The 72,089-nt window shown below is 39.1% G+C and overlaps 1 protein-coding gene across 4 annotated transcripts; it reads right to left on the bottom strand.

Annotated features, from left to right (window-relative positions):
• Positions 1 to 18,728: 18,728 nt before the first annotated feature.
• On the bottom strand, positions 18,729 to 68,948 carry LOC131230286 (ABC transporter G family member 28-like). 4 transcript variants are annotated; one of them, XM_058226127.1, is made up of 14 exons: positions 68,420 to 68,947; positions 68,199 to 68,275; positions 65,814 to 66,089; positions 65,054 to 65,117; positions 64,815 to 64,961; positions 64,567 to 64,601; positions 58,265 to 58,338; positions 40,148 to 41,061; positions 37,976 to 38,272; positions 24,924 to 25,403; positions 24,217 to 24,365; positions 22,227 to 22,516; positions 21,675 to 21,805; positions 18,729 to 19,166 (listed from the first exon to the last, which is right to left on the bottom strand). In XM_058226127.1, exons 1-14 carry the CDS (start codon positions 68,638 to 68,640, stop codon positions 19,010 to 19,012), a joined length of 3,312 nt encoding a protein of 1,103 aa, XP_058082110.1. In that variant the 5' UTR covers positions 68,641 to 68,947; the 3' UTR covers positions 18,729 to 19,009. The 4 variants fall into 4 exon arrangements, with proteins under 4 accessions (XP_058082110.1, XP_058082111.1, XP_058082112.1 ...); XM_058226128.1 differs by lacking the exon at positions 65,814 to 66,089; XM_058226129.1 differs by lacking the exons at positions 68,199 to 68,275; positions 68,420 to 68,947 and adding an exon at positions 66,899 to 66,937.
• Between the last annotated feature and the right edge of the window lie 3,141 nt (positions 68,949 to 72,089).

Here is a 72,089-nt window from a genome sequence, read left to right as displayed (position 1 = left end):
ACCATTTATTTCTTAGTAATCGATTAGCATAATTCAATCGGAAATGTTATTGAAAGATGGGATAAAAGGTGGATCGCATGATAAACAGTTCACTAAGGATCACTATCAATATGATCAATGATATCGATTGTGCTTTTAATCAATAGTTAAAATTTACAAATGAAGTAATTATTAAGAACCATGGTGTGAGCGCTTTTGCGTGAGTGATGTCCTCACTTCTTTGACTTTTTCCTCTGTTGGTGTAGTTGGAGTATAGTGTTAACTCAATAATAGAAATGTATTTAGTTTAGAGTTACCACTAGTCAAATGAAGCTTCGAATTTATGGCTAAATAAAACCATAGAATCGCTCAAGGGTTAGGGGATTATGAGATTTACTAACTCAAGTAACTCTTACGGTTGGTTCGCGATCATAGATTTTGAGGAAGAGCCTTAATGATGGAAAAGAAAGAGGTTAGACACCATTTTCCACCTACACGATGTACGATATTTACTTTACAATATATTACTATTTTTTGGGATTTAATAGAATTTTAGCACTTTTATATTTAATCATGCTTCACATAACCCATAATGGTCGAACATGTGGAAATTTAAAAAGAAAACTATCTAGCCTTACTTCACATAATCGAGTAACTCTGAGCAGGCAAATAGAATGAAAATGGAGTAAATAAAATGAGATGCAACCTAACCTTACTTCACAGAGCTGGAAGCCTGGGTAGGGAAAAAGAAAATAAGAGGTACTTTGCTTTTTTTCCAAAAGGTTTAATAGTTCAGGTATGCAAATAAAGTAAAAGAAAATAGACATGGGATAATAATGCAAAATAAAGTAAAAGAAAATGTGAGTGGGTGTAAAAGGTGTGTTTAAAATTTATGGAGTGAAATGAGGCTCGAATCGAGATGTGAGAAGAAAAATGAGAGACCAGTCACCCTTTCTTTTAAAGGGATGATTGGATAATCCTGATCTTAATCCTACTCTTAATTTCAATAAATTGTTTTAATAGACTTTTTAATCTCCTATGTCGGGCAGTATGTAAGCATATTAGGAATATTAGACCACTCTAGGCGGACCCTCCGAATGAATTCCAACTCTCTTGATCTCTCTGTGCACTCACTTTCACTCTCTGTCTACTCTCTCCCTTTTTTTTCTCTCTTCCTGTCATGCCCCAGACTCGGTAACCAGACTCACAAGGAGCCCGATGGCCGGTTCTAGCCGTAACAGCCTCCATAGTACCCCATTCTCGGCTCCTGAGGCAGGTTCCGATCCTGAAATCCTGCAAGGAGGATTTTCATAACAGTATAATTATTCTAATACGAGCATACCCAAGATCACATCAAGTATATCTAAGAATAACAAAGGGCATAAATCATAAAATCCACTAAGAATTTGAACTTTTACAAGTTTACATCAGGTTCAAAAGAACATACATAAGGTAATGAGGAAAGAGAAAGAAATCAGCAATATTGGAGTCCTCACTGCTCAACTCTACTCCACGCTCTGCTGCTAAGACGCTTGCCTAGAGTCTTCTGCTCGCATTAATCGTGCATAAGCTTATAGAAGCTTAGAGGGTAGTGTAAGTGTGTGTCAATGGTGTACAGAAGAATAGTATGAGATGCAAGAAGGAAAACATGCTCAATGAGGATATCACCAGCCTTACTAAGGCTTATCATGAATATGATGCAATGAGTACTGGACGTCATACCAAGGCAATGCATGAAGGGGCTTACACAGCCAATGCTAATGTGATGCAAGTAATGTCAGTGCTCATATCCAAACCATATGTCAAGTACATTTTCAATCATAAGGAAATCACCGGGGTCCATTACACTGTCGAATAACTGCCGCTCTACAAATCCCGCATAGTCAAACGAGCGTAAGAGACCTCACTACCCACCTGTGGACAGTCAATCACCAACAAGGCCTGAAGGTAACGGACCCATTTGCGAGCTGGTTAGACTCAGCCTAGCAATACCTCCTCACACTAGGCAGGTAAGGCCACACCCCTATCCAACCAACTACACGATAGTGGGAGTCGCGGCCTAACGGTATAAGGCCCTCGTGCGCTCATAGTTTCCACTCGGTCATGGCGTTGGAGTAAATCCTTGGTACCATGGAAGTTTTGGATATTTTGCCCATGTGCATCCTATGCACCCGGTATGCTCAAGTAATATTTTCGGTGTCCACACATGCGGCCATCCACAAATGTCTCTATGGAGGCAAGGCCCTGATGAAGCAAGGGCGGTATCATCGTGAAATGCGATGTCAATGCATGAGTCGCACACACAGATCATGCACAAGTTTTAGGCACTCAATGTGCATAAGGGGAGAAACTTCATCCCTCAATGACCACCATACAATTCAATCAATTCATACAGATGATGCATATGAGTCGCAACGATGTAAGTGTGCTACCTGTGGAATATGGAATCCTTTGTCCCAAGGAGGGTTAAGATCTAGGCACATAGACAGGTATTCTAAGAAGAAGAGAAGTCCTCTAGTGGGAGCCCAGTACTTTGGGATGATCCACAAACTAAGAGAGTCAAAATCCTAAGGAGGAACAGTCCTAGCTAGGCCCAAGGTGGGCCTTCAACCACCTATAAGGGCCTCTATGGGCCTGCCTTAGGGCCACCAAGGAGGACATCCAACCTCAACTGGGTCCCAAAAGGTAGCCTGCTACATATGCAAAGAAAGGTCCAAGGCACAATCAATCCATGGCCTAGTGGGCCATACACTAAGCCCAAAACAAAGGCAACCTGATGGGCCCTTAAGCAAGGTTAGGGCCCAACCATAAGGGTCATGGGTTCACTCATTGTGGTGGGCATAATGGGTAGCCCATCATCCCAACATATGGAAAATCCTTATATTTTTAACACAAGTAAGTTGGGCATCACATCTCGGCCCAAGTATGGATTTATTATAGTGGGTAAACAATGGCCTGACTACTTAAGTATTTGGCCCATAAGGCCCATCACAATGACATGGTAAATATATGATCCAAGGGTTCAATGGGCCTATAAAAAGTTCCAACCCAACCAAGGCTATAAGGCCCATTAATTAACTGGGAGACTAGCCCAAGAAAAATCCAATTGGAATGGACCTCTAATCTTGCACTAATTAAGCCCAAAAATAAAATTAGAATGGTAAGACTTAAAACCTCCTCAAATCTAGTGGGTCATATTGCCCCAAAAGAATATTTATAGGCAACAATTATTGGGCTCAATGCCAAATTCCAGCCCACCCAAATTTCTAGGTTGGTTGGAGTCCAACAATAGAAGTATTTCTTAGTATATTTAATCCTTGATGGCCTACACATATCACTGTGGGCCCCACCAGATGAGAGAAGATATGCAACACATATATCAAGTGGGCCAGGCCGTTGGAATGCATGCCCAGCAATAGCCTAAGGCAGGGATGTCCCATGTGTAGGCAGCCCTATGGGCTCGGGGTATCTCGCCCAAAAATCCACCCAATGGGCCCCAATTGAATAATTGAAAAAAGGGAGGATGATCAATCCCCTTAAGGACCCCACATGGATGGGTGGTGGGATATACAACACATCAAGGTGGGCCCACGAAGCAGGCTGGACACCCCAGCCGGGGCATCCCTGCCTAGTAGGCCACTTCCAGCCGTACCACGGCCAGCTCAAATGTCCGTTGGGTCTGAAATTTTACAGGTGATACTTCCTAGGTGGCCCACACCCACACAAAATTTTAAGATTTTTGGACACTTAGAAATATTTTAATTTATTTAAATGAAACAGACTGTCCAGAAAATCGGACTGACCTGGACGTCCCAACGTGGTGGGCCAGTCCGGCCCTTGCCACGGTGTGTACAGGGGTCCATTGAACCTGAAATTTGGTATGTGGGTCCTAACATGGGTGGACCACAGCTCCACAAAATTTCAGAATTTTTAGACATCTAGAAATATTTTAATTTATTTAAAGAAATCAATCTGTCCTGAAAATCGGACTGATCTGGACACCATATTGTAATGGGGCAGTCCAACCACCACCATGGTGTGTACAGGTGTCCATTGGCCCCAAAATTTTATAGGTGGGTCCTAATATGGGTGGAACACCTCTCTAAAAAATTTTATAATTTTTTAATACTCATAAATATTATAATTAAATTAAGAATTTCAATCTGTCTAGGAAGAGATGTTGTTGTCCATGCATTGTTTACCCAATAAGGTGGGCCCAAACTTCATCCAGGAGGGGGAAAATGGAGGTTTAGTATTTTATTCATAAAATAAAGTAAGGTGAGGTCCACAAAAGTGACCCATCCCTCAGAGAAACCAAGCTAAAGTGTATGTTTTCCCTCCATATATGTGGGCTGGACAGCCCAACAAGGTGGACAGCCCACCCCTATGGGCCTCCTTTTTAGGTACCATTTCATGGGCCATCTGAGGTATGACCCACCACACCTTAAGGTGGGGTCCATACCTTCTTATCACATCCCATAATTATAAAGAAAATAATGGAAATCATGATCCAAAAATTCATGCCAAAGATTGAACATGACAGTCCATACAACGGTCCAAATTTTTGGACAGCAATAAATGGCTGGACACATCGGCCTATATCTCAATAATCTCAGCCATAAAAAGGGTGTGTGGCCTTCCTCAGTGGGCCCCACATATGTCCAGATCACAGACTAAGACTAGGATACTTGCATGCATCGATTAAGGTATCCAAAGATCATGGAGTTGGGAAGTAAGGGCGTCCCACCTTGCTGGATTTATTTTTATTTATTTTGGGACATCCTAGGCCCACTAATTAAATGGGCCACACACACATTATCATCCATACATCAGAGAAAAGAGAAGAAGAAAATAAAGTAATCTGGCCATGGGGGTAGGGCCCCGCCACTAATGGGCCCTCCCAAGAGTTAATCTCAACCATACAACAATTTTACTTAAACATGCAACATTAAACTAATGCATGCATGATTTATGACTAGAATGGGTGGTCGGGATGCCATCTCAACATGACTTCTAGGGTCTAAATGCCCTTAAAATAAAGTGGATGATACAATACATCATGATGAGGTCCATGGAGAATGACCCCATCATGTTTCATGATATACATGTAGGATGGGCCAAAAGGCCACATCCATGAGGTCAAATGGGGTCCCCACCATGGATTGGTGGGCCCCATATGATCCTTACAAAAGAAATAAGAAGATTTTAAGGGTAGAAAATCAGATCAGCAAGATCATAGTTACCCACCGTAAGATCTCTATCAAAACTCCACTCCAAGCTTCTAATGGTCCAAGGAAGCAAGATGAAGGGTTGAGATGGGTTTTCAATGGAGGGATTGAGGGAAAAAAGGAGGAGAATGGGCTGAAAAAGAGGAAAAAAGGGGCTGAATTTTTTATTTTATTTTTGCAAGAGAGAAAGAAGGAGAGAAATGAGGGAGGAGAGAGAGGAATGAGAAGTATTTGCTAGCAAGAAGGGAGTTTTATGCAAAGTGATGATTATATTTGCTAGAAAAGAGGATGTGGTGGTCTCTCTCTCTCCCTAGAGAAGAGAAATTTCAGAAAATTTTAGATTGGAGAAGAGAAATTGCATTGGGAAGAAAAAAATCTTATGATGACTTCTAGAAAAGAGAAAAAGAAAGAGTCATGATGAGTTTGGAGAAGGGAGTCCATCATTGCTAAACTAGGCCATATGTCATCATGGAAATGGTGATGTCATCACCATTGGCAAACGTGCACATGGGGAAATAGCAAATCATGTGGGTCCCACCAAAAATGCGATCAATGGTCCAAAAGATGCGCGGCCCATAACTTTTGATGGACACGTCAGATTTTCGCACGAGACGCGTCGTTGGAACAACGACGATGATGCGGTCGCAATGGTGTAAGTCTCAGGTCAATCCGAGTTAGGTCTACATGACCGAACTCAAGGGTAACTGCAAACACTATCCGAAGGTCGCTGGTCGCTAAAATTTGACCGGTAGGACCGCGGGACCAAAATGAATGAAATGCATACTTACACATGCACAGATGCGAACTTGGGTCGGGCCTCACACTTCCTTTTTTGTCTCTTTCCATCTCATTTCCTCTCTCTACTCATTCTTACTATCCCCTTTTCTCTCTCTCTCTCTCTCTCTTCTTATCTGTTCTCTTAATTCTCTTGAATACTTCATGTAGTGGTTTATATAAATATTTTTAATATTAAAATAATATATATTAGAGATGGTCGGGAGAATTTCTGAGGCAGTTGCATATTTTTTAATATTAAAATAAGGTATATGGGGCGGGTGGAGTTTTAAAAGTAATCATTTATATTATATTATATTATAATAATATATAAAGTAATCTTATACATTAAAATAATATATAAGTTATCTTTATATATTAAAATAATATAAATAATGTCGTAGTGCACTCTTTCTCATATTAAAGTACATTTTATTTTCATCATTTTCTGTGACCACTCGTATCTTCTTCATTATCCATTCATTTTTAGTGATCTTAGGCTTATTAGAAAAATAATTAAATAAACTTTCTAATAAGACTGGAATCATTTTAATTGGATTTAAAAATGTATGACTAAGTATGTGAATCACTGTACGCAAAGTTTACTGAATGCATGAATATTTATCGTTACATGTACACTTTTGATAATATCAGGCTTATTGAAAAGATAATCAAGTGAGCTTTTCAATGGGACTGGAATCACTTCAATTGGATATCGTTTGATTTATCAAAAGTGTGACTAAAGCTATTACGATTTCAGCCACTCAATGTGTGAATTTGGTAATGCAGAGTTTTAATAAATGTGCAAGATCTTCTTCATCAAAACTTGGATTAGAGTAAACATAAGCTTGTAGGGAAGATCATTTTACGACATTTCAAATGGTTCATAAATCACTTTGATTGGAGAATGTTTGGCATGTTATCATTTGGCTTGAAACTTGTCTCATGTAACAACAATGCTACTTTGTGTATAAAAATGACCGTACTAATCTTGTCACATTCCAAAAATGGTTCCTGAGCTCCTGACTCTGCTCTTGAGGTGTGACTGGGGAGATTTTCTTTTGTATAGTTGGTTCGATTGTGTCTCCTCTTAATAATGATTTGACAACATCTAACAAGGTATAGTAACAACTAAATATAATGTGACATTATCCAAAATATACATTGGTTCAATTACATAATTATATTATCAAATAAAGACTAAGTAAAAGATAGAAATGAAATTTGCTATTCATCTAGCTACCTTGGTTGGCTAAGATTCCCCAAAAGGTTAAACAATGATGGAAGTGAGCTTTAAAAGCATAGCGGGTACATCTCAATCATGAGTAATAACATAAACATAGTAAATATAATAATAAAAACGCAATACAAGAGTCATCATACTAGTTATAAATATAGTGGGTCATGAATGCAATGCAAGTATGAATGTAATGCACACAAAAGTCATCTCCACCATATCCCAATACTATCAATCTGAGTGAATAACAATGTCATCCCCTCTCACATGGTTTAACTCTCCTACCACTACTCAACCTTAGCGATGGGGTATTAGTGCACTCAAGGCACTCACCCAGCCGGTCCGACGATAAAACATATTTAGATAAGAAACATATAGTAGACTCACTATACCTCTACTCCATCCGACCTTAGCAATAGGACTCCCGCGGGTCTACATATCCATCTTACTTGGTCCGATAATTAAGGGACACATTCATAATAACTTTAACTAACCTTGGCAGTTGGATACCCTTGCTTTACAAAATATGTTTACTCGACTCAGCCCGACACTAGGTACGCTTATTAAAACTCTTCTTTATTTGTGTTCGCCAAAGGAGTACCTATGTACTCAATATAATACCCGACTCAGTTTATAAGTACGACCGATTGGTTAGTAGATGAGACTCACCTTCCGAAATAAAACCCGGTAAAGCTTGCATGTACAATTCAAATACTCGAAAGAACCTCTAATAGTACTTAGGATGTACACCCTCGTAATGCGACTGCAAATAACCGAAATTAATACCATGATGACCACCCCGACGAGATGAATCCAACGATAACTTCCGCTTGTGGGTACGTGACCCCGAATGTATGTTACGGCATGAAGAACTGATACTTTTTATGTGCAAATATGCATGCAATTATATATGAATGACACCATCATAGGATAATGATGAGGTCATATTTAAAACTATTTCATTAAGATTAGTTTAAACTAAATATAGACTTAAGTGTAAGCTAACCTACTCCATGCCTCATAAAAGTCAATTTAATAAGGTAAGTAACTTTATTAACTAAAAGTCAAGGTCGTTCCTTAAATAAATACATACTATAATACTACACGGAACCTATTTAGAGAAGATAAAACTAGCTTAATTAGCCATTACTAAAGTGAGGACCCTAAAAGTCAAAAGTTTTCCTTAATTCAAGGAGATCATGCCACCTCACCTAGTTCTATAATTCCCTAACTTCATTTAGAAGGTCATTAAGACCCTCTAATCAAGCCCTAACAAGACATATGTAGTTAATAATTGAATTAATGCAGTATATATGAATAAAGTCAACAACACAATTCCTTAAATTAAGGAGATGTGTCCACATGGCTAGGATATTTCTAGAAAAGGTATGAAGGTCATTTATGATGAGCTAAAAAGTCCTTAATTAGGGGATTATCATGGGACAATCTTCCATGAATCAAGGAAAGTCACACACCTCATAGATGATAAGATTAATTAAAATGATTAAGCTTTTGTTTATATAAAGTAGGCATGGTTGAAACTTTGGGTACTTAGTGCCCAAACTTCCTACATCCGTTAGCTATTTTCTAGACCTCCTTAAGTCTTTAAACCACTCTCCAAATAACCCAAATTAACCATCTAAGTCTAAGTTAAAATGTCCCTTACAATCAAGGCCATCCAACTATTCAAGGAAGATCATCCCTCTATCAAGGTGAGTGCTCTCCCCTTCATCTCATTTGATATCCTCATTTTATGTTAATTTTATTTTTTTAATGTTATAAGTGTGGAGCCCATTGATATCCTCATTTTATGTTAATTTTATTTTTTTAATGTTATAAGTGTGGAGCCCATTGATGAAGGCCCCACTTAATGTTTATATGCCATCTTAATAGCCCAATGGTTTGGATGATCCGGAAAACACTAAATCGGCCTTAATTCAAGGCCCAGGTGGGATCCACTAATCATAGGCTCCACCATGACGTTTATTAGTCATCCATCATGATCATAAGGTCATAAGCACCTGGATGGAGGGAGCACATGAATATTGGATTAATTCAAGACTTGTAGGTCCACTAGAATGATCTAAGACATCAGATTGATGGGCCTCACTAAGATGGTCAGTCTCTCACACTCACACACATGTACCCCTTGTCACGCCCCAAACTCAGAAACCGGGCTTATAAAATTTTTAATCCTCGAATCCGATACTGACAGCCTCCGTAGCACCCCATTCTAGGCTCTTGGCACCTATATACCAGGTTCCAATCCTGGGATCCTACAAGGAAGATTTTCAACATAAATTTGTTTTATAAGAAGCATAACCATAACCATAACCCACAAATAACAACCAACAACATCACCACATATCCACTATAATCAGAAACTTTGAGTACAATGCATAAAGGAAAATACAATATCGATATCAGAAAACTCCATAAGCTCAGCCGCACGCTCCTTCCTCAGCTCGATTGCGTCCTAGTGTCACATACACACATCAATCGTGCATAAGCTTACAGAAAGCTTAAAGGGTGGTGTAAGTGTGTGTGCAATTTACGTGCCAAGTATATAATATCAAAGTAATGCGGAAACATGCTGGTAAGTCCATGAATGTTATGCGAAAATGCTGGCAAGTCCATGAATGCTATCAGTCATACCAAGGCTATGCGATGCAAGGCCTATATGGCCGAATGATATATGCGAGATGTAACTCAAGCATGTCAGTCCTCATCTGAATCCACATAACAATACAACTCATCTTTGAAATATCACCGGGGTCTAGTACACAACACCAGCTTGCCGCCCTGTCTAAGCGCACAACTGGGTAAGTGAAAGTGACCTCACTATCCGCCTGCCAATATCAGGCCTAGCTCATCGATAGTAGACCTATTCCTTAAGCTGATCAAACTTAGTCTAATATTCCCTCCCTCGGGTGGGTAAGGCCACACCCCCTTCCAACCAACCACAACATAGTGGGAGACACGGCCTACTGGTATACGGTCCTCGTATGCTCATGTATTCACTCAGTCTCGACGTTAGAGCATCTTCCTGATACCATTAGGGTTTAGGAACTTTCACCCCGGGACATCTATGACGCCCCTGTGCTAGAACAAGTATTTTCGGTATCCAATCCTGTCATCCATGCTATATCCGTGGTGGCTACGGCCCTGATGTCGCTAGGGCGTATGGTGATCTCATCACACAAATGCAAGATGCATGGGTCATACTATCCAGTCATGCATCAATCATGTGTGTACTGCGCGCTCATGTGGGGTAATTCTGCCTATCAAGGAGTCCCATGAATAATCTACCCATTGGCATATGTTATGATCAATCACTCCTCATATCAAGTATACATATGATGCGCATGGGCATGAATCATAAAATTATACTAAGCATATTATATGATGATAATGTACTCTCTTCATATCAAGGATGGGCCTAGATGACCTACTCATATCAAGAATGGGTCTGTCATGTAGTAAACTAGGCTTCCTAAAGGGCCTAATAAACATAAGGTGGGCCTAATAACTTGGAAAATTAACAAGGATTGATGGAGGCATCAACAATAATGGGGGCCTAACGGTTTGGAGTAAGCCCAAAGAGGTAGGTCATGCTAATGTTAATGGGGTCCCAATGAATTGGGATAGCCCAATAAGATAAGATGGATCATACTAATAACAGTGGAGGCCCAATGATTTGGGTTAACCCATGAAGAGGAGATAAGAATGGGCCTAACAATGGGTCCTAGGGAGAATTACAATGTAGCCATCATTGCTCCCAAGGCATGGGCCATTTAGAACCTATCCTATAATGGGGTCCATGGTCTTTATTCTAGCTAGAAGATGGATGGGCATCATAAACATTATCACATATATCATGGTGGAATCGCTCATCACAATTTGGCCTCATACAAGAGCCTCATATACATCACATTGGGCCTCACACAAGGGCCACATATACATCAATATGGGCCTTATACAAGGGCCTCATATACATCACATTGGGCCTCACACAAGGGCCCCATATACATCATATTGGGCCTCACACAAGGGCCTCATATACATCACAATGGGCCTCACATAAGGGCCTCATGTACATCACATTGGGCCTCACATAAGGGCCTCATATACATCACATTGGGTCTCACAAAAAGGCCTTATATACATCACATCGGGCCTCACACAAGGGCCTCATATACATCACATTGGGACTTATGGGGCAGCCCATGATTCGATAAAAATGGATGGGCAGTGTGTACAACATACACATTAAGGTGGGCCTCACAGACCAGCCCTATAGTCCAGGAAAAACGGATGGACAGTGTGCTTACAACACACATCAAGGTGGGCCTGAACAGTTTAAGTGGGCCCAGCTTATACAGCAGGTGGGCCCACCGTCCATGGCCAGACGGTGTGGATATACAACACATACATCATTGCTGGTGCCACCATCCAGCCTGCTGGATGGTGTGGAATAAAATACATAAATCATGATGGGGTCCACGTCCCATGTGGACGGCCTGGATAAAACACGTACATCATATGGGGTCCATGGACGGATGGTGTGAATACAACACTTACATCACGGTTGCTCCCACCGTCCAACAGACTGGACGGTGTGGATATAATAAATAAATCATGGTGGGGTCCACGTCCTGAGATGGACGATCGAATAGCATGGATGTAAAGTACATACATCTGGCAGGTCCACACGTGTGGCCCACCAGTTGTATCAAGCTGATATTTGTTTTTTTACTTCGTCCAAGGGCGTTGGACATCTAGCAGACGGACGACCTTGGATGGGGCATGCCATCAGGGTGGCCCCACGTCCAGCAACGGATGGACGGCTTGGATGAAACACTTATATCTGGTGGGTCCCACCATGGACGTGGCCCACCAGGGCTGGATCAAACTGATATTTGTATTCTCCTTCATCCAGGTTGGCCCGAGAACGGGCAGCAAGGTGGGCTCCATTAACCAGACATCCAAAAAAAAAAATCTGGACAGTCTGGATTTGTTGAACACATCAAGTGAGCCGCACACATCATCATCACCATAGAAAGAGAGAGAAAGAGAAAGAGAGAGGGAGAGAAAAACGTGTGATGGAGGAGAGGGGCTCGACCATTATGAGTCCTCCCTTAAGCTTTACAATACATACATTAAATGGGTCCCACCACATGTGGGCCCACAAATCAAAAGAATCCATGGTGGAAATCCATTTCCTACCAACAATGAAGATTCACCCATCGATTACACTTCTTCTTGGTTCCTTAAGATGCTAAGCTCCTTGGCCTCTTCTTTGATGGAGGATGATGAAGGTTGGAAGGGTTGGATTGAGAGTTTTGGGGTACGAAGTGGGCCGCACACTTGGCTAATCTTCTCTTCTTGGAGCTTGGACGGTCACTCTCTCCTTGGGTTGCTTGGGGAATGGGTAGAGAAAGAGATAGAGGATGGTTGTGAGGGAGATGGGATGGAGTGATGGGGTGTGAGTGACATGAGAGTTGACTTAGGGAGGTAGCTTGCTTGTCTTGGGGAGAAAGAAAGCATAGCAAGTGATGGGATGTGTACTTGACTAATATTTGATTAATCAATGTGATAGATTGGGTAGAGATTCTCTTGGGATTCAAAATGCGGGGCGTTTCCTCGAAATATACGCGGGCCCACAACTCCTTACTTGGGTATCGCATCAGTGCGCAAGACATGACGTTGGAACCGTGGCGACGGCACGGTTGCTAAGGTATAAGTCTCAGGTCGAGTCGACTCAGATTTAGGGGATGTGACTTACGGTTGCACTCAAATGCTGACTACAGGTCACGGGTTGCCAGAATTCGTCGGGGAGGATCACGAAAGTCTAAGGAACAATACGGACTAGTATACGAGCCTTACACCCCTGCACCCACACATACAAACACAAAATAAATAAATAAATAAGAAAGGGGATTGGACACTGATTGCTGCCAGTGTCCCTGTTGCTTTTGGAAAACATCGGGTGTGGGACCCACATCAGGCCCCACCATGATGTACATGTCTAATCCACACCGTTCATCAGATCTTTCAAATCATTTTAGGCCTTGGGCTAAAAAATGAATCTAATTCATATCTCTGGTGGACCACACCATAGAAAACAGTGGTAATAATGATGCCTACTATTCAAACATTTTAGGGCCCACCGTGGTGTTTCTATGTACCTAAACCTATTGAATATTGGGCTCATTGGGCCTGTCGTGACTTGGAGAACCTGATAGACGGGGTGTATCGTCCTCATGTGGGCCCCACTTATGAAAAATAACAAGAATATAAATAAAATAAAATAATAAAATAATATATCTCTGGTGGCCTAGATTTGGGTCTCTTAATAACTATATGTTCTCCTTATCGAAGCACAAATCAAAACCCATATAAGTCGACCATGAGTACTTTGGTATGTATTAGACCTAGGGCCACCCTACATTACTGGAATTTGAGGCCCAACATCATAGCTATCTTAATTAGTCATACTAGGCACCTAAACTGCCCAGTACCATGAAGTGATCAAATCATGCAGTATGCAATTAGATTGTTATTAGGGCATTCATACATAAGAAGGGAGGTTGGTTGATAGAAATGAGTAAAACTAAAATCACAATCAAGTATCCTCGTTTAGGAATTACAAGGACTACAATTTGATAGCCATAATCAAGCAAGAAGGGTAAAATACTTTCTAGTCGAAAGTACCAAGCTATGAGGCCACAAGTTAACAACACCACGTAGAGATTAGCTACCCAAGTACACAATTCTTTAGTAATCTTATACCCTACATAGCGGCATACCTTAAGTTCTAGTTATCCTTGAGTTGCATATCATGTAGCATCACCATACATTCCATGGCATGATATATGATAAGAATTAGTATCCTAATTCTTTACAACACCATGGATTGGTCGTATTACATAATCTATCGTCGAATTGTGATAAGGATGATGATGTTGAATTATGGGACATCGAAAATATGAAAAATAGTAGGGGATGATGTGCCCCTTGGGTTGAGAGACCTTAAACCCTAATGGTACCTAGGGATGCCTCATCATTGGGCCGGGTGGATATATGGGTCATGGATTTGACTCTCATTGACGAGGCCAGGTTGAGAATGTTTGACCCACCTTAGGGTTGAGGTGGCAAACGGGGACCGGTTTGATTCGCCGATAAGGAGAAGATCGAATGAGGTCCACTACTAGTGTATGCAATGGAGATTGTAACCCCACTGGTGGGTAACGAGGTCAATTGCTAGTATCTGGTGCATGGGCATTGACCCCGATGGATCCTAAGTAACAACAATATATTGATCATAATTGAGATGATGATGTTCAGGAGTAGTGCGGTCAAGTCCGTGGTGAGAGGACTATTGGTAGATGTTTCTACGGCTAGCATACAGTTATTTTATGCATTTCACACATAATCACCCTCCGTCATTCATTAAGACATCGCTTTACATAGATTATCTCTTTTGGCAGTTCTTTCATTATGTCTTTTATATTAATTTATCTTGCAAACTTATCATGAGGACTTTGCACTTGTTAAGATATAAAACTTATTTGTCTTTTAACTACTCAAGTAAATGATCTAAAGATGAAAAACAAGTAGTGACAACGAGTTAAGCGTCACGTTGAGGGACTCATATGACTTTTGAAATTTTGAATTATATGTGTTGTATATATGTATCGTATAGACAAATGATGTACTTTTGGAATTTTGTAGTACCCAGTTTACTTGTATATAAATATTACCTATCTTGTCTCTGATGTTCCTCTTTTGTGAAGAATGAATGATGAGATCTATCCCTTACATTACTTTGCTGGACGCCAAGCTTGAGACTTAGTGTGTGGGCATTGGGTACCAATACCGAAGTTCGGCTTGTCGCACGCTAGATCCGGTAGATAAAGCAGTCGTACAAGACCATCGGGTCTGGGGTGTGACACTCAAGACACTCACCCATCGGTCCACTGGTAAAATGCATTTGGAAAAGATGCACTTGGTAGGCTCATTACACTTTACTCCGCCACTACCTAACCTCAACAATGGAGTATCTATGTACTCAAGCCACTCACCTGCCCAGTTCGACGATGAAGGTCCAATGTGTGAGAGTAAGAATATCTATAACCCATCTCAAGGTTCCAATGTCCAACTCCCGTAAATCCACCACTCTCAAGAGTAACCATAATGCAAATGTATGAGTTATCATGATGTGACAATTGAAATGCATTTAGTATATGGTAAGTCTGAATATAGCACTAAAATTAACATTTATTGAAGTCCAAGTACAATATATTCGGAGTCTATAATACGAGCTCACTCACAATTCATAATATTATGATTTAGAGGTTTAGGATATCCGTATATGTACACATACACTATATCAACTACATGAATTTATCATATAATTCCAAATTCATTATTTATTAAAGTGAACGTACATGTATTGAGAGTTCATAAAGAGAGTCCACTCATAATTCATAATATCATGATCCAAAGATCCATGTACATCTCTCCGTTGCACTAGACCTCTTTAACACAAAGGTCTATTCGTGTATAACGAAGTAATCTTGCTAGTGTATTCGAACAAGTCTGCTTGCACAGCATGCTAGTGTACATCGCATGTCGAATGTGTAACCCGAGTAAAACCCGAACAAAGTCTGCATGTGCATACCACTTGTTCACATTTCATCGGTATTATGTTTCCCTAAGAGTGTACTTGTACATGGGTTCCCGTGTACACCATCTAATGTACATCACGTAAGTCTAATAGGCTTGTTCCCCTACATGTGCAAGCATCGTCTCTAGGCGTTGTTGACCACGTTCAAGTGCTTATTTAGCCCTTAGCATGTGTTCGATTATAAATTAGACTCGTCTTAACAACCACAAGGTTAAGCTGTTGATCTACACATTCTGTTGATTAAACGTCAAATCATAATCATTGCTATAAGCATCATACTGTTGGCTTCTTGACCTCATGCAGGGGGCCTCGCATAAACCATAAGGTGGACCCTATTGCCCCAACGGTGGTTCACACATTCACACACACCTGTGGTGGGTCTAACTATCTAAATAGTGGGCCCATGCACATCGTGTCACGGTGGACCCCACTGGGTCGGCCAGCACATTTAAGGCCAATACACGCGAACAATCTGGTGGGCTCCACTGTCCAAGACACTTCCACGGTGAGCTCCACGATCTTGTAGGTTCCATGCACGGTCACATATATACCCAACACGGTGGGCAACTCGACCTAGTGGGCCTCATGGTACGCACATTCATAATGCAGTGGCCTCCACGATCTTGTGGGCCTTATGGCCAACACGTACACAGCATGGTGGTCCCATGAGTCTTGGTTTTAGCTTACATTTATGTTTTCTCTTGGGCTAGGTCGGTGTGACCTGATGCATAGGGTGGATAGCAAATATAAATTATAGTGGATCCCATGTCCTGGTGGCTACGAAAGTTTTGGATCAAACTGATGTATGTGTTCCCATTCAACCAGGTCCGCGTCACCCATCACTGTTAATTTCTGTGGTGGCCCCACTGCAGAAGCTTGTGATATTTCTAGTTTCCCTTCGTCAAGGTCCACGTACGTGACTTCATCAGCGTGGGGTCCACTGGGGCTTGAATCTGCCACCTACTTGGGCCCACGCCCTGAAATGGCGTGGCAAAAAAGGGGACGGCATGGGTGAAATGCACACACGAGGTGGCCCCAGCAACGGTTTCAACTGTAAGTTATTTGTTTGTTGCAGTGGGGTCCACTAGAATGTTGGATCTGTCTCATTTTTGGGTCCACTCTCTAACGTGATTTGGAGAAATGGATGGGCAGCGTGGACAACACCTACATCGCAGTGGGGTCCACTGGATGGGCTGCATGAATAATATACTAACATCACAGTGGGCTAGGCATTGGATAAACGGCGTGAATAAAATACATACATCACAGTGGGCCAGCCACTGCATGAATGGCGTGAATTAGATACATACATCACAGTGGGCTAGTCACTGGATAAACGGCATGAATCAAGTACACATCAAGGTGGGCCCACACAACCAGATGGCGTTGGTGAAACACACATTACAGTGGGCCCACACCCCTGCCCAACCACCTGGGCAGCATGGATTAAAAAAAAAAAAAAAACACTTGCGTAAGTACACCATCACACATATATCTACTCTCGTCCGTATGTATCACACGCGCAAATACACACATAAATTTTCATATTTTGACTATTAAGTAAAGACTTGGACTTGTTGACCATAGACTTTAGATTGGTCCCACATGACACGTTACTCCTCACTGACAGACTAACAAGCTAACAGAGAAAAAAAAAAAAGGAAAAAAAGAAAAGAAAAAGGCATGGGCTAGCAGCCAATTCATAGAGCATGTATGCAGAGTAAAGAAAATGTGCAAATTTGCATTTCAATTATTTATCAAGCACGAATACAACTCGAACTCACCTTATGGGCCTCTAGGTGTTGGTAGTGTATGCACTTCAAATCCAACTTGATTTTATACTTACATTCTTCTTTTGTATGTTGATGCAATTGTGCATGAAAACATTTTTCTTATAGATTGTATTTGATGCCATTTGAGTTATGGTGAAAGGAGTAGCTGACGCATGATTGATTTTAATCACTATAGAATATCAGAACATTCAGATCATGTTTGTTGTTATCCTATTGTGTTTTAAATGAACCGGTGACAACTTAGGATGACTTAAAATGTCTCCACCATTAGATCATGTATCACACCCTTCACCACAGAGTATGGATGTTTACTTGTTTACAGATCCTAGTGTCAGGCCCAATTGGACATTCATATTGGAAGATCTCATTTAAAGTCTTTAACCCAAAAAAAAAAAAAAAACTGAGAGGCCCATCATGCTTAGATTCGATTGGCTTTGGACAAAAGGTTAGTCTTTGCAAAAATCCCATCACTAAGCTCAAGCCAAACCCAACCAAAAGCAAGCTGGCCGACTCCAGCCCATTTGAAACCTATGGTAACAGTAGTTATAGGAGGGAAACTCAACAAGAAAGTAATATCGAAATAGAGATCCTTCTTTGGCTTGTTACTTACCCATTCCGGCATCCATAACAACAATGTGAGATATCATTTCAATTCGAACATCGTTGTTGTTGTTGTTGTTCCAAGAAAACCATGATTAAACAGCCCAAGATCAAGTAACAAACAGCTAATATCAACCATTGTAGATATACAATGAATCTAACATTCAACGCTTACTGTATTCAACACCGTCAGATCTATGGCAGATGATGAGGCCCATCCAAGAACGTCCATATCTCTACAAGGTTGTGGGCTTATCACCACCATCAATTTGCAAAAAGATTGTAATTAGCAGAACCTACATATAGGTTTTGGTGCAAACACTATTGGAAGGCATTTTCTGAAGCAAGTTTCTGAAAAGTTATTCAGCACCTCTATGCTAAATTAGTTAAACAATCATTTCCACTACAAACCAAAAAACACAATACGATCCTGAAGATAACTTGATTTACATACTTTGCCCCGTCATTTTGAAGGGGCACCTTCCTATTGAAGCAGGGAAATCTCATACATTTTCAAAGGCCCAGCCTCAGATGAATTGAACAGTCTCTATCTTACAAACATATCAGACCTGGGTTTTTTTGTTTTTCGTTTTTTGTTTTTTTGTTTTTTTTTGTTTTTTTGTTTTTTTTTGTTTTTTTTTGGGTATTGTACAGGAGAGAGGAAAAGAAGAAAACAAAAAAGAAGGCAAAAGAACACTATAGTTTGGAATCACTTCTTTTGGAAGGTTACCATACAAAAGAAGGCAATGATGCGGAAAACTATACCGTAAGTGATGAGGACGAATATACAAAGGCTCCAGTCATGAAGATCGTACTCACTGCTCATAAGTGAGGCACAGCGAGTTACCAGCCACACTCCAGAATACCTGTAGCAGTGAAAATGTAACACACAAGCCAAACATGATTAGTTATGGATTATGGGCTTTTTAATCAATTGCGGAATTCTGATACAGATACAGAGGCGAAGATTTCCTTGGGGTTTTCCTTTCTACAAATCAAGTGGAAGAATAAACTTTGTGATATAAAACAGTTCATCCAGACATTTGGTTCACACCGCTATCAATCTGCACCATCCAACTGATGGCCATAGCCCAAGTTGTACCAATCAAATGATCTCGCCCATCTGATCAAGAGACTTGTTGGTAAACAATTTCCAGTAACTTTTGCAACCCTCGAAAAGCAGGCTACTGGTTGGTTGGATGGCTAGGAACAACCAAGCAGCAATCCTTAGGATCAGAGAGTTGTCCCACTAGATCGATGGGCATGTGCATCGATTGGAGAGTAGGTATAGTTTCTACATCCATTTCTACGCATGATTTATACATAGAACCATTCCTTAATTTTCCATTGTTGTCCAACTTCACCATATGAGAATTTTCTGGAAATTCATTTGTATAAGATGTGTGACAAACATAAAATGTCAATCAAACTAAATTTTCCAAATAGTGAAGATTCTAGTTATAGTTTCACATAGAGGTTTGCTAAGCCCACACTCTACAAAGAATTCCATCTATGCCCCGCCACATGCCAGTCTGGAAGACAGTGCAATATCCAAGCCATCCACTAGGTGGGTCCAAACTTGAGGATATTCTTGACTAAAAATAAGGCTGGTCCACTGATAAGGTTGGCCATGATGTTAGAAACATGTGGACATCTTAGAAACCTTCAGACGATTTTTCTTCAGCCACGTGTTTGTTTAGTAAACTGTGGCCCAACTAATTAGCTGACCGACCTGATTCTTGGTCGATGGCATCTTCATAGTGGGAACCCTCTGATGGGCAGATTGGATCTCATAGCTATGGGCCATGCTGGCACATATGGTGGAGTGTACAGGAGCTGCCTTGTTCACATAAATGCATTTAGAAAGTTAACCCACTTTCCTATATATTTAAAGAAGCATGGAACCTCTTTATCTTGAAGTCACCTATAGGGCTTTAACTTGTAGAGTGCCCTAATTCATTGTAAATGCCAAATATGTGATGTTTACCTCTTCTTTGACTTGCTGATATTCTCAATCATCTTTTGTGTAGACCATAGAATGCTTACTAATTTCTACGATGATCATGATCCTCTTGGAAATGATAAAAGACACTAACCATCACATGCACTGTTTTAAATAACAGTAGTGTGATGCATAGCACTCGGCTCTCTATAGCGTGTAGCGTAAATATGTAGCGTGTAGCATAAGCTACACGATACTTTTATTCTTTAATTTAAAAATAGGACAAATATAATAAATAGTGAAAAAAATAGGAAAAAAAATATAAAAATGCCTAAAAGATGATTCATTTTCAATTATAAGCATATTCAAAAAAGTTATTAGTTATCATTTATCAAAAGCCAATCCACATAAGCCAAATCAAATAATTATCACATCAACAATTTTCTAAGCAAACCACTTTAATTAATAATGTCTCATTGAAACAAGTCACAATTATGAAAAGAAATAAAAATCACATAGGTTAAAAGTATCAAGTACAATACAAGTGTCACATTCCTCAACATTAGAAACAAAGAAAACGTGAAAAAAAAAAAAAAAAGTAAAAAAAAAAAATACATTGTAGCTTATGCTACGGACGCTACGCACTACGTAGCTGTAGAGTACGCTACATAGTTGTAGCGTACGCTACAGAGGATTTACGCTATTTGGGACGTTACGTAGCGCTACGGTCACGCTACGCTACATAGCATACGCTATTGCTACGCTACAGGCGCTATTTGAAACACTGATCATATGGCAAAGAGATTAGTTCAAAAACTAAAATGGACCTAATTTCCAATATGAGAATATTGATAACCTTTTCAACAGCACTTTAAACCTCCTTCCCAAAATCCATGGACATCTCTATTAGGCAAGACTAGCTGTTGCGGGCAAGTTTAAGAGGCACATGTCACACACTTCTTTACAATTTCGCACTTTCTTGATTTGGAAACATGGACGCAATGTGTATGGTGCTATATAGACTTGCACAATATCAAATAATAGAAATATATAATGCACGTTAGACTCTAACCCAATTATGACTTTAAAAAAAAAAAAAAGATTATTCAATTCTTCCTAAGCATTGATTCTTGCCAATAAAGTAAGTTACTTCTAGTTTATTTTTATTATATTAATTCTTCATTAATTAATGTCTCGTGGGTCGCTAACCAGCTAGTTTATAACCTTTCGACCCATATCTGAATCAATATTGGTAGTTGTATAAGCCTTTGTGGCTTGTACATTTTTCTTCTAAGAGTATTAATGTGCATGTGGAGATCCATGTTTATACGGGCCCAAGCATGCACTCACACATCTGAGCACACATGCAGCCATGCTTGCTTCAGAACATCTGGAAACTACTCTACATGATGAAAGGGTAGCCATGCCAAACCTTTCAGCATTTGCAATCACAAAAGCTTCCAAAGCATACTTCGTGAAGCATAACGTGGCCACACCCTTGACAATTTTTCCATCATGCTGCGTCGCTATGAGAGTCAAAACGACTGGAAGAAGCACAGACCACTGCAAAAATACCAGTATGTTATATAACGAAGAGATCATAATCCAAGATGAGGTTTCCTAGAAAGACTAGCCCAAGCCGCTCACCCATTCTGACTCACCACGCGATGATCCAGACTGCTCATCCATAAGGTCCATTGTAAATGGCCCACAGAGAAAACATCTCACTGATTGGAGAACCTCGCTGTCCATATGGAGACAAGTGAAAAAATGTTTTTATAGACCAGTTTTTCTAACTTAGCTTCTATGGATGATGAGATCTCTGTTGTTTGAATTTCTTTTTTCCTTACAGACCACTATAACGAAAACTTTTGATGAACAGTGGATGATCACATGGTGGGCATAAGGGGCAAACATTGCTGGCAAATCTCACAGTAAAAAAAAAGAAGGATGATGAGACACACGAGGAACTGCCTATACGTACCAGTTGGGCCGAACCAGGTTCTAGAAAGATGGCTAATGCATAGGCGATACCAGTCACACAGTACACCAGACAGACCAATATAATATAATTATCTGTAAAAGAGGACCTTGGATTGTTGAAGAAATAGAACATAGAAAGATAGACCACAGGCTTGATGAGTGTGTTGAAATGGTCAATTGTATCCTTTGATAGAAAATATGCCAGGCTGCTCATGCCTGAAGCACTCTCTCTCCAGTAGTGTAACTTGTCAAGTGAAAATGATCTCAAAGAAGCAATCTTGCATAAGAGAGCTGCAATTTGATGATTAAAAACTCATATTAGATGAGAAATAAATTTAGATAAATATATCTATTTAAGAGTTCTAAGTCACACAAAATTGACTACAGATTTGGACGGTGCGGGAGCAGGGAAGCTTCCATTTCAAAACTTTAGCTATTATGAACAACGAGCAGGAGTGAGAATCCAAAGCAAAATTTGGCACTTTGGTAGGTTTGTGCAACAAAGCTTCCAACTCTAACAATTTTCACTACAGAAACAGTAAAAATAGTACCTACTGAACATCCTAGATTTTATCGCAAGCCAGTTGGTATGCTCATATTCAGTTCTCACTACACCCAACTAACTTATATGATGGGGATGGTAAGCCAATTTATGCATACTCGTTTGGATGGGAGTAAACAAAGGTAAAATGGGGGGAATTGGGAGTAAATGGAGGTAAATGACATTTGAAGTGTGTTTGGATGGGAGTAAATGTATGGAAATGAAATGAAATGAAATGGGAGTAAATGGAAACAAAAGTGCCGCTACATACACGTCCACCATACATTTGGCATGCTAATGATACTCCAAAATAATCTAATTATCAGCCACATCACGAAAATCACACCAATAAAATGATCCAAACCGTCCAAAGGTTGACCATCTAAATGGATGATTAGAAAACGTTGGCAACTTGCTTGTTTGTGATCCTTACATTTGTGGCCCACCTGAGGCTCAAAATTTCCTCTTTTCTGGCTATAGTATATATTTCAATGGGCTTATTATAATCATTCTATTAAATATCACATATGTACACTGATTTGAGATATTAAAGATGATTTGGGATATCATATACATCTGTGTGAATGTATTGAAAAATTCTAATGCATTCCAATTCCTTTCATCCAAACAGAATATTTGAATTTCAAATGGATTGCATTTACTCCCATCCAAACACAACTAAGTAAGCCATTTACTCCCAATTCATTTACCTCCAATTCCATGTGCCATTTACCTCCATTTACAAGCTCCCAATCGAGCCCCAAGGGTACCTCATGTTGAAGCACTTTGCAGAATTCTTGGTTATGTTGGTATTCTCGAACATTTAGGAACCCTCTTATCTTCTAATGGACAATTGGATATCTCAAATTTTTTAAATGCTGATTGAACAGGTTTCCTCTAATAATCATTCCATGCCATGATATGTTACCTTCACTGGAGGAAACGTAGACAGTTGGTAAAGTAAACACCCATTAAATGTTCTAGTATAGAACCAAGTATAGTGTTATGGCTTATATTACTTGTGGACTTCCATGGTTGACAACTCCAGTAGGAGTTTGAATTCGAGATATTTATGCTGTTTACATGCACATGTGTGTGTGTGTGTGTGTGTGTGTGTGTATTGTGCAAATCTGGTGACAATTCTTATTGTTTTGGATCCTAACACTCAGGGGGACAAATCATATTGAGGTTGATTATCATTTAATCAAAGGAAAAGTTGCAGGAAAGGAGATTGACACTCCAGATCAGAAGTCCAAAACCAACTAGCAAATATTCCACCAAAGCACTTGGAGTAACCATGTAATATTTTAGCAGTTCCTTAAAAAGCAAGAGTATTTCAGAATTCTGTCAGCAGAAGTTCAAGCTTAAAATGCCTCCATGGTCTTCATGAGAATTTTGCAGTAAAGCAGTACTAAAATACCAGTCAGGGATTGGAAGCATTTTGACTTACAGACTGCAATGACGGTATACGTGTAACCAAGTGCACCAAAGGTTTCATCACTAACTTTAGCAAGTGTTCCCAAGCAGGCTCCAGCAAGTAACAAGATTAGATAATCCACTGCTTGTATTCTAGCTTCTCTTAGACGCTGCTTGCCAACCCTGAAAAAAGATAAGTCTATAAAAAACTCAAAAACCCAAGTTCAAGAAAACACTACAAAATTCTTTTTGGGCCTGAGCACTGAAAATCGCTGAATTTTTCTAAACATTTTCTTGGACTCGGAATAAATCATCCTTCCAATTCACCAAATGCACAGAAACAACCTTTCATCTTCCCTTCAATAATGTTCAGCGATCAAACTAACTTTCTGAGTGGTTTTACTCAAAAGGGTGAAAGGAATGGGAACTCTTTTGTCAAAAATCTCAAATTCATCTGTGAAATGGGTTCTGTGAGACTGGAGAGAAATGAAACACCTCCCTTCCTCATGATATTTATTTGCTCAAGTTTGTATATTCCATCACGAAATGATTTCTGTGGGACTCAAGAGGAAAAATAAGCCCTTCCCTCCTTCCCATTTTTTCAGTTTTGGTAGTGATCAATATTAATAGCCTTCATAGCTTTAACTTTGAAGAGCAAGTATAGGATGTGCAATTTTCATAAATAACCAATCTGAATCTGAATAACAAATCGTAAAGGTGCAAGGAAAGACTTTTGGTTACCTTCCAAGAAAGTATTTGTACTGCTTAAAAACACCAGGAGTTTTACGTTTTGATAAGTTGCTGGCAATTAAGAAATTATGCTGTATATTGTCCCGCTTAATCTCAACATTACACTTGACATCCTGCCACAGTCCTCCAGCAAAAGATTGTCCGTCAGAGTCAACAGCATCAAGATTTGATTCATTTGTGCCCTTTATATCGATACCCGCAGCATTTTGTTGCATTTCTGGGGGTATTTGATACCCGTTATAAAGCATCCATCTGATGGGCAGCTGTTTATAATTCACACTTGCACTTGAGCTTGGCTTCACTATACCCTCCAAAATGTCAATGTAGTGATCTGGAGGATTAACACGATCGGGGACAGTGATCCCAAGGCTTGTAAAGTATTCTTCGACTTTCTTTACCGGCCCATGATATACAGTAAGACCACCTTTGGCTAGAAGTATCAAATCGTCAAACATCTTGTACAAGGCATAGCTGAAACGGAAAGTTTCTCTGTACTGTTATTTTTATTAAAAAGAAATAAAGTTAAGAGACGTGATCAAACTATGTGGCATGACAAGCTACAAATATGCCCTTCCACTTGCATGCTCATGGTTCCTGGGAATGTGCACAATACATCATGTCATATTATCAAAAAACTATAATGGTAACCCTGTTCTGATAATATAGATAGCAATTGGGAATTAATTACCCTTGATGAATGTGCAAATACAGGAGAGCATATAAAAATGACCCATGCATGAATCAACCATTTTCTACAATGGCAGTGAACTGCACAAACCCATTATGATTATGGATCTCTTTACGACTTTAAGATTATTTTCTTCATTTTTGATAAGTATAACCAACTTTTATCATTCATGTTTTGAAACAATTGTTTATTTTCACTACTTTTATTTTTAATATGCTCCTTATATCACAGCTTTTTTAATCATAATCAATAATAGGAATGTATTAATGATGCCCTTGGGGTAAAATGCTAGAAAGATGGTCAAGGCAATGGATAAGAATCCCTAATACAAAGATATGAACACCAAGGACCCCAATCAAACTAAACGGGAGATTTCATAGGATAGCTATAAGACTAGCCGTGTTTTATGAGACAGAATGTTGGGTAGTCAAGGAATAGATAAAAAGGCGATGTTGAGATGGATGAGTAGCAAGATGAGAAAGGATAGACTTAGAAATGAACGGATTCAAGGGAACTTAGACTCAATAGGTAATACAATGAGAGAAAGTAGACTCCGATGGGTTGGCCATGTGCAACAGAGACCAAGAACTACAGCAGTTAGTAGGGGTGTCAATGGGCTGGGCTTGGGCCTGACAAAATCAGATTTTGAATAGGGCCGGCCCAACGGCCTACCCCAAAACAGTTCAAAATCCGGGCCGAGACCAACCCCAGGCCTGGCCCATTGACAGCCCTAGCGGTTAGGAGTGAATGAATTGGTTCAAATTGAAGGCTCTAAAAGGGCAAGGGGAAGGCCCAAAAGGGCATTGGTGTAGGTAGTAAGAAAAGGCTTGATACAGTCCTTGATAGTAGTCGTATAATTCACAATATGAATTGTATGATTCCTATTGTATCAGATGGGTGTACAATTCAAATCATACACCAAAATCACAAATCTTAAATAATTGGACAATTATCTTATGAATCGTATCAAATCATACAATAATTGGACACTGCATAAATGGGCCCAAAAATTACATAAACAGTCATTTATAATTTGTTATTCACTGTCTTCTTTTTACCATTTTGGTTATAAAACATGAAAAGGCCTCCCCTATTAAAAATATCCTTATTTTATCTTTTGAGAGAGAGGGGGAGAGAGATTGGGGATTTTGATATTCAAAACCCAAAACAAAGAAATCAAGATAGCTTTTTTATTTAGTCAATGAACTGAATGCCATTTTTTCCAACATGATTTGACACTCGAGAAAAGTACGAAAGAACAAAATGATTGAGGGACTCTTGTATGTTTTTTATGTTAAATTTATTGAAAGACCAAAATAATAATAATAATAATAATAATAATAATAATAAAACAAAGGGAAAAGATGAGAATCCTTTATTATCATGATATGCATACCATATAAATGTTCTTAACGGATAATATCATAGTATATATCGCTTTTCTTGTTTCATGTATGGGAAATGAATGATTGACAAGTTTTTAACTTTTTTCTGCTTAATTTATATTTTTCAGATGTCTTATGTTATTTTTAAGAAATCAGAAAATCTTAAAATTTAGAAAATTACAATGTCTCCTATATAATTTGCGATATGATAACAATTTTGATAACATTGCTTGATAGAGTGGAGTGGTGGTACATGATCATGCATCCAACCCCAATCAGTTGGGGTTAGGGCTTAGATGATGATGATAATCATCATCATGGGTTTTGCTAACGTTTCCACCTTCATGGGGATGTCGCAATGTCCCTAAACCTTTTGAGAGACATGTGGGAAGCCCAACTGTCAATTTGAATTGTCCATTTTTTCATACAACTAGGGACAAGAAATGGTGCAAACATTGAAAGACAGCCCGGATGGGTGGGCCCGTAGAATCTGATAGTCTACAAGATCTTAGGACCTTCACAAAAGCCAAAGATAGATAGTGCATGTCCAGTGGTCCGCCTAACCACTATGGGAGCAGAGAAGTGTAATCAACCCTCTAACTCTATGGTTAAGATGGCCTTAGATTACAATCAATGGTTTGGATCGTATAAATAACATACGGTTCTAGGATGGGAATAATGAGAGACCCCCTCCCCTTTATATAAGAAAGGGTCGGAGAGTTTGGATGAGGCTGGAAGTTATCTGGTCTCATCCCATCCCAATCTTATCTACACTTGAATTCAATTTTGAATTCTTTTCTAAATTTAAAAATTAGAATTTAATTTAAACATCCGAGAGAAAATGGAAAGATGGTATACAAAGGGAAACTTACGTGAGACCCACCAACTAGTGGTTGCCCACAAGTGGGCCCCACGAGCCCATGTCCAATATCTCTCACTCAATCACGCTGTGGGATGGCCACAATATGAATTGTTCATCTAGCTCGTCTCATAACAATCAGAACAAAAAATTGCAATCAAAAGAGGCGTGGGACTAACTAGAACGCAATTGTCTTCTAATAAGTGTTTAAATACTAAGTGGTCACCTAACTAATACTCAATAACCCAAGCTTTGCAATGTCTGTCCTAGTCCGCATAACCACACCAGATGGGGTTGACCCTCGATCTAAAGTACTTGGCAAACATACACACTTATCCAACTTATTGAGTTATTCTGAAAACTTAATTTTTGGCAAATATTAATTTGAATTTTTTAAAGTAATATTATAATAATATATATACTTTTGAAAAGAACATTATTGGTAAAAAATTGTTAAAAGCTCGATATTTCCTGCGGATATGTCTTCAAATGCGTACTAAATAGTTCTAGAAATTTGATGTAGCTGTCACAGGATCTTCCCCATGCAGATGTGTAATTTGGAATCGATCAAGCTACTTTCCTAGCGTAACCGAATCTGACCAATCAAGGCCATTTTTCATCGTACAATAAAGTAGCAACACTCAATCTCATCCCCGTTTAACACTCAATCTCATCCCCGTTTATACAAGAGGGTAGCCAAGGACACAAAGAGTCACCTACGAGACTGGTTATTCGTACATTGCAATGATTAGATTGAATCAAAGTAATCTATAACTAAAAGGTCCCAGCACGTGGCTACAATTCATGTCATAAAATAGAAAATAATAGGCATATGTCGGGTCTATAATACACAGGTCATCTTCCATGACTCAACTTACAATAATAGGCATATGTTGGGTCTACAAAAGCAATGGGGAGATTATTTTGTTCGACTTGATCAATCTCATCTTCAATCTTTTGGGACTAAAGGCGAATATGACTCACTTGTATCCTCATCTTCTTTTCTTCACAATGGAGGATGGTTCACACCTCAATGTATGAACATCACTCTGATTGTACCTCTTTGTAAATTTAAGGTTGGTCAACCCGTGCAAGTGGGTGGCCGACTTGCCAACAAAGGTAGAGATCCTACATGATCTAAAGGCAAATGTTGATGATCCACAAACCTAATCAATAATAGTGTTCAATACTGAATAAAAAGCAGTTTTTATGCATTTAATTAAAGATAAAAGTTACATGATACAATCATATCAGTCATGCTCTCCTCAATCCCATCTATGTGACATGAACCTAGAATAGATCTCTAGTTATAGGCTTCGTCATGGGATTAGCCAACATATCCTTGGTGGGAATGGAACTGAGGGCAATCGTCTTATCTTTCAATTGATCATGAACGTAATGATACTTAATCTCAATATGCTTAGACTTTTGGTGGTGTTTGGTTCCTTCGCCAAGTCAATGGCAAAGGTGTTGCCTATCCTTAACAATATAAGCTTACGAATGCCTGGTACAATACCCGGACCTTGTAAGAATCTGCAAACTGATTGACACTCTTGAATTGTAGTATAACATGCAATGTACTTGGGCTTCATAGATGAAAGGGTTGTGGATTTCTGTTTCTTGGTCTACCATGAGATAACTCCTCCTTAAAGCAAAAAATATATATCCTGAAGTAGACATTCTCTCATCTGTGTTGTTACCCTAGGCGGCATAAGAATATCCTTCGAGCTTGAGATTTGTGCCTTCATAACATAGCATTACATTCTTGTTTTCTTTGAGATAGTGCAATGTGTGTTTGACAACTTGCCAATGAGACTATCTCAGGCTACTCTGGTAACGGCTAACTACATAACAAATATCCAGTCTAGTGCAAAGCATGGCATGCATTAAGCTGCCTACTACGCTTACATAAGTTAATGAGGACATGACCGATTTCTCACATTCAATATAGGGGCACAATTTCCTGTCTAGCTTGGTAGTTCTTTTCCATAGGGATTTCAACAGCTTTCAAGTTTCCATCCTAAACCGCTCTAAGATCTGTTGTATTTAAATGGTTTGAGATAAGCTTAAGAATCTCCTAAGATGGTCACTAATGATTTTTACTCAAAAAATAAAATTGGCTTCACCACGATCTTTGATCTCAAAGTATGAGAAAAGACAATCTTTAATCATCATCAACAGTTGGATAACATTACCAACTCATAGAATATTGTCTACATAAATAGATAATATAAAAAAACGATCTTCCATATCGTTTCATGTATATGCAATGATCTTCTTGACTCATTGTGAACCAAAAAATGGTGATAGCTAAGTGGAATCTCATTTACCTGTCTTGAAGATTGCTTCAACCCATAGATAGATTTCAACAGTTTGCAAACTTTATTTGAGTGCATTTTGTCCACATATCCTATGGGCTATTGCATGTGTATCTCTTCATCCAAGTTAGCATTTAAGAATGCATTGTAATCCTTATAGCCATCTGATATAATCCTAAGTCTAAACTTGCAACAATGGACAGGATCATACGGATCGAGGAAAATTTTGCAACTAGTTAAAAATTCTTCTCATAATCAACACCTTCTTTCTTTGTGTATATCTCTTCATCCAAGTTAGCATTTAAGAATGCATTGTAATCCTTATAGCCATCTGATATAATCCTAAGTCTAAACTTGCAACAATGGACAGGATCATACAGATCGAGGAAAATTTTGCAACTAGTTAAAAATTCTTTTCATAATCAACACCTTCTTTCTTTGTGTATATCTCTTCATCCAAGTTAGCATTTAAGAATGCATTGTAATCCTTATAGCCATCTGATATAATCCTAAGTCTAAACTTGCGACAATGGACAGGATCATACGGATCGAGGAAAATTTTGCAACTGGTTAAAAATTCTTCTCGTAATCAACACCTTCTTTCTTTGTGAAACCTTTAACAACCAATTATGATTTCTTTTTATCTTGAGTACCCACTTGCAATTAGAAGATAGATCTATAAGTTCCCAAACTTTATTCTTCTCCATAGAGGTAATCTCTCCTTCCATGACATTTACCCAATCAGCCGAATTTAGAGACAACAATTCATCCTGATAAGAATCAAATTCATCATCGTCAATCGCAATAAAAGAGTAGGACTCACCCTCGATATCTAAGTTATTTCCGGGAATCAATCCTCTTTCACTTTGACGTAATTCATGAGCTTGTTGAGATGTACTCTCACTTTCCTGACAAATTATAGGAGTCTCTCCATTACGAGAAGTGAGACTCCAACTCTCTTGAGATACATTGGGGATTTTAAAATGTTCTATCTCAACTTTTAATTTCTTTCAGCTGGGATATCGGTCTTCATCAAAGGTCACGTTTTGAGATTTTACTTCAGTCCATCCTCTACGGTTCTCATAAACTAGAATTTATCCCCCTTTTACTGCATGGGGTACCTTATGAATACGCACTCAATGGTTTTACTATCAAGTTTACTTTTGTGAGGAGCGGGTAGCAAACATATCCTAAAGATCTCGGAGGGCATAGGACGGCTAGAGAATGAATCCTCTCAGTCCACATCTCAAATGGGGTCTTAGGAACGGATTTCGACATAACTCTATTAAGGACATAGACAGTTGTTAGTAGCGCGCCATCCTAGAAAGTAGTAGAGAGATTGGCATGTTCCATTAATGATATAACCATGTCCGATAGTGTCTTATTCCTTCTCTCTGTAACTCCATTTTGTTTTGGGGTATAAGCTATCATGTATTGTCAGATGATGCCAACGTTTTCATGGTATGATTTAAACGTTTCAGATGCATACTCACTACCTTTATTAGATCTAAGGATTTTGTTTTTTTCCTCAAGCTGATTTTCTATTTCAGCTTTATATTTATGAAAATAGCCAAAAGCCTCAGATTTATGTAAGATAAGATACACATCCATATCGCGAGTAAGTGTCAATGAAAGTGATGAAGTATTGGCATCCATTTCTAGCATGTACATTTAGGGGGTCCACAGATATCCAAATGGATTGTCTCTAACAAACCCTTGGACCTAACCGCTTTAGGAAATGGTTTCTTAGAAGTCTTCTGGGACAAAGTGTTCACAAAATGGCAAATCAACTCTAGATTATGAATTTAGCATACTAGAATGAGCCAGTCTTGTCATACGGTTCTTTCCAATGTGACCTAACTTCGCATGCCATTTTATAAATTTAGATACAATAAATTCATTCGACATAGTAAGTAAAGCAATGGGTGCATCATCACATTTTATGTTAAGAATAAATAAATACGAAACCAAACTTCCTCATGCAAAGATGAGGTTATTAAGTCTTAGTGAAATTCAATTTTTTTTTTTTTTTTTTTTTTAAAAAAAAAAAAATTTAAAAATCATCTGCTAACAACCTATAAACAGAAATTAAACTCCAACGCATACTCGATGCATAAAGAGTATCACGGAGGATTATTGTCCACCCTATGCACGTTTGGAGGCAGTAAACGTCAATCCCTAACACATCTTTGACGGTTTTTTCTCCATATACACCTTATAACTCATGTGGCTGCAAGCCATAATTCCTCTAGTCCTCAATGATCTCATGTTACGTGCTTTGTTGCACCTGAATCCAAAATCCACTCATTAGATAAAGTATCAATGGAAATGATTTCAGAACAAATGCTTGTAAACAAAGTATCTAATGACTTAAGAATTATCATCTTTTTGTTGGGGCACTGATAGGCATAGTGGCTGAAGTTTTCGCAAATAAAGCAAATCAAGTTGGACTTTCTCAGCTTCTTCTTTCCTTTTCCCTTATTAGGATTCGGTGTTGCGAGTTTCTATTCTTGGTCATTCTTATGAGCTTTCGACCTCTCGTATGAAGTGGCCACAAAAGTCTTTAAATGTAATGATGGAATCAATATGGTTCGAAATCCTTTTGATGGGGGCCCACGATTTGAGCAAGGAACGGTGCATTGCGATGGTCTTTTGATTCTCCATCAATTTGGACCCAACGTTCCTAAGGGCACCTATCATTTGCTCCATTTTGTAGATATGATCCTTAATGGGGAAGCTGACTAACATCCTATACTCCTAAAACTCCAGTTCCATTGCCCTAACGCGCGCATCTGACTTCTGCGCTAGTGCATCTTAAATTCCTTTAGCAATCTCATACACCTCATACGTAGGCATGAGTTCTTTGTGCATGTTGCTAATCAGGACATTACAGGCTAAGCGATTCTGATTACGTCACTTGTTGTAGTGATTCACTACGACTGTATGCTCTGCTAAATTATCAACTTTAGCTATAATTTGTTCCTCTTAAACCTTGTCTAGAGTGTGCGAAATGCCGTCCTCATCTAGAAGCATCTCACAGCGTAGGACCGATCTTCATAGTTATTTTCATCAAATTGTCGACCCTTGAGTTGTTCGGCGATTAATGTCGTGGTGGCCATTTCTACTTTGCATAAAGCATCATTACTTAGCTATGATCAAAGTTATTGGCACTAATCATCAGCATTTCTACATGTTATATAAATTTTCAAGCAATAGAAGTGACTAATTCATTTTAGATGAGATCTGAAAGTCTGCATACCTGAATATAGGCGATGTGGGTAAATCAAGTTCTCCAAGGTAAGATAAATAAGATGCTTCCACGAAAATATATTTGTATAACTTACAACCCTCCATTATGGGTGCATGCATCGTTTGTTGGAGGAGATGAACTCCCACTTAGGTTATGCACAAGCTTTTAATCAAATAACGATTATCCTAGCATTAAGTTTTCAATTTTTTAATGATAAAAGGGGCATTGCCCTAAACACATCAAGCCTAATTATAACATATATAATAACCTTGCCATAAGAATCAATGAAAATAAGTGCCAAAACTAATAATGTATCCGATCATCACCATTGATCGTTTCCGTTTGTGATAGATCCGATCATCACCATAAATGATCATCATCGATGATGGATCCTTTCATCAACATTGATCATCACGGTTGATGATAGTTCCAATCACTAGCGGACTCAGGATCAACAGTTATTGGACATATCTAATAAGGGATATGCATTCCCATGCACGCACACTTACACTTTATAACCAAGGAACACGTGGGTTAAAACATTTTGGTCATCATATCCCAAAATGTGTGGCCCACCTAACATTATTGTATATATGGACTTGATCACAATATTAAAAAAATTAAAAAATAAAAATCCATAATAACATTGATCTAATCCAAATTTTATTTTTATGCCTTTTTATTTTAAATACATAGATCGATCATCATCATCACAAGAGATCTGGACTGTTAATCACAAAAAGGGACCGCACCATCAATTGGATCTCGTTGAAAAACCCCAAGCCGCTTCCCAATACTTGGCCTAAATCAACTCGCAAATAGCCGATTAAGGGCTCTTATTAAAGATACACTTAAATCTTTTCAAGAGAAGTGATTTGGGCTTATAATCCCAGCACAACACATTTGGCATCAATGTGAGGCCCATTTAGGTTGTCCAATCATTCATGGATAGCATAGAATGGTCCCTTAACTTTGGAGCAACGAATGGAAAAGGATGGCATCACTAAAACCATCAAAACAACTCAATAAAAGTGGAATGGGGCCGAGCCCAGATTTGGGCCCAATTGATTAATAGAACTATGGACATCGTAAAAATAGTGATTAACACTATCCACTCATCCACAGCACACTATCCACTTATCCACAGCGTAAAAACCCTTCATTCATTTTTTTCCTTTTTTACATAGTTTGGGTGTCGCTGCCCAAATTACTTCCGTGGCTGTCAGCTCTAGGAGAGAGAGAGAGAGAGAGAGAGAGAGAGAGAGAGAGAGAGAGAGGCAGGCATTGTTACAGCTGCTGACGTCCAGTGGGCGGAAAGAAGAGGGTGGTGAGGTCAACCACCAGGGCTGCCGGCAACGCTTAGTGCTGCTACAAAGGCCATCAGCCTTCTCAATCTCCCCTTCTTTCTTTTTTTAATTATTATTATAATAATTTCTCTTTCTTATTTCACCTCACTCTTCCCTTGCTCCAATCTTTCTCTTTGGTTTTAATTCCCATTCTTGGAATAATATAGCCAACAGATAGACAGTTGAGTAATAAAAAGATGCCTATGCCACACAAATGGTTCAATCAAAGATCAAGCCATCAAAGCATATATTACACATTGATCAAGCCCATTCGATGATCTTGATCACATATTGGACTAATCCAACTGTCCAGATTAAAGATTTGGACCATTTAACTAATTTGGACAATTTCAAATGTTTGAATTGATCATATCAAGGATCTGGACCAGATCCAAGGTCGGCTCATTTATGGACACAATTTCAAATGTTTGAATTGATCAGATCAAGGATCTGGATCAAATCAAGGATCTGGACCAGATCCAGGGTCAACTCATTTATGGACACAATTTCAAATGTTTGAATTGATCAGGTCAAGGATCTAGACTAGATCCAAGGTCGGCTCATTTATGGACACGATTTAATGGTCCAATTGGTTTGTGTGGTCTATTGATCTAATCGAATGGTGTCAATAGAACGCACATGTGGCTTAGACTTGATGATATATTTTGAGTATTTCCTAGTTTAGAGTCTTCTTATTTCCCTTTTAGATGTGAAATATTTTGAATGGTTGTCTACTTTCCCATTTGGTAGAAGTTCATGTGTCAAACTTTCACTGATTTTATTATGTCATAGGTAGTCTAAAAATAGTAAATCTAGATTTGTGTAAGATCTCTTTAGATATTTAAGATTTATTTTTTAAAAAAAATTATCTTTATAAATACCTCAAAGGCCCTATGTAATACTGCAATTGATGAATATTTTGAATAGTGAATGGAGAGTGTTTCTTCTTTTCCTGCGACGGGAATTGTTCATTTTTTAGTGAGATGCCATTAGAACCATTGGTATGATGGCATCGGCTTTGGTAAGAGTGATTCTAGCTAGTTATCTTTAATTTTTCCATTGCAACAATAAATCTATATAATGTGTGTATATGTGTGCGCGAGCGTGATTATTCTCTACTACAAACGTTTTCACCACAATTATGGTGCAAACGATCTCTATGGACCCTAGCTAATGTGTTGATGACATCCACTTCGACCATTGTGCACACCCCCTTTTGTTTACTAGTGGGCCCAATAATCAGGCCAATCCATGATTCAAATGGGCCACAACAGTAGGAACAGTTAGGAGGGGGATGCCCACCCTCGATTTTCATTGTGCCCATCCAAGCCTCAAAATGGCCTGATTTTTTAGGTGTGTCATCATCTAGGGCAAATGATGCATATCAATGGATTGGGTTGTATATACACAACAAGTCCCTCTACAAGAATCAAGGTTGGGCATCTCCTCTCAACCGTTCCTCATGGTGTGGCCCACCAAAGTCATGGATTTGCTTGGTTTTTTGAGCTCGTGGCTAACATTAGAGGGTTTGCATGATGTTGGAGTGGAATCATCAAGACATCAAGCTAGGGCCCGCAAAGGTCATTTGCACCTCAACTTTGATGAAAATGTTTTCGATAGAGAATTTCCCATGTATTTATAATATATATAGAGCCGTGTTCTAGTAGTACCGGTTTGTGTTGGGGGCCCACATGATGTGTGATTGCATCCAATCCATCCATCAGATGTCTCAACTCATTGTACCCTAAAGGCCCAATAGTTAGCCACATCCATGAATCAGCTCGGCGGGGAACAATTTGAGAGGGGGATGCCCACCACTGACTTATGTGGGGCCCCAGTTTGTTGCATATATGAAATCAAGCTGTTTTGCAACTCAAGTGGACCCCGATGAAAATCAAGGGTGAGTTTACCCTCCCAATTGTTTCACTATGTTGTTGCTTGCTACCGATTCATGGATGGGGCTGAATTTTTAGCCCTGGGGTAACTTGAGTTTACAGATTTGATGGACAAGCTGGATGATGGTAGTACGGGTAACACTAGAGAATGCCCCATCCAACCATTATGTAGGTATGTTATCCAATCCATCCAGCAGGGTCGTCCCATCATGAAAATGGGATGGCCCAAAAGTCATATCGATCCAATCATCATATGGGCCATGTGATAGAAAACAATCAGACCACTCCAAAACCACCAAATTCATGTGGTGACCCACCTGATGGTTGGATGGGAATGATTTTGCGGGCTTCTTATTTTCATTATGGGGAAACCATGTTAGAGTAATTGGATTCCATCTTCCCTCCACACGCATGCACACACAGATTCCAACTTCTCTACACACACACACATGGATTCCATCTTCTCTCCACACACACACACACACACACACACAGATCTAAAGTGCAACCTTTGGGAACACAATTAAAGTTCCGCCCACCAAATAACTACCAACCTTCCATGAGCACGACATCCAATGCATCCAACAGTTTGGCCGCACCATGAGGATTGCCTTGTGTAGAAATCAGCCACATCCACTCATTGAGTGGACCACACTTGTATCTGCTATTTATCAATGGCTAGACGTTGTTTTCTATGGCATGGCCTACTTGATAAGTAGATGCAGTTGATTTTTGCACTAGGTGATCCTCATGATGGGGCCAACCTATTGGAAGGGGTGTCACATTCACTTAATAGGTTGGAAGCTATCACAGAGTGGACCATAACTTGTCATCCAACCAGTTGGACTTGAGACCTCATTAGTCTGTGCATGTGTGACTGTGTGTGGGTGTGCGTGCATGTGTGTGTGTGTGTGCACACGACACACAAAATAGACATCCTCAAAATAAGACCTATTAACTTAGGCAGCAATGGTAATCGTTGAACTCTAAATCTTGCTCCACCAATACTTCCATCGTTAACTAATAGTTTAGCGTACTGGCATGGCACTACAGTGCAATATTGTAGCACTGTATTGAGTACCGTGACATGCCCATGTTTATAGAAAGACTCTTAAAGAATACTACAAAAAAACCCTGAAACTTGAAAATCAGCCCCTTTTGTGTAGTACACGTGAGTCCCACCAGATGGACCCAACAGGTCCTATTTCATCATGGTCCACCGGGGCTGCATTTCAAAAGAAACCTAGTGACATGGGCAATGAAGACAATCATACGTTGAGAATATACACATTTTAAAATTACCTGGGCTGGTGAACCACCATGCAGATGTTTACTCCTTCAAGAGCCTCACGTCGGAGAGCTCTAAGAAGCAACAGAGATGAAGAACTGTCCAAACCAGATGTAGGTTCATCTAAAATCAACAGTGAAGGTTCCATAACCATTTCAAGCCCAACATTTACTCGTTTCCTCTGCCCTCCAGAGATTCCCCGCTTCTCTACTGTTCCAACCAAGGAATCACGTACTGCCTGTAGTCCCAAAGACTCAATAACTCTTTCAACAACTAGAACTTTATCCGCTTTTGGCAAGTCAGCAGAAAGTCTCCAGTGATCAGAAACCAATGAAATAAAGGGAAATCTCAGTCAGTACAGTAAAAAACTTATAACAGCTCATGATTACATAAGGTAGAACAGAGATCAAGCAAACAGGATAGGACAATTTATTGATTCAGTAGTTAAACACGTGGCAAGAGAAACTACATTCTTTAATGTCTTTGTCAACCAAGATGTTGAGGGAGGCATAAAAGGGAACATGCTAAAGTTATAGTTCTGATATCAACAGTTTCAATCATAAAGTATCAGACTTTTACTGTTCAAAGAAATTACTAAATAGCATGAAATGTATATGGACACAATCAGTATATAAAATCATCTATGCAATTAGAACCAAATACAGCGTTTGACCTAAATGGTCAGTTACCAGTTTCACGCATTAGTTATTTGCCCATACTCACCAGTTATTTGGTAATAAATATAATAAAACAGCAACTGGCAAAAGTGATAAGTTGAACTCAGAAGATCTTCTTCCTTTTCAGCAACAATATAATGACAAAAGACTATGGATTTTTTCTGGATAAAAACCAATGCTTAGAATCTCACTGATTAACGGGAACTGTAGAAGGTCAACTTGGTTTGATCTGTCTGAGCTCTATTTACCAAGCTAAACTCCAATTAAATGGATAATTGGCCAAGTTGGTTTTCTACTTTCATTCATACTGTAGTCAGGTCTTGTTAGAATAATTTTCCTGAGCTGAATGCATCATTAAGGGACCAATTTCAGAGTCGGGTTCAAGGTCTTGAAAATGCAAGATAAACCCTGCACACAGTTAACTGATAATCAAATAGAATCATTTTATGTAATTGAATGAATAATTGCCCTGTCAACAAACTGGTTCCTGAAACTCCGTAACTGTGATTTTGTATCAAAGAATGCAAGCGACTTTAGAAGATTATATTAGAAGGGATTCCCTAGGTCCTGGTTTCTCCACTCAGAAGATGCTTATAACAGAGAAGCTTGCAGAAGATGCTGAACATAAGGTTGAGACGGATGCCAAAAAGTAGTTACACTGGGTATTGTTTTTAACATGTTCCCTTGCATTCTTCCTTTTGGATTCTCGTAGGATCTTACTATTTTCTCTCTTTTTTATTCCATGGCTATTGATTTATTGCTTGATCCATTTCTTTTATTAAAAAGGTTTTAAACAATGCTTGGGCGAAAAGTTTGTATAGTTAGTAAGTTTTAGGCTTTCACTTGGTGTAAGTGGAGCCCATGATGTAGTGAACCATACCATTGAGATGAGATGGTGCGCCTCAAAGTGGATGGATCATGCATCAAAAATCCTCAAACTGGAAGATCCTAGCCATTGCATTTTGGGCTTTCACTTGGGCGAAAAGTTTGTATAGTTAGTAAGTTTTAGGCTTTCACTTGGTGTAAGTAGAGCCCATGGTGCAGTGAACCATACCATTGAGATGAGATGGTGCGCCTCACAGTGGATGGATCATGCATAAAAAATCTTGCAAACTGGAAGATCCTAGCCACTGCATTTTGATTGAGTGTTGACTGTTGCTGTATTTTCTTTCTTGCCCATCTTTTTGTTGAATGTGAACCTCTGAAATGGCAAATTCCAGAGCATAAAACAGGAAGGTTGATGTAATGTGGGCAATCAATCCTAAAACATCACCAATCTACCATTTAAAAGTTGACCCCAAATTGTTGGAGAAAGGCTAAGATGATGACAGCATTAGAATGTAAAAATCAATCACCATCTAATAAGGCACAGGTATGTGATGGGTTTTTAAACCATCATTAAATTTCTTTAGTGAAGTGGCACAATTTCCAGCATGAAGACAATGATATGAGAAAAAACGACCTCGCTTAGATGGATATAGCATGCAAGTTAGTATAAACATATGATACCTGCATCTTGCACTGAACCAAAGATTCTCCTCAACAGTCAAATTCCCATGAACAATATCATCTTGTGGCACAAAACCTATGATCTTCTTGTATGAATGGATAGATTCTATCTTTCCGTTTATAAGAATCAAACCACTCATTGCACATCCACTCACTTTTCCAGCCAGAGCACTAAGAAATGTTGTTTTTCCAGCTCCTGATGGACCCATGACAGCAGAGACACGACCAGGCATAATTTTCCCCGTCACACACCTTAACAGATGCTTGTTTTTTCCTTTCAAAGTGAGGGTTAGATCTTTGAAAGCAACCTCAATGATAGGCCTAGTCCTGATCTCAGTCTCAGTGGCCATTGAAATTACTCCTGAAAATGTCAAGTTCTTGTTCTGCTGCTGTTGAGCTTTCTCTTTCTCAATTTGACCATATGCGTACTTGAAGATTTGGCTACGAGTATGCATTTGTCTACCCTTCGGCATATTCTTTTTTATGTTCTTATCTCCAATTTCCATATGAAACCCTTCATTGCTGTCAGGATCCTCCTCAAGTTGACGCATCATCTTTGTAAGGTCACTTGGTTCCTTCTTCTTTGCTGCAGATGATGGAGATGGAGATGAATTTGAAGGCATTGGCGGTAATAAAGCATCACCTGATCCAGGCTTCCCTTGACCCAGAACCTTCATTTGCTCTGGTTTCCTTACAGATTTTTTGCGAGAAAATGTACGAGATAGTTGTGTTTGCAGTCCAATTGCATGCTTCTTAGCAGTATCTTTTGCCGCTTTCCACCTTTCACGTGCTTGTGCAGTTTCTCGTGCACTCCTTGCCGCAGCTTCCCTGGATTTTGCTTGTCGTCTTTCCCGAGTAGTAAGAACTTGGTCGGAACAGTTATAGATAATCAGTAGTAAAGTACTTAATGCAGCCTACAGCAAAAAATAATTGAATAAATAAATGTAAAAAATAAAAATAAAAAACAGAGAGAGAGAGAGAGAGAGAGAGAGAGAGAGAGAGAGATTGTCAAAACTTCTCTGTAGCAGCAGGAAGTTAAAATCACTTAGTAAATAGGACTCATCATGCACATATGTAATACCAAGAACATAGAGAAAAATAAACTGCAAAAAGAATAAAGATATTGTATGCATTGTTCCGAGTATCACTAATATTATTGCCAGCTCGGCAATACCAATAACAATGGTAGTATAAAAAAAAATCTGAGGTATCGGTGATATATCATTGATATATCAAAAGTATCACCAATGTACCACGATATTTTCTACTGTATAAATTCCGGATGTCGCTTGTATTGCCAACATATTGGCGATATTATCGACAATATTTGCTAAGGTATCGATATCATCAAATATCTATTTATTTTTTTAAAAAAAAAATCCATTTCAAATTTTTTATGGGTGCATGTTTGTATGATGAAATGCATGTATGCTTGTGTGTATATGTATGCATGCATGGATGGATGGATCATGGACGGATGTATGCATGTATACATGATGGACGTTTGGATGGATAGTTGAATGGATGAACGGATGTATTGTTGGATGGATGCATGCATGTGTGTATGTGTATGTATATGAGCATGCATGGATGGATGGATGGATCATGCATGTGTATATATATGTATGCGTCATTGAATGTATGCATGTATGCGTGCATGGATGGATGGATGAATCATGCGTATGTCTCTATGTATATATGTGCATGCATTCATTGATGGTTTGATGGACGAATCATGGATGAGTGTTTATATGTATGTATGTGCATCATGCATGAATGGATGATTGGGCGGATGGATGGATGGATCTACCATTTTCCCCATGTTTCCAACAATATTTTCCGGAGTTAGTGATACATACTTTAGGCCCCCATTAAAGGGAAACTTATTATGTATGCTTCTTTTTTGGTATTATTTGATTCCCAAATATGCAAATATATGTATTTTAGCATTTGATGAAGCATCATTGTGAAATTCCACCATTTTATTTTCCCCATGTTTCCCTGAATTAGTGTTACATGCTTTTAGGCCTCCATTAAAGGAAAACTTATAACCTACGCATCTTGTTTGCAATTATTTGATTCCTAAATATGCAAATATGTGTATTTTAGCATCTTTTGAAGTTTCATTGATTTTTATTTCATGCCGATCTAACCGTTGGATCTTGTCGATCAGGCCATCGGGCAACCAGATCTAAAAGATCTGAGCCCCTTGGACTTCGATCTTGCTTTCTTTATGTTTTTTTGTTATTTTTAAGATTTATTTGATGGTTAAGATTAATAATAAATGTTTTAGTTTTCTTATTTTGGATAATGAGCCACTTCACTTAAGTGAGCGGCATAATTGTAATTATTTTGAATTTTTATTTCCGAATTTTTAATTATAAAAGCACAGGGGGGGTGGAGTTTCAACCCTAGCGATGTTATTGAGAAAAAAGAAAAAAGAGAGACTCTCTTGTGTGAAGGAATTTTCCTCGTGTTTTAGGGTTTGTGAGAAACCCTCCCTTCCAATTGAATTATGGAAGGGTAGAAGTTTGCTTGATGGTGGATACCCCAAGGTACATCCTTCCTCTTTCTCTTCTTCAAAAGGTATTATTTTTCTTCTTCTCTTGTCTTCCTCTTTTCCCTTCCATTACAACCTTCTAAACCCTAAATCCTTTGAGTCCCTAAAAAACCCCATTCCTAAATTTCATTCATGAATCCAAAACCCTAATGAAAATCTTAATTATTTTTATTTTTATTTTTGTGAAACTTTCCCCAAATCAAAATTTTGCTTGCATCATTATCTATCCATGTGGTTGTTACACTACCCACGCTAGATTGGAAGTCCCTACTTCCAAGTGGGCCACTCTTGAACTATTTTATATTTTTGTGCACCGCGTATGTGAAAACTTAGGATCTTCATGTTATAAATCTAAATTTCTGAATCTGTTATGAGGATATGTTTGATTTTACATGTTGATTGCTGAAATTAATGTGTAATTGATCTCTCATCTTGCATCCTAGGATAGTTTCCATCATAACCCCCAAAACGTCATCAAAAGATGTGGGGTCTACCTCCTTGCCAAGCTAAAAGAAGGGAGGGAAAGCACAGTAAGATGGAGCATGTAGATTACCCATGCACTCACTTAAATATCAAGAAAAAGGAGGGTCTTCTTCAAGTCCTTCAATAAGGTGGTTCATCCACCATTAATGTTGTCGAAGGCTCTGCCAACCACCACAACTCTCTCCTCTCTAATCTCCCTTAGTCTCTCTTAAAATCTCTCTTTTCTCTCCTTTTTCCATCTCTTTTATTTTCTTTTTCCCTTGTTGTAAATGGTGGGGACATGTGGGGCTTGGGAGTGCTTGGGGGGGTTTGTAGAATAGAGTGGCATAGAGAGGGGAGGAAAAGAAGAGTCGGTAGAATGAGGAAAAGTGGCATGGGGGAATGTGGTAGCATGGGGAAGTGAAAGAGGTGGTAGGGTAGCGGGTAGGGTTTGACTTTTGGGGCTTGCTTGCATGGGGAATGGAAGAAAAGTAGGGGCATTTTGTCTTTGTAAGGGGGTGTGGGGTTTAAAGTAGGGGCTTTGTTGTCTTTTAGTGTGATTGGTGTGATGGGTGCATGGGGTTTGGTAAAAAGGTGATGGGGGGCATTTTTGGGTTTAGAAAGAAATGATTGAATGGGGATTCTCCAAGATTCCTGTAAGTGGGGAACGCATATCATAACATGTGCCTACCTCGATTTACGTAAACATGCATATCTCACTAACTGGGTATCGCAACAAGGCGTGCCCTGCTACATTGGAATCGCAATGCCCACGCGGTCGCCAAGGTATAAGTCTCGAGTCACTGCGATGCTAAAACAAGGTCATGATCAGTGCTCATCGATCTGATCCGATCCGTCCCGACTGTGTCAGCTCTGAAAACTAAGTGAACGAAGGGCATTACAGAGAGACGAGTACCTTCCATAGGTCCTAATTAATCAATATCCGCTAAGACCTATACTGCGGAATTGTAGATAATCTTGAATTGGAGCATCCATTAATGCTTGAACTCTTTAACTTTGTGATATATTAGCTTTATTTTGTGTTTTGATTTCTCTAATTAATCTGTTGATTAATTTCATTGCATCAATCTAGGTTAGATGTTCATCCTGCATTAAATTTTGGCTTGAACTGCAGAACATTCACGAAGTGCGTAGCTTCCATGGGTTAACTACTTTCTATAGGCGGTTCATTTGAGGCTTTAGTTCCATTATGGCTCCCATCACGCATTGCATTAAAAAGGGGGAGTTCAAAAGGACTAATGCAACCTCCAAAGCATTCAAGGAGATTAAGGGGAAAATGATTGAGATTCCTGTCATGTGCCTTCCTAACTTTTCTAAAGTCTTCGAAGTTGCGTGTGACGCATCTAGTGTAGGTATAGGCAATGTTGTCATTATCATACAATTTATTATATGAATTGTACGATTTGTATCGTATTGTACGGTCATATGATATGAATCGTACATACGAATCACAATTCCAGATGAATCATATGATTCCAATCTAAATCATACAATCAAATAGTGAATTGTACGATTCGATAATCAGTCCTTAAAACCAGCAATGCCCGGTCAAAAAATCGATTTTTTTTTTCTTTTTTTGGATTTCTGTTTTAGAGTGTATTTAGGCCCTAACCTTAATTTAAAAAAACAAAAAAAAAATGAAAAAAAAAAAACATATGTTTTACAAATTTTGAGAGATTTTGGAGACTTTTGGAGCTTTTGGGCCATAGGAAACCTAGAGAAAGAAATCAAGATATCTTTTTTGTCGCTCAACAGAATCGAGCGCCACTAGTTGCATTCAATTTTTACGTTGAAATAGGTAAGAATGCATTTAAAATATTCAGTTATTAATTTCTATTTTATTTCTTTCATATATTGGTAAAAATGTGAGTTTTTGAAAAAGAAAAATAAAATATTTCGATTTTTTTCTTCTTTTTTTTCTGTTTTTTGTATTTCTTTTTTAGGGCTTTTGTGTTTAAAAGTTATTTATGCCCCACATACATTATAATCTCTTCTTTTCTTTCTTTAGAGAGATAGTAGTGAGATTTAGAGTTTATGTGGGCCTAAATAGCTTTTTTTCAAGAGTTTTCATATTTATTTCAAATGTAAACTAGTTTTCTCTCATTTTTAATCAATTTGTAATATTCTATGTTTGTGTAGGGCCATCTAAATAGTTTTTTCCTTAATATGTATGTAGGCTTGGCTTGTCACTTGTGTGTTGCCGACTTGCCGTGTTGGTTCGTTTTGAGCATTGATGGATGAGATGGATGATAACAATGATCTTACGTGGGTATGTTGTTCAAAGATGGATGAGAACAATAATCTCCACCTAAGATGCAATTTTTGTGGGAAGACATATTGGAGAGGTGTCTCGAATGAAACATCACCTAACCCGAAAGAAGAAGAATGTTGGGGCATGTCCCCAAGTAGGTGATGAGGTAACAGAAAAATCCAAAATTTTATTGGATTGTAATGTTAGCAAGAAGAAGCAACAAGAAGAAATGGCATATAGTGTTGGAATGATTCCTATAATTGATGATGTCGATGAAATGGGTGGTGGAAAAAGAAGAGAACAATGGATGATTTTAAGAGAAAGAGTTGACCAAAAGAAAAGCAACAAGCCTCTAAACAAAATCTGGAATAAGGGAGATAGAGACAGTGCATGCCTATCTATTTCAAATTTTTAGTATGCGAATGCTCCACCATTCAACCTTGTAAAGATCCCATTTTTCACACCAACGATAGAAGCGGTTGCTACATTTTGGTCGGGATTGAAGCTTTCGTCGTATCATAGAGTAATAAAATTTTGAAGATGGAGGTTGAGTCGATAGAGAAATCTATTGATGTATATAAGAACGGATGGGGGAAGACCGGACGCATGATTAAGTTGGATGGGTGGATCGATGGAGTGAATTGGTCTAAATTTTTTGGTTAATAGTCTAACTGGTACGGTATTTTTAAGATCTGTTGATACGTCCAATGTTTCAAAAAACGTAGACAATTTGTTAAAGTTGCTTGAGTTGATGATTGATAAGTGTGTGAAGAGAATCTTATGTAGGAAGTTACAGATAGTTCATCTGCCTATGTGAAGGCGGGTTAGTTGTTAATGGAGAAGAGGAAGACATTGTTTTGGTCTCCATATGCAGCCCATTGCATTGGAAAGCCGCAAGTTCATTCAAAGACCTTAACGAAAGCAAGGGGCCATAACGGTCTATATTTACAAACATTATTGGGTCGTGAATTTGATTAGAAAGCACGCAAAGCGGGAGTTGACTCAACTGGTCGTAACATGGTTTGCTATCTATTACTTAACTTTACAAAGCATTCATGAAAATAGAATTGGCCTAAGGTCGATGTTTGTTTCTAAAGCATCGGAATGTAGCAGCTTCTCCAAGACCACAAAGGGGAATCATGTTCAAAACATAGTTTTGGTCAATGTAGATTTTTTTTGTCATCTATAAAGTTTTGCCTAAAGACCACTCTCCCATTGGTCAATGTGCTATGGCTAATTGATTCAAATGAGAGGCCGGCCATGGGATATATTTATGAAGCGATGGATCGGGCGAAAGAGGTCATAGCAAAAAACTTGGGAGGTGAAGAAACGATATTTGGCTATATGGGAAATAATAGACCAACGGTGGAATCTTCAATTGCATACACCCTTACATGCAACAGCTTATTTCTTAAACCCGAGATTTCAGTATGATAACAATTTTCATTCGGATTTAGAGATTAAAACCGGCCAATATGACTTGTATTGAAATATTCTCATTGATGAGCAAATGGATAAGTTTAAAAAGGCCTATGGTTTATTTGGAAGAGAGACGGCAAAATTAACCAGAACGACAAAGTAACCAGATAATTTTACTTATAATAATTTTGTTTCTTTGAGTCTGATTGTGTGCCTATTATTTATATAAATTATATATGATTGTGTTTTAGGTCTATGGTGGGAGAGTAATGAAGACGTGTGTCCAGAATTGCAAAAGTTGGCTATTCGTATTTCAAGTTTGACATATAGTGTTGCTGGTTGTGAACGCAACTGGAGCACCTTTGAGCAGGTGAGACATTATTGAATTCATTAATTAACTTATGAATCACTAGTGACCAATAGCCTTATATCATTACGTTCATGGGCTTGCAGATACATTCAAAGAAGATCAATAGACTTGACCAAGAAAGATTGAATGCGCGCATCTTTGTAAAATATAATCTCTAGTTCAAAGTCCATCATGCAAAGAGAGAGGACCAAGGGCTTGATCCTATATGTTTATCAGATATGGAATCTGATGATAAATGGATCACGAAGAAAGAGGATAGATACCACACTTCCTACAGATAAAACCTGGATGGACATAAGTGAATGCTTTGCTGAAGGCTTGGAGATGTGCAAGGAGTAGGCAGATCAACATCAAAACCGGATGGGCAACGTGCTATGACTCGTATTCTTATTGATTAATCCTGTAGTGTAGTCTTAGAATTATTAATGAATAATTTAATAGGTAATATTATAATGAATTTTACAACAACTATTTTGTAGGTCCTAGAAAACTTGCTATTCGAAGCAAGGCAAAGGGAAAAGCCAAAGTGGTAGAAGTAAAGGAGGAAGATGAGTTTATTTTGATATCAAATTCTGAAGATGAAGATGATGTTGACAATGTTGACCTCATTTGTGATGAGGAGGATGAGGGTGCAGACACCAAGATCCATATCTCAACTGGCAGAGTGAGCGGAGATACCTCGTTTCAACACTTGAGGTCCTGGTATCGATCCCTAGTGAGGGTGGCTAACATGGAGTGTGTGTGCTGACATGGGTGTGTACTAACAAGCTAACCCAAAAAAAAAGAAAAAAGGATGAGGGTGCAGCTGAGGAAGAATAGATTTTGTTTAGACTTCTTATTTGCTTTTGAATTATACAAACAAGTGAACAGAGCATTGTACATGTAAATGGGGATGGAAACAAATATTATTTTTTGAATTATATAGAAAACTTAAATGTACATGGGATGGGAAAAGGGATTATTGTTTGAACTTGATTATAACAAGATGATATATAAATGATACATCTTTTTGTTTTTTGCATATTCATGACAAAATGGATGATTGATGTGTGTTTTTTTAAAATACAAGTTTATATTTTTTTATGACATGTTTTATGAAAATCTTTAAAAAAATCTTACAATTTACGATATGATACAATTCAGACCCTTGTACGATTTATGATACGATAACGATTACGACAACATTGGGTATAGGTGGAGTACTTAGCCAGGAAGGGAACCCTATTGCCTTTAGTGAGAAGTTGAATAAGGGGGAGCAACAATATTCTATCTATGATAAGGAATTCTATGCAATAGCCCAATCTTTGCGACATTATTTACTGCCACAAGAGTTCGTCCTATTTTCTGACCATGAGGCCTTGTAATACCTCAACTCCCAAAAGAAATTAAACCGAAGGAATGCCAAATGGGTTGAGTTTCTCCAAGAGTACACCTTTATTCTAAAACACAAGGCTGGGGTCGAGAAGAAACCTGCCGATGCCTTTAATCGTTGAGTGGCGCTACTCCAATCCATGAGGGTGGAAGTCACTGGGTTTGAACAATTGAAGGGAGAATACTTGCATGCCCAGATTTTGAAAAAGTGTACACATCACTTTTGGATGATCAGTCGAGGAGTGATAGTGGATTTGTCCTAATCGATGAGTTTTTATTTAAAGATAATAGACTCTACATTCCCCTCACCTCCCCACAGGATTTTCTAGTTTGAAAGCTTCATGCCGAAGTAGCCAGTGATTTTGGTAGAGACAAGACTATTGCTGTTAGACAGACTGAAATATGCCTTGTATAGCTAGCATACCTTGTATAGTTGGTTTCTATAGGTAGAGGATTCTGATTTTATTTCTTTCCTTGTATAGATGCTGTAATCTCTATATATTCAACCCCTTTGGGTTGTCTCAAATACACAAAAGCTTTCAGCTCCTCTTGGTTTACATGGTATCAGAGCTTCACTGATCCGAATCCGGCACCACTTGTCAGATCCGACCACTCCTGCATCATCCGGCCACCCCTGCTGCGTCGTCCGACCATCCCTCTGCTCGTCCAGCGCCCTCTGTTGCTCGTCTCGCGCCCCTGTTGCAGATCCGACCACTCCTTGCTCGTCCGACCGCCCCCTATTGCAGATTCGACTACCCCCTGCTCGTCCGACCATCCCCTGTTGAAGATCCGACCACCCCCTACTCGTCCCACCACCCCTTCTCGTCCGATCGCCCCTCTGCTCATCCAGCGTCGCCCCTATGCTCGTCCAGCATCGCCCGGTCACCTCCATTGCTCGTTCTCTTCGAGTTCCAGCAACCCCATCCAGATCTGTTGCTCCCATCCAGATCTGTTGAAGATCTGTTGAAAATCTGTTGTTATTGCTCCCATCCAGATCTGTTGTTGTTGCTGCTGCGTCGCCAGCTCTCGATTATCCCGATCCAACGCCAGATCTCGCTTATCCAGATCCAGATCCACTATTGCTGTTGCGATTCCGCCAGATCCAGATCTATATTTTCCAGATCCAGAGCTCCTGTTGCTGTTCCTATTCCGCCAGATCCAGATACTGCTACCCCTTGGGTATCTCCTGCTGTATGGTACACCTAAAACATTCTTCTGCTGCAACTCTTTGCGTGCTTTATATTAATTCCGATCAAATGGACAAGAACTCATCACGTACAGAGGCCCCAAGGTGTAGTTTTGATGGTACCAACTATTCGTTATGGGCCATCCATTTTCAGAACTTCCTCAAGGGTCGTGGTTTGTGGGGACTAATTGATGGATCTGTTACTATTCCCACTTCCACGGATGCCGATAAATTGGCTGATTGGGAAATGAACAATGGACGGATTATTACCTAGATTCTCGATTCGGTCGATCGGTCCATTGCTGTTGGCCTCACACCTCATCGCACGGCTAAGGCAATATGGGAGCATCTTCAGACAATTTATCAACAAAGTAATGTGGCCAGGTCATATCGTCTGGAACAGGATCTCGTTAAACTTACTCAGGGTGACGACAGTATTCAATCATTTTACTCTAAAATTGTCACAATTTGGACTGAGATGGCCTTGATGGATCCAATATTTCCTAACGACTTTAGGATTTTCCAAACTATGTGCAAGAGTGCGCAAGTTCGCCAATTTCTTATGAAACTATGTCCGGAATTCGAGCATTGTCAAGCTGCTCTCTTGAACCGTAGCCCTACTCCTTCATTGAATTCGGTTATTAATGATCTATTGGCTGAGGAACAACGACTGAAAGTTCTATCACTTCCTTCCTCGACTCCGGAATCATCTGATATGGTACTTGTTGTGTCCACCACTACACCAACACGTGGCTCCTCTCTTTTAACTTGTCGCGGCTGCAGCAAGGTGGGACATGTTGTCGCTCAATGCAAAGAATGGTGCGCTTATTGTCGACGAACTGGTCATGGTATTCAAGACTGCCGTATACGTGCATATGCATCTTCTTCCGGCCGTGGACGTGGTGGTCGTGGTCATGGCCGTGGTCGTGCTCTTTCTGCTACGGCTGCCACTATTTCTTCCAAACCGACTGTTAGTGATTCTACATCTGCTGTTTTCACTGAAGGTCTTTCATCTCCGTTGACTCCTGCGATGCTCTAGCAAATTATTCAGGCCCTTTCTGCGGCCGGTATGTCAGGTATATCCCCATCTTCTACATGGTTCTTCGATTCGGGTGTTTCCAATCATGTGACCGGTGCTGTATCCCATCTTCGTGACATTCGTCCCTACACCGGCAATCAGGCTATTTCTGCTGCGGATGACACTCGACTACCTATTCAGTCTGTTGGATCATTGACTTTCTCTCCTTCTGCTCATCGCAAGTTCACCCTTCGTGATGTGTTTCATGTCCCTAACCTCTCTTCCAATTTAATTTCAGTTGGTCAACTCACATCAAATAACTGCTTAGTCATATTTCTTCCCAACTGTTGTTTTGTGCAGGATCTGACGACAGGGAAGGTACTTGGGAGGGGTAGGCGGCATGGTCGTCTGTACGTGCTGGATTTTGATCCATCTGTCACTCTGGCTCGTTGTTTCTTTTCTCCTTCTTCATCAGATATTTCTTCGGCAAATAAATTGTGGAAACTATGGCACTTTCGCCTAGGTCATCCACATTCCGATCGGTTACTTCAGTTAATTTCGTCTGGCATGTTAGGGAATATTTCTCTTAATAAAACTGATTTGGATTATTCTTGTTCTTCCAGTTGTCTTTCAAAAAGTAAGTGTGTTTCATTTTCCGAAGTACTACAAAATCATCTTCTATGTTTGAACTTGTGCATACGGATGTCTGGGGTCCTTCACCAATTATGTCTCTCTCTGGGTTACGATACTATGTTATATTCATTGATGATTTCACATGTTACACTTGGATTTACTTTCTGCAATCGAAGTCACAGGTTTTTGAAAAATTCAAGTTATTTCATTCTATGGTGGAGACTCAATTTCGGGTTTCAGTTTAAACTCTCCACTCTAACTCAGGGAGGGAATATCTCTCAACTGATTTTCGTACATTTCTTCAAGGGCATGGGATTATTCATCAAACCACCTGTTCTGATACTCCACAACAGAACGGGGTGGCTGAAAGAAAAAATCATCATATTGTTGAAACTGCCAACACCCTGATGACAGCTATGAATGTTCCTCGTTCCTTCTGGGCGGAAGCAATGTTACATTCCATCTACTTGATTAACCGGATGCCAACTAAAGTTCTGAACAGTAAATCTACTTACTCTGTTCTCACCGGCTTATCTCCTGCATATTCCATATTTCGTGTTTTTTGTTGTATCTGTTATGTTCACCTGGCTTCACGTGAACGTAACAAACTATCTCCAAAATCAATCAAATGTATGTACTTGGGATTTGGGGAAACTCAGAAGGGTTTTCGATGTTATGATCCGGTTTTTTGTCGTGTTCAGGTTTCACGACATGTTGTTTTTCTTGAACACATTGCTTTTCATTCATCTCTTCCTCCTCCGCACACTCCAAACTCTCTTGGTCTAACTGTCTTTCCAGAAATTCCGTTTGCCTCAAGTACTCTCCCTCGTCCGTTGCAGGTTTACTCACGTCGACCATGTACAGATCCACCACCTATTACTCAACCCGAACCTACTATACCTGTTGCAAATCCCGAACTTACCTCGATACGTCATTCCGCTTATGAACATCGAGCGCCTAATCGGTTGATATGCTCTATGTCTGCCATGAATGCTACTCTGGATACGGTTTCTATTCCTACTTCATACTCTCAGGCAACCACTCATGATTGTTGGAAGAAGGCTATGGCAGAAGAACTTGCAGCATTGGATGATAATCATACGTGGGACATTGTCACTCGACCTGCTGACCAACAGCTAATTGGTAGCAAATGGATTTATTCTGTCAAGCTCAAGTCTGATGGATCATTGGATCGATACAAGGCTCGACTTGTCACTCAGGGATACAAACAGGAATACAGAATTGATTATGATGAGACTTTCGCTCCCGTGGCCAAGATGAAAACTGTTCATACTCTTCTAGCTATATCTTCTGTTCGCTCATGGCCACTCACTCAGATGGATGTGAAAAATGCCTTTCTTCATGGAGATCTCCAAGAAACCGTATATTTGAAACCTCCTCCTGGCTCTTTAATCCCTGACAATAAGGTATGTCGCCTAAAGAAAGCCTTGTACAGCCTCAAACAGGCACCTCGGGCATGGATCCAACGCTTTCACGATGTTGTTACAGGTGCTGGCTTTACTCAAAGTGGTCATAACCCATCCTTATTTTTGCACATCACTGCTCACGGAATTGTCATTATTCTGGTCTATGTTGACGACCTCCTCCTGACTGGTAGCGATGCTACTGGCATCTCAGCTTTAAAGGAAGTTCTGCAATCTCCTTCAAGATGAAAGACCTCGGCCATCTCACATACTTTCTTGGGCTTGAAATTTCACGTTCTAAACGTGGGATCCTAGTCAGCCAACGTAAATATGCCAAGGATCTTTTCGCTTTGGCATCATTGACAGATCAGAAAACAGTTCAGACGAACTAACATTCATTATAGCCGCGACGATAGTGATCTACTTGCACAGCCCGACTTATACCGCCGTTTGGTTGGGAGTCTGGTTTACTTAACTATGACTCGCCTTGATATTGCCTACACTGTCCAAGTCGTCAGTCAGTTTGTTTCTGCTCCTCGGACTCTTCATATGACTGCGGTGTTACGCATCATACGGTACCTACGTGGAACTCTAGATCGATCACTATTCTTCTCCTCTACGGCGACTCTGAACCTTCGTGCTTATTCGGATGCTGATTGGGCTGGTTGCGCTCTCACACGAAGATCTACCACTGGCTACTGTGCTTTTCTCGGCACTTCTCTCATCTCTTGGAAGTGTAAGAAGCAGGCCACTGTTTCCAAATCAAGCACAGAAGCTGAGTATCGGGCGATGTCTGCTGCGTGTAGTGAGCTTGTTTGGTTACGTGGACTTCTTTCTGACTTGGACATTCCTATGCAAAATCCTACTCCACTCCATGTTGATAATCTCAGTGCCATTCAGATTGCCTCTAACCCGGTTTTTCATGAACGGACGAAGCATATTGAAGTTGATTGTCACTTTATCCGCGAGAAATTTTAGTCTGGGCTCATTTCTCTACCACATGTTGCATCCTATGATCAGATTGCAGACATTCTCACCAAGTCCCTAACTTTTGCACGTCACTCATTTCTCGTTGGCAAACTATTACTTGTCGATGACCCGCATTAGTTTGAGGAGGGATGTTAGACAGACTGAAATTTGCCTTGTATAGCTAGCATACCTTGTATAGTTGGTTTCCATAGGTAGAGGATTCTGATTTTATTTCTTTCCTTGTATAGATGTTGTAATCTCTATATATTCAACCCCTTTGGGTTGTCTCAAATACACAAAAGCTTTTAGCTCCTCTCGGTTTACAATTGCAATTGTCGATGATAGATTTTATTGGCCCAGTTTCAAGTAAGACATTGCCAAAATTATTGGGCAATGTAGGACTTGTCGGTTGGCAAAGCAAAAAAGGCAAAACACCGGATTATATATGCCTTTGCAGATGCCACACACTCCGTGGCAAGATACTAGTATGGATTTCATACTTGGGTTACTCAAGACAATTAGAAAGCATGATTCCATCTTTTGTGGTGGTGGACCGTTTTTCGAAAATGGCCCAGTTTCTCTCATGTTCCAAAATGTCTGATCCTCCAACATTGCCAAGCTTTTCTTTGGAGAGGTGGTTTGCTTGCATAGTTTGCCAAAGACCATTATGTCTGATAGAGATGTGAGGTTCATGAGTTATTTTTGAAGACACTTTGGCATATGACGGGTACGAGACTCTAGTTCTCATAGGCCTACCATCCCCAAACTGACAATAAATGGAAGTGGTTAATCAAAGCTTAGGAAATATGTTATGATGTCTTGCAGGTGACCATATTAGGACTTAGAATTCAGTTGTCGCAGAGTCTGCATATAATAGTTCAGTCAATGGGTCGATAGGCATGAGTCCTTTTGAGGTAATGCATGGTTACAAGCCTAGGAAGCCTATATATCTCATTCCCATCTCAATCTCCCATTGAGCTTCATAGTCCACAGTGCATTTGCACGACATATCCATGACTTGCATGCTAAAATTCAGAAATGAATTAATGAGAGAAATGAAAAGTACAAAATATTTACTGACTCTCATCGCAAGTTTAAAGAATTTCAAGTAGAAGATTATGTGATGGTTCAGATCAGGCCAGAACGGTATCCATAAGGGGCCATGAAGAAATTACAAGCCCATAATACAGGACCTTACAAAGCATTGAAAAGATTAAGATTGAATACATATGTTGTAGATCTTCCACCTAACATGGGAATTAGTTCTACATTCAATGTAGAAGATCTTGTGTCTTTTAAGGGTCCAGCAACTCCACCCACTAGCCTTTCTCCCAACCCTCACATTAGCCTAGATAGTGATGCTTTTGACCTGCCCCATGACCCATGGCTCTTGCCAGACCAACCTTCCCAACCTTTACCTCATTTACCATCCATACCTACCAAAAGAGATGAGATTGAAGGTATTTTAGATGAACAAGTGGTTTCTACCAGATACAGAGGTTTCCAGAAATATCTCAAGTGGAAGAATAGGCCAGAGTCAGACAGTAAATGGATTACAGAGATTGAGCTTCAGAGACTAGACCCAGATCTCGTAGAGCATTATCGTAGTTTATTTCGCCAAAGACGAACTCTTCTCAGCTAAGGGAAGTTGATGAGGACATCCAAGAACCTTCTAGAGTTTATAAGAAGAGGAGGAAAGTTGCCCCAATTTCTTTATAGATAAATGATCATTACATGGAGCCCAGTGGGCCTAATTCAAGTTCCTAGCCACGTTGAAGACCCCACACTGGGAAGATGTTGTGGGCCACTTAGTTGAGAGTATTAGACCAATAGAGCAGTTCGATACATCTATCAAATTGTTGGATTTCGCACAATGGGCCATCTTGACTGTTGGACCATTTTGATCATTGGGACATCTTGATCTTGGACTCATATTGAACACTAGTTTTAGTTATTTTTTTTACTTAGATTATTTTGGTTTATTTTATGATCTAGTTGATATTATGGGTGTTTTGGACATTTTATAGTATCAAGGGTGCTTTTGTAAAAACACTCTAAATAAAGCAGGCTTGGATGTGTGAAGCCTAGGGCATTATTGGCTATTGAATGAAATTTTCTTCTTGCTTTGTTTTGGAGCAAAATTCCTCCTGTGATTGGAGTTTGGTGTGAAGTCATGGAGTGATTCCAATTATTTTCTTTCGTTTATTCTCTTTCCAGGTAATCTTATTTTTGCTTTCTTCTCTTCTCATCTTCTTTTCTCCCATTTTCTTTTGCTTCCAACCAAAGAGCATCACCACCATCATCCTAGCCCTTCCAAACTTAACCCAAACCATCACCCTAGCCGTCTGGACCAATCCCAAGCTGTCACACCACCCAACCATACAGACAACCTGGACTGTATTGTCGTCAATACAGACATCCCTACCCCCTCCCCTCCTTGTTTTTTTGTTTTCCATCTTCAAACCCTAATTCCCTAGATTCCTAATTCCTATTTCAAAAAATTTTTAAAAAAAATCTAATTCTTAAAAACCCTAATTCCTAAATCCTAAAACCCTAACCCTAATTGACCCAAACCCTAATAAAATTAAGTGATCTCCTTTGAATTAAGATTTATCCCTATGCTAGATGGGAGCTTTACCTTCCAAAAGTCCTAATTAATCAATATCTGTTAAGATCTACACTGCAGAATTGTAGATAATCTTGAATTGGAGCATCCTTTAATGCTTGAATTCTTTAATCATGTGATAGATTAGCTTTATTTTGCGTTTTGATTTCTCTAATTAATCCTTTGATTAATTTTATTGCATCATTCTATGTTAGACTATCCATCCTACATCAACGGGTCTTACATGTGTCATCTAATTTGCTCTCTACATCATTTGCTTGGTCAAATAATCTTCTACAAAAAGCTTGCAGTTCGCAGCATCCCCAAGAGATTGCATGCAAGCTGGGCATATGCAACCTCTATGCATTGGCCCGCAGTGTATAAGATTGTGTATATAGGGTATATATGGGTGCATGTGTATGTATTGTAGTAAGTGCTCATGTGTAGTACCAAATCTTTTGTTTTAGGGTATCATATTAATAAGACTTTCATAGAGGGAGAGCAGTTTTAGATCTTTCTGATGTTTTTTTACTTTCTTCCCACCATGAGAATCTACATGTAGCGTTCGAAATATCAGTACTGTGTTACGTATCGCACCCATGGGATACAAATATGAATTGGGTATCGCATGGGATATATCGGTTGTATCGCATAATGTATCACTGTTGTTGGAAACATGGAGATACATCAGGAAATTGGTCAATTTTTCAATGAAACTTTAGTGATTGTTAAAAATGGCATCAATTCACACTTATAAATCAAAACGTTACAAAAAACAATTGCATATAATAGGTTTTCTTTGTATGGGGTCCTAATCTATGCATTGTCTAACTGAATTGATGCAAGAATATTCAAAGTCTATTAATATAATTTATAAATGTAAGAAGACATAAGGAAACATAAGCAATCCATTCAAAGGCAAAAGAAGAATCACTAGATCAGGTTATATACATGTTTGATTTTATGTTTGGACACAAAGATTGCAACCAATTTGTGAGAAATTGGAAAATTTTGATTTTTTTTTTTATTTTCCACAACTCGGCCATCTCCTCCAAATCTCGAAATTGAAGCTCCCAATCCATGATTTTCATGCAAAACATGAAAAATCATGGATTTGTAACAATTTGACATTGATTTAACATGATTTACAGAAGAAGAAGAAAAAAAAAGATCGAAAATTGAAAATGCTCACTGGATCGAACATGTGGGATATATCCCACTACTTGTGCATTTCGTATCACAAAGGTGGGATACAAGATATATCGTGGGATATATCGGTCGATATCGCTGATACTTAAAACATTGTCTACAGGTATATTGGACAGTTTCGAATGAAGAAGACATTATGGTGGTCCAAAATACATGGAGCATAGCACTCATTATTGACAACTTTGGAATTGATTGTGACGCTTCTAGAAAGAGAGGAAAAAAAAAAAGGATGCACCTTTGATGTTTGCCAATGAAAATAACCAAGGGCAATTTCAGAAGGCAGAATTATTTAACTATAGAAAAGTCAGCTGGTCATATCTAGAACACCAGAGACTCGGAGAGTATTTTTGTTATAAACAATATCTTCAAAAATAAAATAGAAAAAAGAAAAAGAAAATTGAAAAATGGGGGGAAAAAAAAAAGAGCCTTATTCTTACTCAGCAATTCATCATAGAAGAATTATTCAAAAAAATAAAAAAGTAACAGGAGAAAGTAGACATGATTACTTGAATGCTTCATTTTATATATATATATGGAAAGTATCGCCAGGTCAAAGCCAGAAATTTTGTTTCTTGCTCAAGACATCTACCTCGATATAAAATCATAGATAAATACTTACAATAAGCATGATACCATATGCATGGATATTTTGATTTGCGGTATTTGATTCACAAGTAGTCAACTTGAAGCACCCTGCAGGAGATTCATTATGAAGTTCAGTTGACAGTGGTTAAACAGTGTTAGCACTAAGTGTCACATTGAGAGCATTCATTATGTCTGAATATGAAATTCAGTGAAGTAAACGAAAATGAAGCATCTCTTTATATTTGATGTGAATAGCAGAGAAAAAGTAAACTAAATTAGACTAATGACTTCTGCATATAAGAAGTCATAGTTTCAAGGCTGAGAAACAGGTGTGGCAAGAAACATCCCATTTTACAGTATTTGTCATAGCAGTTATGCAAATATGCGAAAATGAACATTAGGGAAACAGGAAGCAAGAAATTCAGGTATGCAATTGGAAACATGTTCGCCATAACTATGGAAGAAGATCTAAAGACAAACATGTGGGCATGACAAACTCAACAATTCCAACGTTTTTTTGGCAAAATAAAAACCAAAATCAGGAAGTTGAAATGGGCCACAAAAATGTTTCCACTCTTGGATGTGCATATCTTGTTATCAGCCAATAAGACTAATTTGTCATTGTCTACCTTTGGAGAATCTATAGGGATTAGGCTTATTGTGATTTTCACCCATAGTTCTTTGAGTACTAAACACGACCACAGTCATTCAATTGAATGAAAATGAAACATAAATCTGTGCTTCTGTTTTCAGATTCAGTCAATGTCAGAGCCAGCACTAAAAACATAATTCTTTTGCACACAGTCACAAAATGTGAAGAACCACAGATTCTTCTGCTTTTCTTCTTTTGCTTTATCATTGTTGCACATAGATTATTCTGTTAATGCTGTCTCATCATTTTTGAATTACTAGAGCAATATTATTAGAGAATATAAAACATAAGTTCATACTATCCACCCAGAACCTAAAATCAAAAGAATATAAAACTTCACCCACCAAAAAATAAATAAATACTGATGGGTCTTTTCATTTTACACTTTTTCCAGAAAGTAGTTGAGCTTATCAGATTCTTTAGATCCTTCTGAGCTTTGCATCTCAAACAAGAGTGATAGTTTTAGAGATGGTAAAGTGGCTTTCCCATTTAGATACATGTAACAAGAATATTGTTAAAAGAAGCAATGTTTTCTGTATCATTATTGCATAATGTATCACACCCTTGGAATATGGATACATATTAGTTATCACATGAGATATATTGGTTGCATAGCGTAATGTATCGTTGTTGTTGGGAAACATGAGGAAACATTTGGAAATTGATCGAATTTTTCAATGAAACTTCAAGGATTGTTACAAAAGACATCAGTACACATTTGCCCACTTACTGATTCTGATTCCTTGGAACCAAGTAATCCTTCTCCTTTGTGTATTCCTTCTTCCTCTGAGGATAGTGATCTCATGCCTTACAGTTATAGCTTACATAAAGGGAACAATGTACTTTATATCCTATATCTAAGTTTGTTTCATATGCAACCTTGTCTCCTTCCTATTATTCTTTCACGTCTTTAGTTTCTTTGCCTTCCAAATTCCACAAGGTGGTCTCCGATCCAAAGTGGCGTAAGACTATGATGGAAGAGATGAGGTTATCAATAAAGAATGGCACATGGAAATTGGTAGATTTATCCAAAGAATAGGAGCCCGTGGATTGCAAATGGGTCTTCCTAGTAAAATATAAGGCATATGAGTCTAGTGAAAAGTGTAAAGCTAGACTCGTCACTAATAGGTACATTCAGACTTATGGGATTTACTACAAGGAGAGGTTTGCACCCATTGCTAAGATGAACTCTATATAGGTTCTACTCTTTTACAGCCAATTTTTCTTGGCCGCTATATCAGCTAGATGTGAAGAATGTGTTTCTCCATGGAGACTTGAAGGAAGAAGTGTGCATAGCTTCCCCACTGGTTTCCGGTTCCTCGATGGTAAAGGAAAGGTCTGTAGGTTAAACGTCTATTTATAGACTTAAACAATCTCCCCAAGCTTGGCTGAAGAGGTTCAATCAGGCAATGAAGAAGAGTGGGTACTCCCACATACTCTTTTTGTGAGGCAACAAGTACAATCAATTATATTTTTTATTATTTATGTGGATGATATTGTGGTGACAGGAAATGATTCCCAGGAAATTCAAAATTTAAAGCAATGGCAAAAGAATTTGAGAATAAGGATCTAGGACGTCTGAATAATTTTATTGGGTATAGAAGTTGCTCGATCAAAGAAAGGTATCTTTATATCTCAGAGAAAGTACACTTCAAACTTACTAAAAGAGATTGATAAGCTAGAGACGCAGGGGAGGACGTGAGGTCGAGCACCGTCTTCCTCAAGAGGATAACTATTCTGAATCCACGAAACTTCTCTAGACTCCTCACAGAGACTTCTCGAAAGCAGGAAATAGAAATAAATTCTAATAAATTCGAATTTGATTAATCAATCAATAAAAACGAGTTCACAACCCTTTAAATAGGGGTACCAAGCAATGGGAAAGAAATCAGAATCAAACTACAACTAAAACTCCTAGAATTCGCGACTTACTATAAATAGTAAACTTACTATTTATAGACGGTCGTGATGTCTACTAGTGCGCAAGGTTTTCGGCCAAAAATAGTAAGTGCCCTATTTGGCTTCACCAAACCGTTCTCCTAATTATTCTAAGCTCTTTTCACGTTGGGCGCAACTCCTAAAGCCCGACGGATGAAGAGTTATAATCAAACTAAAACTTACTATTTATAGTAAAAACAAAATTAAAACAGGGAAACGACCATCGATCCAGGGGTTTTTCGCAATTCCGGGCTGCGCAACCCGGCATAGCAGGGTTGGTTGGCTAAAGTAGCTCGTTCTACCCCAAAATCATATATTTTACGTCAGATAACTCATTCCGGATTGCGAGATACGCCCGATCTAAGGTCCGACGGCCCGGATCACTTCTGTCGTCGACTGGGCCTTTTCTGATCCATCTTGGCCATGAAACTGTCTGCGACCTGCTCTACATCAGCTAGGCTGCTAACTAGCAGAAACTCCTATAGATCCTAATCATAAGTTGAGTTGAAGTGAAGGAGAGTTGTTACTAAATAAAGAAATGTATCAGAGGCTGGTTGGTCAATCTCTCACAGGACCTGATATAGCATATGTAGTAAGTGTGGTAAATCAATTTATCCAGGCTCCATGGATTCCTCACTTGAAGGCGGTTGACAGAATCTTGAAATATTTGAAGGCATCTCCTAGAAAGGCTCTTTCATTTGCACATCACGGCCATCTTCACATTGAGGCCTGCATAGATGTAGATTGAGCTGGTGGTGTGGATGACAGAAAGTTGACTGTAGGATATTGTACTTTTGTGATAGGAAATTTGGTCACTTGGAGAAGCAAGAAACAAAAGGTGATGACTAAGTCTAGCACTAAAGTAGAGTACAGGGCTATGGCAAATGTGTAGCAGAGTTATTATGGCTGAAAATTCTGTTGCATGTCTTGGGGATCAAGGTGGATGTTCATATGAAGTTTTTTATGATAACAAGGTAGCTATTAGTATAGCATAAAATCCAGTTCAGAATGATTGTACCAAGCATATTGAAGTTGGCAGGCACTTCAGTTATGAGCAAGTTATCTCCCAACATCTCTAGTTACCATTTGTAACAATTGATAATCAACTGGCTAATATTCTCACTAAGGGAGTTCTTAAGACAAAATTAGAATATCATTTTAACAAGTTGAGCATGATGGACATCTATGCTCAGCTGAAGGGGGAGTGCTGAGAAATGAGGTTTGAATGCTTTCTTGTAATACTAGTACTGATGAGGTCTTTTTTGTAATATGAGAACTAGTACAATGTTATTTGTAATTTTTCCAAAGTTGCATATGTTATTAATATGGGGTCTGATGAACTCAGTTTTAAGCTCTTCAAAACTTATCTTTCTCCTTCTTTTCCACTCTTTTCTTCTTCTTTTCTTCTCTTCTTCCCCTTCATCTTTCTTGCAGGTTTTCTTCCATTTATTTCTTCCTATCTCAAAGGAAGTATGTGTTAGACCCACTCAACAAATTTGGGTTTACTTGGAGCTCATGCAACAAATATTCCTATTAAGGTTCATCAGCTATATGATTGGCAAACCCGGCATGTATCATCATCTACTATGTCATCTTATCTATTTGACAATGAAGCATCTAGATATTGTTTATGTTGTCAATCAAGGTACAATTCATATTGCAACTAATTTTGTTTTCCCTGAAAGGACAAAACATATCAAAGGCTACTATCATTTGTGTGAAAGAAAAATGCTTCCAAGATGTTGCATACACCGTTTTTTCGCTTCAGGGACAAATGTAATGATATTCTCATGAAAGCTCTTACTTATTTCATTGCATTTGAGGAATATTATCAGCAAGTAGGGCATGTATGACCTCCATGCTCTAGCTTGAGGGGGGAGTGTAGAAGTTCTAAAGAATCATAGTTTCGTATGTTCTTGAGGAGCACCACACTAAAGGATTTTATTCTCATTTATTTTGTTCTTATCATTTATTCTCACTAATGGTGTCTTATCTCTTGTAAGCGTCTATTATAAATATATATATATATATATATATATATATATATAAAACCTTTCAAAAAATATATATTATTATAAATAAGCAATTGTGAGAGGAATAATGCATCTTCTCATTCTCCATCATTCGATCTCTTTCATTTCTCTTCTATTCCTCTAATATCATGTGTTAACAAGAATGAATTGTCTCCTTTGGTTTTCTATGTCAGCTTCTCACAATCCAAAAAAGTAATGTAAATTGACAGGATCTTCAGCCATTTTAATCTATCTTCATCTAACCAATTATATTTACACACAAATATAATCAATCATGTTACGAAGATATCCATCAAAATGTAAACAAAATGAGAAGCATATAATTTGCCCCAAGGTATGAGAAAAATATCTAGGGTAACCAACATGTATTGTATATTACAATCAAATTTATTGGGACCTAAATGGGTGTTATGCGCATGTCCAATACTTCAATTTAGATGAAAATGCCATACCCAAGCTCTACCTAAGACTTTACCTAGTAAGGTAGTACCCAGATAATTGACTTTATAATAACATGGAAAACAGAATGGATTAAGCAAGAAAATGCATCCCTGAAAAAATCCATCCTGCTGCTTATACAACAGAAGACAAAAAATAAAATAATTAAAATTCTAGAGTTGGGAATCCTACTCGTAGGATATTAATTACATAGCAGAGCATGAGAAAATGAATGGTCATAATCAATGTAGATGCTTCTCTAGGTAATACACCCAAATGATTTAGTATAATTTTATTTCATTTGGACAGTTAACTAGAGCTTTTCTCTTGCTGCAATCTTTCTTACTAACATGCTGTACAGATGCATAATCACCATAAATGGGACATAAGCTATCTTAATTGGAAAGCTCCTGACAAACTTCCTCTAGATGCTTTTATTGGTTGTTCAACTCCAAGGTAAATAATAATGCAGGGGCATTTTCACACCGGGCTCGAGTAGGGTGGCCTGTGGGATGCAGAGGCACACTCGGGGTGGGCGGCCCGTGTGAGGCGAGCACCACCCGTGTGAGGCAAAACCCATGTGATGTGGGGCCCACGAGGGGGGTTCGGCCGAGAATCTAACCCTTGGGATGTGAGGCATGGCCTATGAGATAAAGGGATTGATTTGTCATGCTCTATCAATTCGAGCTTTTAGAGTAAGTGGTTGGTTGTCCTGCATCAAAGTGGTATCAAAGTGAGAGGTCTTGTGTTCAAGACTCCTCACTGGGGGTGATTAATGCAAGGGCACACTCGGGTGGGCAACCCATGTGAGGCAGTACTCATGTGATATGGGGCCCACGAGGGGGGATCGGCCGAGGACCTAACCCATGGGATGTGGGGCATGGGCTATGAGATAAAGGAATTGATTTGCCATGCTCTATCAATTCGACCTTTTAGAGCAAGTGGTTAGTTGTCCTGCATCAAATAACTTTGTCTTTTGACCCATATGGGATTTGTATCTACAAAAGGATTCTATCTTTTCCCATTTGATGGCTTGCTTCTGCTCCAAAAGTCCTTAATATAATAGAATTGTTGGAGATAATAATTCATCACAAACAACTATGCCGAAAACGGAACACAAAATACAACTGCCCACCACTAATATACAGTTACATTGCAGAATGAATGGTCTCCTTTGGTTGTGCTAGATCAACTAGTAAAGATTTTAATGTAAAATGATAAGGATATTCAGCCTTTATCACAGACTCGCAATTAAATTAACACAAAGATGCTTACTTTTTTCAGTCGTGGATCCCATCCTGCAATAATGTCTGAAAAATTTGTGTAAAAAAAAAAAAAAAACATTAGTGAATAGAAATGGCGAAATCCAAAAAGATGAAATAGTGCTAAATTGTTGCATCAAGAGAGGAGTCTAAAAGATATTCTTCATTATCTAAACATCCATTGCCAGATCATGCTTTCTACAACAATGACATGAGAAAAATAAATGATGGTTGTTGGGCTTTATGGGTAAGAGCCAATACCCACTACTGCAAGGAATTTTCTGGGTAGTTGTTGGACAATATGATCCAGCTGAGCAGAATACTTCGTTACTACTCAAAACATCAGCCCAAATATCTGCTCCACCGCACGTATGGTTTGGCTTTCCTGGAGGTAGCTGGTAATTGTATCTGTATGATTTCTTTCAGCAATGAAAAAAATGGCATATCATACACATTAAAAACGATTAGATAAAGAAATTTACACCAGAATCTCAACTTACGGATCACAAGCGGCAGTAGTTTTATTGAATTTTGCAAGCGGGCAATGTGCTCCAAGGGGACATGCTGCACTTGCAAAAAACCGACAGCAATGAACAAAGATTTAGGAAATTTTTGTATAATACAAGCATCGTGTGCCGTAACGGCCGTTACAGGGCCGTAAAGGTCATTACGTAAAGGTAACGGTGGCAACCGTTACACGTCATGGGGAGAGAGAGAGAGAGAGAGAGAGACCGCAATAGCTGTTACGGCCACTGTTACTGTTACGGAATACCTTAAATACAGGTTTTTTGTGCATGTATTTAAAGTTCAATCTAAAACCATTTTATGGGGACTTAAACAAGAATATAACAAATCACAATGACTTAAGGCTCACACAAATAATTAGACAGGTCATTCAACAATGAGATTTCAGAAAAGAATGAACTGGAGAATTAAATTGCATATGGTTAACCTTCCATTCCACAGGAGATCAGGATTCTTAAATATGGGTGATTCTGATATTTTGGGGGGAAAAAATGGAACATAAAATCTAGAGGATAGAAAGGAGATTTTGCCAATGCACAAGACAAACTGCGGCTCCAATTTGAAATGCAGTATCACCACTTTTCCTAGCAACCTCATGAGATTAGTACCATGACAGGTAGAGCAGGCAAAATGGGAAAAAGCTTACCAAACACCCTGTAGGATTCTGAGATGAAACCAATCTAAACTTATTGCAAATCACTTGGAGAGAGCAAGCTAGGACAGATAAGTACTTACGTATCATGCAAGTAAGACCATGTGGGCAGAAAAATCCCGCACAACAAGGTTGACAATCATAAGTTCTGGTAGGCATATTCTTGGAGTTACGGAGATCAACCTTTTGATCTGGGCCAGAACTACAAGACCATCCTGGCTCACAACCAGAAACCCATGAAGTCAAATTACAGTTCTTGTTAGGCTTCAAGTAGTTGACACTCTTTCCCCCATTTTCAACGAAGCTATTGAAGTAGAACTTTATTTCTGCTGCTGTACAGATCCGTTGCGTGACATCTCCTGTTGGTCCAATTGAATTCATCATCAAAAATGAGATTATATAAGGGATAGAAGCATAGGTGGTTATACATTTATTCTTAAGAGTAGTTTGATGCAAATTTTTGATAGTTTATGGCATGCATTCTCAGTCAACAACCATTCAAGCCCCTCACAAAAGTGCTAGACACCTTGAATCTCTTTCAGTTGAGGGTCTGGTTACTGTCCTCTCCCTCTCTACAGGCACACACATCCACACAGGGGAGATTTCCGTACAACGTCTTCAGTAGGAGGAGATTTCTGCATCACTAATCTTCAGTGACTTCATCCAACTAAACCTCTAAACATCACCAGAGCTTCACTTAGGGCTAATGATGCAATGCAAGGAAACCTTGAGAGGATCATATGATAGACAATTATACATTACAACTCTACCTAAGAATTAGCAGTCAGAATTGCATTAGATCCCTTAATGTAGAACTATAAGAACTTTTGAAGTCATCAAATTACAGGTGTAATGATGCTAATTGCCAAGTTTATAGCTCAAGAACAAGATCGTAATAGAAATATCCATCTAGGAAGAAGCAAATCCAACAGAAACTTTTGGAAAGATGCATCACTAAGTTTGACTCCAGAAATAGGGGGAATGTGGATTCAGCAAACACCCATGACAAACCATAAGCTGTCATATTTAGCTTGCTTAATGGGAAAGATGCAATGAGCACTACCAACTAAATAATGGTAAGAGATTGGTAAGACAACAGTCATGATAGCTTCAACAACCAAAAAAAAAAAAATCCTTACATGCATTTCTTCGAGGAACAGCAAGTTACCTCAATTAGAAGCATGTGCTCCTTTCTGTTCAGCATTTCCATTCGGTCAGGCTCTGAGAACACAAGGTCTGATAGATAATGTCACGAAAAAATATGCAAAGGGATGTCTTCATTCCCACCATAAAACTTGAAAAACTAGGCTGACCAAACGAAGCAATAACCATTTGGTGGATAGGACAACAACCTGAGTGAAAACTATAAACTGACTGAAATAGGTAACCCTGATAAGACACATCATCACTTCAGTTGGGTGTAGCTGCTCGTGGTGTACCATATAAGACCCAGGGAGAAAATGACAAACAGCTATACTATAGGAATTCGTTTCACCAAGTCTACCAATTTCTGCTCTCAATCAGGTGTCATGGTGAGTCAACATTGAATTGTTGAGAGCCGTTGCCAATCTCATAGACCACCTTTATTGTACTGATAGTATGAGACTGACCTTGTGAAATGGAATTACAAGCTACGAAAGATGCACATAAGGTTTCTTGTGCTAGGCAACTCCTGATCTAATCATTGGATCATATGACCATAATCAGGGCATTCTTTAACAGCTTGATCATGCAACTATAATCATGTTCATGTTTCATAAGCATCCTGTCATCAAGATGTCAGCGACCTTCCTAGTTTTAGTTGTGCATTCTTTTGAGAGAAGTATCATTTCCCACAAGAGTTCGAACCATGGTCATGCATCTTCACTTTTCTCACCTTCTAGTGCATGTATATAAGAAGACTACCTTTGTAAAGGTTTCTTCACACAAATATCTACAATTTCAACTTCTAACAACAAATGCATGTCAAGCTCCATGAAAAAAGGAAACATTATTTATTTTCAGCTATCAATAAAGAAAGAAAACACGAGCAACACTAGCCACCTTAAGCAACCATTCGTTCTCTCCATCCTACGATCCCCACCATACACAGCACATGTCTAGGGCGATCGGTACTCTGCTGATCTGGTGGCCACTATGTGGATGGACTGCACATAAAATTCGACTGCCATTCATTTGACATTCAACTAAGTTAGCCACCGATTTCAAATCTCTAATTCAATGGCTAAGATAATCCAATCACAATGGATTTTTTTTTCCATCTAATCTACAAGGTGCCTGACAAGACTAACAGTCCCTGTCACCCTGAAATCATTCCACAAGTAAAATAGGTATGGAAAGGATAGAATCGAGTGGAATGCTAAGGTGGCTAGACTTGCTAGCAATCCCCTTTATGGAAATGTATCCCTAAAATATCCATTGAACAATTAAACGAATAAAAATAAAAATAAAAAGACAACAATTCATACCATTTGTTTTCCGAACGCAATTTGCTAAGAATCCCAAATCCGCCGAGAAATTGAATGCTCCATTCCAATCCGCGTCCCTGCAACAAAACATTGCCTTCAAAATCACAGACCCAAATCCCAATTCTTTGGGGAAAAAAAATCAATATTCAAACCGAAAACACACACACACAAAAAAAAGAAAGAAAAAAAAAAAAGATCATAAACCAAAGCAAATTACTCACAAGTCCTTTATACAGAAATCAAGATGCTTGACAATTTCCGGAGAGAGTATACTAGTGAGATTTGAAATCCGGTTGTATATAAGCTGCGTAAAGAGAGGGACGACCTCCGGATTATCACTCTCATTGTAGTCATCGCCAATGTCTTGACACCAAATAAACGGTGTAAAGCTCGACAAAACGAAGAGAACAAAAACAACAACAAGAAGAGACGCATTTCTCATCTCGATCTCCGAACGCTACCGAAATCGAGAATTCTAGAGACTCGACCATAGCAATGCAGCCGGTGTGGTTGAATTCATGGAAAATGTGGGAGTTTTGACCGGAGAGGCCGAAATGGAGATGGAATTGATGATCAGCCGGTGGAGATTGGCCGGTGATTGACGGTTGGATTTGATGATGGAGGGGAATCTAGGGCTGAGATTTGGGAGGAGATGGGGAATGCAGATGGAAATCTAGGTTTTGGAGAGAGCTGAGGAGAAAGAGGAGGAGAAATGGCGCGGAGTGACTGGAGGCGAAGTTGAAGGTGAGTTTTTTCTGTTTTATTTATAGTTGCTGATTGTCTAGTTCTTCTTTCGTCAGTCGCGATGGAGAGAAATAATACGACGGGATCCCTATACTAGCCGACCGTATTACTTGTTGCCCTGATCCTGGGCCCACCTTTATGTATGTTTTGTATATCCACTCTGTCCATCACTTTTTCCAGCTTATTTTATGGTTTTTTTCCAAAAATGAAGAAATTCCAAATATCAAGTGGACCACACCGTAGGAAGTGATTGAACACCTACCATTAAAAACTTCCTGGGGCCCACCGTAATGTTTATTTTCATCCAAACCGTTGATAAGGTCAAACATACCTAGATGAAGTGAATACACAAATATGAGCTTGATCCAAAACTTTTGTGGAGGGTAGGAAGTTTTTAATGGTGGGCATTCAATCCCTACCGTGTGGTCGACTTGAGATTTGGATATAGTTAATTTTTTATCTAATACCTAAGATGATTTGGAACGGATGGACGGTGTGGATATAAAGCAGATACATCAAGGTGGCCCCACGGTCACGGCAACACCCACTAACATGAAACCCGGTAACACCTAATCGGACCGTCCATTTATCGGGCCCTATTGATATTGATTGAGTGTATCTCAAGTTTTCATTGATTGCACCATCCTGGCTATCTCATTGTTGGGGAAACAGGATTGGTCATGTAATTGACGTTGCAAAGCGATTAATGGCTAGGATGGCCTCATCATCATCATCAGAGTGATTCTGAACTGTGGGCCACAGAGTGAACGGTTTTGATTTACCATCCCCACATCAGATTGGATCAGAATCCTCCATGTTGTATATGTGGAATCCAGTCCGTCCATCAGGTTATATCCTCGAGTCTAATCAATGGGGCTAAAATCATCCAGATCTGCAACTCAGGTGGGCCACATCACAAGGGACAATGGGATCAGATGCAATTGAATTGCGTATCTTTCATCAAACCCGTTAATCAGGTGTAAACAGGTGTAAACGGGTATTTTACACCTTCAGATCCCCTCATGTATGGTTGGTTACAGAGAGAGCACCGGTTATTTATTCTGACAAGTGGGCATTGTGATCACGTAATCCAGACCACTGATCTGTTGTCTCCAAGACAGATGGACTACGATCTCAAAGATCTTCTAGATAAGACGTCTTAACCTTTCCATTAGTGGAGATTAATGGCCAACGGTGGTGATTGGACGCCCACCATTAAAAACTTCGTAGGGTCTACCGTAATGTTTCTTTGCCATCCAAACCGTTAATAAGGTCACACACCTGGATGAAGGGTAAAAACAAATATCAGCTTGAACAAAAAGCTTTGTGGCCTTTAGAAGTTTTTAACGGTGGGCGTTCAATCACAACTGTTTCCTGTGGTGTGATCTGCATGAGATTTTGATCTGCTTTATTTTTGGGCTCGTACCCTAAAATGATCTGAAAAAACGGATGGACGGCGTGGATATAAAAGAATTAAATAAAGGTGGGCCCACAGTAACGGATCCACCCAATCCAGCCCGTGGGAGATTCTCTTTTACGGCCGGCTCCATCCAGTGGGCTCGAGATGACAAGGGAATTGATTAGGTTCGACCCAGGCCTCACCCAACATGGTGCTGCCCTGACCGTGGGGCCCACCTTGATGTATATGTAATATATCTATGCCGTCCATCCGTGTTTACAGATCAATATATGGGGCATGAACAAAAATGAAGCATATCCAAATCTCAGGTGGACCACACTATGGAAACAATGGTGAATGATGATTAAAAACTTCTCATGGGCCACAAAAGCTTTGGATCAAGCTGATATTTGGCTACTTTTTTTTCACTTCATTCAGGTCTGTATTACCTTATCAACGGGTTGGATGTCCAATAAGCATGACGGTGAGCCCTGGAAAGTTTTTAATGGTGAGCGTTTAATCCCCACTTTTTCTTGTATTGTGGTCCACAGCTATTTTTATATGTTTCGCTTTTTATATATTACCTTAAAATGATCTGTAAAAACGGATGGACGGCGTGGATATACTACAAGTACATCAAGGTGGGCCCCACGGTCAGGGTCGCACCTAATCCGCTCCCACATAACAATGATCAGATTACAGACCATGGGTCCCGCCTGTCGAAACTGTTTCACTAAAAAGAGCTTTACATTGTGCACGAAAGGATAATCCGAACCGTCCATGTGATGGACCCCACCGTGGATGGACTATCAGTACAAAGGCAACTCGCGTCGACTTCATCTACGGTGGGATTCGTGGCATCAAATCGACAGCTTGAATACAAATTTCTGACTGCGACGTCAACTGGAATATCTTCCTCTTGACCCATCCTCAGATCGGCACACATGGACCGTCCGATCATTTGACCTTTAACGTGTGCTTCCCATCCAACACCGCGTGGGAAAGGAGCATGACGGAGTCGCGGTCCACGCGGAAAGTGATCTTTACTCCGGACTTACTTGATACTCAGGTAGCGTAAGACGCATGATACACATGCAGTCAGAAGTTGTACACGTGGCATATATTAACTCAAGTGAAACGGCCTGAATTGTGGAACCGACTTTTACTAACTCACGACCCCCAATATTGAATTATTTAAAAAATTCTAACTCCTGATCAGTGGACACTTGTGTGGAGAATTAGGACCATTGGATATTTTTCATTTTTAACCCTCCAATAAATACCCAATATGATGGAGAAATGATCAACGGAGCGTGATTTTTGGTCCATGATACACTTGAACTAGGAACCATACGGATTACTCCGACTTAATTACATGCCACATATGTAATTTATAATTAATTCTAGCGCGCCTTTGCATCATCCGTGAGACTCTGCCCGAGCATTTTTTTTCCTCTCTTTACTTCTTGAGCGAGACAATGTCAAAGAGGGAAACGGATGGGCTACTCCCCCTTGACACCAGCTCCGTGGCTGGTGGTCGGTGCTTTGTGGGCCCCACAATGATGTATGTATTTCATCCATTCCGTTCATCCATTTTTACATATCATTTCATTACTTAATTCCAAAAAATATAGGCATATAAATCTCAGGTGGACCACACCACATGAAAACAATAGTGATTGGATATCAACCGTTAAAATCCTCCTAGGCCCAATATACTGTTTATTTGAAATCCAATCTGTTGATTA

Source organism: Magnolia sinica, chromosome 17 (genome assembly GCF_029962835.1).
Source record: "Magnolia sinica isolate HGM2019 chromosome 17, MsV1, whole genome shotgun sequence".
NCBI classification, from domain to species: Eukaryota; Viridiplantae; Streptophyta; class Magnoliopsida; order Magnoliales; family Magnoliaceae; genus Magnolia; species Magnolia sinica.
Note: the sequence above shows the minus strand (reverse complement) of the source record. Positions and strands in the feature narration are given on the sequence as shown.

Excerpts from the sequence above, each read along its gene's own strand:
- LOC131230286 (XM_058226127.1), bottom strand. The coding sequence starts at position 68,640 with ATGAGAAATGCGTCTCTTCTTGTTGTTGTTTTTGTTCTCTTCGTTTTG. Across the intron at positions 68,276-68,419 it reads GATTTCTGTATAAAGGACTT|GGACGCGGATTGGAATGGAG; the intron begins GTGAGTAATTTG and ends GTTTTGTTGCAG. Across the intron at positions 38,273-40,147 it reads TGGTTCAGTGCAAGATGCAG|ACTTTCTGCTGACTTGCCAA; the intron begins GTATCATATGTT and ends TGATCACTGGAG.